The sequence below is a fragment of the Heteronotia binoei genome, chromosome 12 (genome assembly GCF_032191835.1).
Source record: "Heteronotia binoei isolate CCM8104 ecotype False Entrance Well chromosome 12, APGP_CSIRO_Hbin_v1, whole genome shotgun sequence".
In the NCBI taxonomy this organism is placed as follows: Eukaryota; Metazoa; Chordata; class Lepidosauria; order Squamata; family Gekkonidae; genus Heteronotia; species Heteronotia binoei.
In genome coordinates this window covers 34,948,014-35,019,204 of record NC_083234.1, presented here as the reverse complement: position 1 = coordinate 35,019,204, position 71,191 = coordinate 34,948,014, and the positions used below count along the sequence as shown (strand labels likewise).

General features: G+C 45.9%; 2 protein-coding genes across 3 annotated transcripts; one reads left to right on the top strand and one right to left on the bottom strand.

The window, feature by feature from the left end:
• The first annotated feature begins 13,124 nt into the window (after nt 1–13,124).
• On the top strand, nt 13,125–32,697 carry STAR (steroidogenic acute regulatory protein). Its single transcript, XM_060250925.1, has 7 exons — nt 13,125–13,276; nt 19,021–19,134; nt 19,303–19,430; nt 19,718–19,876; nt 26,550–26,734; nt 31,220–31,313; nt 32,385–32,697. Exons 1-7 carry the CDS (start codon nt 13,213–13,215, stop codon nt 32,490–32,492), a joined length of 852 nt encoding a protein of 283 aa, XP_060106908.1. The 5' UTR covers nt 13,125–13,212; the 3' UTR covers nt 32,493–32,697.
• A 5,727-nt stretch (nt 32,698–38,424) lies between these two features.
• Nucleotides 38,425–62,400, bottom strand: ASH2L (ASH2 like, histone lysine methyltransferase complex subunit). Of its 2 annotated transcripts, XM_060250855.1 has the most exons (17): nt 62,207–62,400; nt 61,213–61,282; nt 60,240–60,385; nt 57,435–57,523; nt 56,762–56,856; nt 55,425–55,520; nt 54,804–54,899; nt 54,336–54,411; nt 52,851–52,868; nt 50,121–50,214; nt 47,931–48,148; nt 47,155–47,322; nt 46,557–46,750; nt 44,724–44,816; nt 42,505–42,603; nt 40,766–40,825; nt 38,425–38,643 (listed from the first exon to the last, which is right to left on the bottom strand). In XM_060250855.1, the coding sequence occupies exons 1-17, from the start codon at nt 62,341–62,343 to the stop codon at nt 38,536–38,538; spliced, it is 1,857 nt and encodes a 618-aa protein (XP_060106838.1). In that variant the 5' UTR covers nt 62,344–62,400; the 3' UTR covers nt 38,425–38,535. The 2 variants fall into 2 exon arrangements, with proteins under 2 accessions (XP_060106838.1, XP_060106839.1); XM_060250856.1 differs by lacking the exon at nt 52,851–52,868.
• Between the last annotated feature and the right edge of the window lie 8,791 nt (nt 62,401–71,191).

Below are 71,191 nucleotides of genomic sequence, written 5' to 3'. Positions count from 1 at the left end.
ATGGAAAGACCCCAGCCTGAGAAAGAGCCACTCCTAGTCAGCAAAGGCAGTGCTGAGCTAGATGGGCCAAGGGTAAGGAACTGCAGAAGGTCCCAGGCTCAGCCTTAGGTTAAAGGGTCCCTCACAGCAGGAGCTGAGGAAGGCCTTTCTCCATTGGTAAGTCACTGAGCCAAATGGAACATGGGTTCCCTTCCACACCTAGCCCCTCCTCCCCATACATGCCGACATTAAGGTGCCTGTTCGCAAATTACAGTGAGCTCACAAGCAAAACTTCCTGGATCCAACCCCTTGCTTAGCTGAGCAATGTGCATGTGCTGAGCAATGTGACGATATAGTTGAGGGGCTGCAGCTCTGTATTAGGGCATGAAGAACATCTCAGGTTCAATACCAACATCTCTTGTTAAAGGATCTTCATCAGCAGGTAACAGCTATGGACAATACTGCCCTAGATAGACCAAGGAACTGTCTCAGTATAAGTATCATTTCTGTTCCAGCACCCTACTATGCACAAAGATGTCACACATTATCTTCCCTGCCTGGCACATATTTGTAATGCTTGTGATGTGTAACTCCATTGATTACACAGATGGGTCATCTTTTTTCTTAACAAACATTGGGAGCTGGCAGAAAATGAGTAACTGGGTGACTCAAGTCATGTGAGAAGAGGGGGAGCCCAGAGAAAGCAATGAATTATACCTCCTGGCCTAGAGCAATGATGTAATAGTTGTCTGTGCTGCAGATGAGCACATGTGACATCAGATTTCATCCTCTCCCCTCTTCTCCCTTTTCACCAACAGTGGAAGCTTTTGCCCTTCAGAAGTGTGATATACATAGGAGAGGGGAGAATAATGGGGAAAGGTGTTTCCTAAATAAGGGACACACAACACACCAAAGCAGTAGGTAAATATAGAAATAGACAGATGCAGAGTGCATAAAAATGCCTTGCACAGAGTCCAGAACTGGTTCAAATTGAGCACAATGTTGTTTGCTTTGGTTGGTAGTCACTCTGATTTACAAGGGACACTTAAACAGGTGCTTTCCTCCAAGGACAGCCTTATCAATTTCACTCCTTGATCTGATGGTGTTGAAAACTGACTAGGGCAAGGCAATTTTGCCCATGCCCATCTCTACTGTTGAGTTCTTTGGGGACAGAGGAAAAGATCTGGTATGGACTTTGCAATATCTTGTAGATAGATACTGTACAGAGAGACATGTTCAAAAGGCAATCCTGCCCAGTCTGAAGCCCACCAGGCAACTTTGTCCATGCACTGGATCAAAATACACAATCTCAGCCACAGTTTGACCTAACCAAGGGGTTGGATCCAGGAAGCTTTCCATCTCATCCTCTCCATACTGCAGCCTCCCACCCCACAAATCTTCTGTGCCCTCAGGTCCCAGGGTTCTCAGCATAGCTTTTAGGAGTGGTCAGACAAGCTACCTCCATCATTTCCACCAGCAGAAAAGCTGGTTGGATCCAACCAAGGGTTTGGATGTGCTGCAATCTCCTGTCCCACAGTAGAAGAAACCTTTCTCCCACCCTGATCTCCAAGGTAGCGTGTGCTGTCTATCTCATGGTGACCCCACTAAGTTCAAGGCAAAATATGAGCAGAGATGTCTTGCCATCACCTTCCTCTACATAGCAGCTCCAGCCTTCCTTGGTGGCCTCTTATTCAACAACCAACCTTGTTTAGATTCCAAGCTTTGATGAGATCAGACTAGTCTAAACTATTAGGGTTGTGACCTCCCCATCTCTAGATCCTGATAAGAAGCAAATCCTTCTGGATCCTCAAATATGGGACTTCCCCTGATCATCAGGGAATTAGGTGCTGATCACAACTGGGTGGATCTGGATAGAGGCTCCTGCATTCTGCAAGTTCAATGGGGTCTTGGATTGGCATTACATAGTGGGTGGGGGAGCTGAGCTTGTAGATGCCCATCTTCATCTGTGCTTGCCGAAGTCTGCTTTCCTGGATGGATCTGGAGAGATAAGTGAACATACAACTTTAAGAGGGGGTGGGTGGGAATAGGATAACTATATTACAAACAGCCAATGTGCTGTAGCAAGTTAGAGGGTAAGACTAGGATACGGGAGACCCAGAGTGAACCGTCACTCTGCCATGAAAGTTCAGTGAGGTAACCTTGGGCCAGTTGCACCCTTTCAGCCTAACCTCCTTTGTTATGAAGATAAAATGGAGGAGAGCAGAATGATATAAGCCTCTCCGATGAGTCCCACTGGGGAGAAAGGCAGGCTACAAATGAAGTAAACAAACAAATCAGAGCCAAATAGCAGATAAAATCTGACACCCAGTCTTCTGTTTAGAATCTAAGGTTGGAGACCCTGGCTTCCAGGACAGCTGTTTGACCACTGGACTGCATTGCCTCTTGGTACAGCATTTGGGCTTTACAGGGAAAGCAGAGCTGGCTTCATCCCTCCTCTTAGTTCTTGCACCAGTAACCTGGAAGGTCAGTTTCTCAGCAGAAGAGCATAAAAACTTACGTCAAAGGAAACAGCTGGTGATTCACTGGGTCTTTGGAGCGTGTATCCCTTTGGCTGTAACTCATCTGTGAAATGTCATCTCATCCTTGACTGTTATCATCTCTCTTGCTAGCCTCTGTGTGTTCGTGGGGGGCGGGGGGAGATAATCCCACCCCTTCCAAAGTTACAACTTGTGTGTGCGTTTCTAGACAGAAGAAAAAAGCTTCCTATAGCTGCCTTTGCCCCCTATTTGTTTTCAGTTTGGCACTTGAACCCCATTGCACCCACATGCATGCACCGCCGCAGTCTTCCAGAATTCCCCAAGAAAGCAGCTGTTCCATATGCATGGTTTGAAAACCATGCTTAGTTCCAGTTTTCTTTTTTTTAAAAAGTACTCAGGTTTACTAATTTAACAATGAAAACATTTTTGCTTCATGCACCTATGCTTCAGAATTCTTGCTTCCAGAGTTTTGAATTTTAAACTATACAAGAATTATATGCTGTAAAAGCAGGGGCCACTAGGAATCTTGGCTGGAGGAGGAATAGAGAAATTACCTTGATAATTGTGTGCAGTTCTGGAGGCCTCACTTCAAAATGGATGTGGACAGAATGGAGCAGGTGCAGAGGAGAGCAATAAGGATGATCAGGAGCCTGGAGACCAAGCCTGATGAGAAAAGGTTGAGGGAGTTGGGAATGTTCAGCATGGAGAACAGGAGGTTGAAGTATGTAGATCGGGAACTACCAGAAGTTCAAGCGGTGTTTTGGAGAGGTAGAGGAACTAGAGTTCAAATTGCCAACATTCACTGGATTATGGAGAAAGCACGGGAGTATCAGAAAAACATCTATTTCTGTTTCATTGACTACGCTAAAGCCTTTGATTGTGTGGATCACAACAAACTGTGGCAAGTCCTTAAAGAGATAGGAGTACCAGACCACCTCACATGTCTCCTGAGAAACCTGTATAAGGGTCAAGAAGCAACTGTCAGAACGAGATATGGAACAACTGATTGGTTTAGAATAGGAAAAGGAGTTCGACAAGGATGTATATTGTCACCCTGCTTATTTAATTTATATGCAGAGTACATCATGCGGAATGCTGGCCTGGATGAAGCACAAGCTGGAATTAAGATTGCCGGGGAAAACATCAACAGATATGGAAATGACACCAATCTAATGGCAGAAAGTGAGGAGGACTTAAAGAACCTCTTGTCGAGGGTGAAAGAGGAGAGCACAAAAGTAGGCTTGAAACTCAACATCAAAAAAACTAAGATCATGGCATCCGGCCCCATCACACCTTGGCAAATAGAAGGGGAAGACATGGAAGTAGTGACAGACTTCACATTTCTGGGGTCCAAGATCACTGCAGATGGTGACTGTAGCCATGAAATTAAAAGACGTTTGCTCCTTCAGAGGACAGCTATGGTGAACCTGGGTAGTATAATAAAAAGTAGAGACATCACCCTGCCAACAAAAGCGATGGTATTCCCAGTAGTAATGTATGGCTGTGAGAGCTGGACCATAAGGAAGGCCAAGTGCAGAAGAATAGATGCTTTTGAGCTGCAGTGCTGGAGAAGAATCTTGAGAGTCCCTTGGACTGCAAGAAGATCAAATCAGTCAGTCCTAAGGGAAATCAACCCAGACTGTTCCCTGGAAAGTCAGATGCTGAAGCTGAAGCCCAAATAGTTTGGCCACCAAATGAGAAGGGAGCACTCCCTGGAGAAGATCCTGATGCTAGGAAAGACAGAAGGCAAAAGAAGAAGGGGATGGCAAAAGATGAGATGGCTGGACAGTGTTACTGATGTAACAAACACAAATTTGAGCAGACTTTGGAGGATGGTGGAAGACAAGAGGGTGTGGCATGATTTTGTCCATGGGGTCGCAAAGAGTTGGACTCAACTGTGCGACTGAACAACAACAACACTTAGAGGAGGGCAGGGAGCTGTTATCTAGAGACAGTATAACAGATACTATTGTTGTTATTATTATTACCCTCATTTTAGCAATCCTTATTTCTTACTAAGATCCAAGGCAGATTACAAAATATGAGCAAAAATCAATTTACTCAAACAGCAAAGCTCTCCAAGCAAAGTAGTGGGCCTAAGACTAGAAAACACTGCCTGATAAACACAATCGCTGAAATAATGGTCCCCAAAAAGTTCCCAAATATTATATAAACATTTTACACACTTTTAAATCTATAACACATAGCAAAAATGTTTGACCATTATTTACATTCATACAATAATAGAACACAGCCCCAAGAGAAATCCTCACTTCCTCTTCTTGAAAAAAGTGAAAAGACTGACAATCTTTTTCTTGTTCTCTGTGTTGGAACTTTTAGCATACAGTCTTTGTTGCTCCCACGGTGAATGTTTTAAAGCAATCCAGTGGTCCCATAGGAACCAATAATGTTCATCCAACAGGTAAATCACTTCCACAGGTACAGATGAAGACTGAAATCTACAGCAAACAAACAGACACACCTTCTGGTAACAGGCAGTTTCGGTACAACTTTCTCAGTGTTTTACAATGACTTGAAACCATATTTGGGGACACAGGAATAAATTTTACATGGATTTGTCTTTGCTTTGGCTCTATAATATTTGAGGACTCATTGTGCCCCCATTATTTCAGCAAATGTGTTTATCAGTCTAATTTGATGCTGAAACCCTATTTTGCATAAATATACTGTCTAAAGGAGGAGTGTTAAACTCATGAGAGCCAAATCTGATAAAAATGGAACTTTGTGGGGCTGGGCCATGCATGTCATAAAATGTAATGCCAGATAGCAGAGATATAAACTTTATAAATGATGCAAACACAAAGGTTTTTTTACATAAAAAACCAAACATGCTTAAAACTCTCATGATATTTTGTTTAAAATGGAAAGGTGGGAGAATGTGGAATTTGGCAATGTCATTTTAGATGTAAAACATTAAGAAAAAGCACAAGGTTCACATCAGAAATGAAAAATATAAGTTAAAAATATAAAATGCTCTGAGCTTAGGAAAACATGAAATGGCTGGGCATTGCAAGTTCTTCCACACACCCCCTCCGAGTCCACTCAGATTGGCAAACTGTATGCATGAAATGCTGCCAGTTGCCCTGCACTGTAATCTGCAGGAAGTCATCTGCAGATCTGGCTTGAGCTGCTTGCAAACAATGATTGGTGAGAAGATTGTGGACTGAATCAGCACATGAACAAGGATGCCTAGTTGCAGTCATATTCATTTCTATGGTAATATTAACCAAAAAAATCAGTCTACCTAAATAAAATTCAATCAGCCTAAACAAAAAGAAAACCAGTGTAAGTTAAAAACCGCCATAGCTGTTTTGACTATGACAAGACCTTTTCATAGCAATCCAAAGAATTCTCCATGGCCATTGTTAACTTAGATGAAGCAAGCATCTTACTCATTCCATGGTAATCACAGACTTATGTTCTGCAATCCACATGTGCTGCTTATCACAACATCTGTAAGCATCATAGCAAAGCTGAGCTGGTGGAAGTGAGGGGAAGGGAGCTGAAAAGACACTGCTGCCAAGTCCAGACCACTGTTTTTTCAAGAGCAGTATTGACTGGCAGTGGTTGTCCAGGGTCTCAAATAGAGATCGTTCACATAATCTATTATCCAATCAAAGGAAACGTCCTCTAACTGAGAGTGCTGAGTACTGACCTGGGACCTTGCGTGTGCAAAGCAGATGCTCTACCACTGAACCACAGAGTCTCCCCACAGGCAGTCAAGCAAAGATGGAAGCTGTTAAAAGCCCAAGTGCTGTGTCCTCCCTGCCTGTTTCAATCCCTTTTATTTGGGGGGGGGGGGGCGAGGGACGATTGGAAAATCTCCTCTGATCTGACCAAAAATTTTTTGCTTGTTTTGATCATGAGGGAAACTAGAACTGTTCAATAAATAATTTTTAAATGGTCTTTCTCCTGTTTCCTCCATCACAAGGGAAACCCCTCATCTTGCAATTGGTCAGAAGGAGGGAAAGTGCAATCATGCCAATGAAGCTGTCTATCTGGCAAGGCTATGGCTGGGGGAGGAGTTACATTACCCTTCACCACAAACTCAGAATACCAACAGAACAAAGTTTGAGTCCAGTGGCACCCTTAAGACCAATAAAGTTTAATTCTGGGTATAAGCTGCCATATGCATACACACTTCTTCAGCTTATACCCAGAATTAAACTTTGTTGATCTTAAGGCTGCCACCAGACTCAAACTTTGTTCTGTTACTTCAGACTGACACAACTAGGGCTTTTTTTGTAGGAAAAAGCCCAGCAGGAACTCCTTTACATATTAGACCACACCCCCTGATGGCACAATTGTTTCACACAGGGCTGATGCCAAACCAGCCGGAACTGCATTCCTGTGTGTTCCTGCTCAACTACCCACCTGAACACAACTACCCACCTGAATCTATCGAAATAACCAATGACGCTTGTGGAGCTGTGTATCATGCTGCAGTTCCAAAGGCTGTGGATCAGAAGAAAATCAGAATTCATCCTGTGTTCTTCACTTTTCAAAATATATAACTCAGTACCTGCAGTGTGCAATATAACAGGCCATGGTAAACAGAGCATTCATGCACTGAAATGTACAGGCACATATACTGGTGAAAAGAAACAACCATCCCCAGCTTGGAGCTTTAACTTTTAGAGATTCCATAGAAGGAGCTGAGCCCTGTATAAGAGTATTTCCAGCATCTCACAATAGCATGTTTTGGAAAAGAAAGGCAAAATAGGGACAGGACACCTCAAAACAAAAAGACATTTAGTACCCTTTTATTAAGACTGACCAGGATAACACAAAACAGGAGCAAGCAGCAACTAAAAATTAATGGATGCTATTTTTTAAAGTAGGGGATGGGGAGAAAGAAGTTGTTTCAGGCCCTGATCTTCAACTTCAAGCTTCTCGTCTGCATTCTAAGTGCAGCACTCTGCAGGCTTCAGCAGAATGGGTTGGATCTGGTTGGCGCTGTCACTCAGTCTCACCCAGTTCCCCTCCATACCACAGCACCCACATGTTGTTATTGTTGCTGTTTTGTACCTGCATTTCCCATGATTCTCAGCCTGACCATTTTGGGTTGTCAAAGAGGATACCTTTTTCACCAGAAGAAAAGCTGTTTGGATTAGTTCTGTTTGATTAGTGGTGGTGGGAAAGCTGACATCAGGTTGCATCTTTTGTTTTCTGGGGAAAACTGAAAACATAAAAATTAACAGCTGATCAAATAACTCCCCATGGCCATTTGGAACAGCATGGCATGGCATAGCATAGCATAGCATAGGACTAGGATCTGAGAGAACCAGGTTTGAATCTCCACAATGGCATGGAAGCTTGCTAGTGTTCCTTGGGCCAGTCACACACGCTCAGCCTAATCTACCTCCAAGAGTTGTTGTGAGCAAAGGGGTTTTTTTTAGCAGGAACGCAGAGGAACACAGTTCCAGGTAGCTTAGCATCAGGGGACATGGCTTAATATGCAAATGAGCACCTGCTGGGCTTTTTCTACAAAAAGCCCTGTGTGACACAATGGTGTCAGGGGGTGTGGCCTAATATGCAAACAAGTTCCTGCTGGGCTTTTTAAAAAACAAAAACAAAAAAGCCCTGGTTGTGAAGATAAAATGGGGCAGAGGTGAGAAGTGTACGCTGCTTTGGGTCCCCATTGAGGAGAAAGGTGGGCTAGGAAGTACTTATTAAGTAAGTAAGTAAGTAAATAATAAAGTGCCCCCAAGCCACAAACAACTCGAAGTGCCCCCTCGGGGTTTTCAAGGCGAGAGATGAGCAGAGGCGGTTTCCCATTGCCTGCCTCAGCCTAGCTGCTCTGCACTTCCTTGGTGGTCTCCCATTTAAGTACTAAGTGAAGCTGACCCTGCTGGCCTTCCAGGCTGACAAACTCAGCCACTTAGAGCCACTCAGCCTGTTCAATTGAACAAACTGGTTAGAAGATACTGCAACGACCCACTCACACATTACCAGGCCTTTGAGTTCCCATCCCAGCATGTCTGCACTGGTTCGCGTTGATCAGAATTGCTTCTGGGAGTTTTATGCTCAGAACTTAGTTCCCAGGGTGGGTGAGCATCTTCTATGATGAAAATACTTAAGGAGCGTCATGAGTGTGTGCTTGTATGCATTTGAGTGAAGCTACACAATGCTTAAGAGATAACAGTATACAAACATGTGTTGCCCAATTGCCCTGACTAGATGTTTACAAAAACAAGCAGGAACACTGCAGTAACAACATGTCCCTTCCATCTGTCACATTGTCCTCTCTGAGCTTGCAGCGGCTGAATTTTAAACACCGAAACAAAGTAGGTCTGTTTGTCATACCCAGTGCTGGATCAAGACATGCTTAGTTTCAGAAGCCCAATAACATGACCCCCCCAGAAAGGTACTTCAGTAATTTATAGTCTTTGTGTGTGTGTGTATAATTAGAGACACCAAACTGTAGCTGCTTGGGCACAAATCCAGCACCATTGATACCACACATACCAGAAATGAAAGGTGCCTCAAAGATTCCAGGCCTTAATCACTGGGATCAAATCTTGCCAGTGAGCTGCCAGCAACCAGGTGGAGCCTGAATTTCTCCCGCTTTAACAACTGCTTTCCAGCTGGCAGAGATCAGCTCACCTGGAGAAAATGGCTGCTTTGAAGGGTGGACTCTAGGGCATTGTACCATGCTGAGGCCCCTCCCCTCCCCAAACCCCGTCGTCTCCCGCATCCACCCCCAAAGTCTTCAGACCTGGCAATTCTACTTGCCAGTGATGAGCTGCATTGGGGAGGACTATGTGACCCTAAGATGCCATCATCTGAAGCAGTCTGACGTTTTCGCCCTCAACCTCCCTTTATTCACAAGCTTGCCAATTCCAGTGATAAAACACAATGTTTATTTTGCGAAAAACATTTCTAGTATTTGTGATTGCCTAATGGTGCCAGAAAATGGCTCTGTTTGTGTAGGACAATACAAAACAACAGAATGCTGTGCAACAGCTCAAGACTCGAATTCAAGAATCTGGCAAAACTGCCAGTGACAAAACCTTGTTCGTGCCTTCAGACAGAGCTACCAGTCTCTCTTTTTTTTTTTTTGTTAATGAAAGAAAGCCGTTTATGAAAAATTAGTTAGGGAGGAGAATTTTGCGGCACCTATTGATGGATCCAGGACTTCTTGCTGTATGAAGGATAGGTTGGGCAGATTCTGCAGAGTCTGTTGCATGCTCCTTCTTCGGGGCAATGGCCAGCCTTGTTTGGTGCTGCCACATTTCCAGTGCAAAAGTCCACACAAGGGGATTTCTAGATATTAAGACCGTTCCAAAGTGTCCTCAGTGGACCCTCAGGGATGAAGGCATCGCTTATTTAAATGGCCACAAAAAACCACTGTGTCTCAATTACTGAAATTAATTATGAGCAAGGTGACCCTCCAGAAAATTTTCCCTTATAAAACTAAGCTTTACTTTGAAATGGACTTAATATCTAGAAATACTGTGTGGACTTCTGCACTTTATAATGACGGAATTGCTTTTATGTGTTATGAAGACTCTGTGACGTCTTTAGATCTGGTGGAATTTAGTTTTTGGTATGTATGTACTGTATATTTGGATGGTTGTACTAAAAGAATATATTTTGGAAAATCAAAAATAGCAATCACACCTACTTGAGTTGTTTAAAAAGTTTATTATGGTGCTATTACAGCCATTGCTTTAATTCATTCTATGTTCTACCAGCTGTAATCCTTCATATATTTGTACTTTCCCAAAGGTTGGCAGCCCTGTACTGAACTCCACCACCATCCCTCTGCCCCATGCCATAAAGCAGCTAGGGGTCAGCTGATTGCTGCCGAACACTCAGAGAGTGCCTTCCCCAAGCCTGAGGAGGGTCCAGCTTAGGCAAACTCCATCAATAGGTGCCGCAAGGTTCTCCTGTCCAACTAATTTTTCATAAACGGCTTTTTTTCATTAACAAAAAGTTCCTTCTCCACTCATGCTCACAATCAAAGTGGCCAAAACAGAAATTATCTCCCTGGATAGCTTAAGACCCATCCTGGGCAAGGGAGCCTGGGATAGCCAGAGACACCAGAGTTTGGAGCATTGAAGCACTAGCACTGTTTTGTGGGAAGAAATAGGGCTGACACCTGACCAGAATTTTGCAGAGCAGACCAGTATTTCTTGCCTTGGCTCAGTTGCTGAGTAGAGATGCCAGCCTCCAGGTGGGACCTGGAGGTTCCCCTGGAATTAAAGCTCATCTCCAAATTACAGAGATCAGTTTCCCTGGAGAAAATGGATACTTTGGAGGGCAAACTCTATAGTGTTGTTCCCCACTGAGGTCCCTGTCCTTCTAAGGCTCCATCCCCAAATCTCCAGGAGTTTCCCAGTCTGGCCACTCTACCCTCCCCATTCTCTGTTGGTGGCTGGGGGGGGGGGGGTGGACCTGGCAACCCTGGCTGAGAGATATTTTTGGACATGCATGCAGAGGCCAGTTTGGCCTTCCAAGAGCTGGTTTTTCCTTCTCCTGCCTCCACCCATTAGTCTTGTCTTTGCTCTATTCATGCCTCTTTAAAAACAAGGCAGCCAGATGCATATGCCCAATAGGGCATCCTGGACTTTTGCAAGAGGAAGGGATCTCATGGTGTGAGACTTCAGGAAGCCCTATTTGTCATGTGCTGCTGGGTGGCACACTGTTTTTAAAGAGCTTTGGGAGACCTGGTGAGGAGGGGATGCACTCCCTCCCTGTGGATGTTTTCTTCACCAGCTCTTGCTCAGGGCAAGGAGATAAACTGTGGTTGTTTTTTTTGAGTGTTTAGAGTTCTCTGCTATAGATTTCCTTGCTTGGTGGCTTAGCTCCCTTTCTTGACTAAACTGCTTGGACTTTGAATTGTCTGGTGATTATCTTCTGAGCTAAAGACTCTCAGCCTCAGTGTTGCCCCTTTGTAAAATGGATGACTTGTTTAATTCCTTAATAGCATGCTGCTCAGTTTCTTAGTTTCCAACTGGAGCCCGAAGTTCTCCCAGAATTACAACTCATCTTATGTTGTGATTGAGGATAGTTGCATCAGTGCTATGCACCATCTCATGTCTGCCACAAAACTGGAAATGACATCATCACATCTCTAGGATTTGCCCCAACCCCCCTTCAAAGTATTTGCTGCCATTGGCTTTTAAAAGAAAAGTAAAAAAGAAACCATTGTGATTCATGGGCTTGCCACATTTTTTTAATGTCCAGGTCTTTTCTGGAGAATTTTTTAGGTGGGGCAAATCTAGGGTTGGTTTTTCCTATCTGGGCTTGGGAGAGCGGGTGCCATTCCAAAGCAAAATCATGGGGACATGGAAGAGCAGTCTTAATAAATGTTTTCTTTGTTCTCTTATACAGTCAAGCAAGGACGCAAATAAACAAACAAAATGAGTCTCTTGAATTTCACATCTGTTTATTATTCCCAAATAGGATGCAAAGTCAGCAGGAGCTTAATCCTGGATTTAACCCAGGATTTAAGGGTTGCAATATTTCAACAGATATGTTTCCAATGGAGCCTGGGAGGGACTCCATTCATATGCATATCTGATCCTACCAGGCTTGATTTGGGATGCAGGTGGGCAGCTGTGTTGGTCTGAAGCAATAGAATAAAGTGGTATTATACCAGAATTAAACTTTGTTGGTCTTCAAGATGCCACTGGACTCAAACTTTGTTCTATGACTTGGGATGGTTAGTTCATCCCAAAAAAGGAATGACGAAATGTTTATGCATAGATTCATCCTACTTTTACCAGCATCAAGAGTTTAGAGTGGTCCACATGCACACCCCCTAAGTGGATTATTTTCTTTTTGACCGGATCCTGTTTTGATCTACAGTGTATGTGTGAATTAAATAAATAAATCATTTCCAGTGGAAAGAAGGCATTTAAAAGGTGTGCAGTCCCTTTGAATGTGATAGCCAGAACTACCTTTGGAGTCCAATTATGCTTGTCACAACCTTGCTCCTGGCCCCACCCCAATGTCTCCTGGCTCCACCCCCAAAATCCCCAAGTATTTCTTTAATATAACTGATCGAGTGCTAAAGAAAAAGAAATCTTGGAGGAGATGGATGCCAAGATCATAGTTCACCTAGAGGAACAAAAGAAAACAAAACTGGGCCATCCCTGGACAGGTCACCATACGTCAGTTTGGACTTGTGGGCCACCATACTGAAAAGCATGGGGGGACCACTGCTATAGAGTCTGCTCTCCAAAGCTGCCGTTTTCTCCAGGGGAAGTTTGATTAGTTTTAAAGACTAGGAGAACTCCAGGCACCTTCCTGGAGGTCCACAACCCTATAATTCCTGCATTTGAAGAAGCAGGTTCTTTCTCAGGAAAATTTGAAGAAGTAGGTTCTTTCTCAGGGAAATGGAAACTGTCCATTTCTTATTCTTTTGGGTGTCACAAGCTTCCTTCTTATTTTTGGCTAACCTTCTGGAAAATCCTTCTACTTTGTTGCCTATGTATCCAAGGGATGTTTGCTTAAAAGGTTTGTGGATTGCACAGTCTGCTGTCAGATAGCACTCCCCCCCCCCCCATGATGTGATACATTTGACCTTGGCGTCAACGGGCCTGCTGTAAGTGATGTCTTTTCTTATCTCTCTGCTGACAAACAAGCATCCTTCATGGGTCTATTTAAGCCCTCTGAGAGGAGAGGAAACAGCCAAGCAGCGCAGTCACAGCCTCCGAGGGAGAGCCCCCAAACAGCACGCTTTTTGCAACAACTTACGAGGACAATGTTGCCAGCAACCTTCAAGCTGTGTGCTGGCATCTCCTACAGACACCTGCACAACATGACAGGTAAGAAGAAGAAAAACTGCTGTATTTATGTTTTAAATAAAACATTACTGGTTTAAAGAAAACAGCAGTTTGTAGCTAGGAGGACCGATAGACTGATCTCTGATGACCAGATTTGACCGTCTGTGTGAGTTCAGGGTAAGACTGTCTTGGCTGAGCACTGCTTATAAGACTAACCTAACAACCTGAAATATCAGAGAACACTCTCTCCCTTTTGCTGTGGATATTTTTTTTTAAATTAGAATATAGAAGGTAGGGCTGAGGATGCATATTAAAATGTTGGGATTTTCTGAAAACCTGCAGAACCCTAAAATCATGGCTACGGATGACCGTTTTGTTTGTTTCCTTATGTTATTGTGCAGAAGTATAATAAATAAAATCTCTCTGGCTGTATCTGTTTTAACTGCTGAGGGTTAAGCCTGTGAAGATTTGCAGGCCCCGAATCCGAGAGGTGGGAAAGAATGTCAAGTTTTTTTAAAAATAAGTGATCATCCTAAATATACATAATAAAAAGCTGAATTTTCTATCCCAAAGGATTATAAGCCAAATTATGTATGTAAGAGTTGTAAACTGCAACTGATTTATGGTGATCACAGCAAGGAGCTTTCCAGGCAAGTGAGGTGGTTTGCGGTTGCCTTCCTCTCCAGAGCCTTCCTTGATGGTCTCCCTTCCAAGCACTGACCCAAGATCTGAAAAAACTGGGCAGGGCTATGCCATGCCCTCTTCCTTTGTAATCCAAATTAGCATCACAACAAGAAGAAGCCACCAAAGCATTGCTGTTAAACACACTGGGCATATTCCTCAAAGAAATATGAATTCTTTTGCACAGAGATCTACTGTAACCCACATTAGTGGCTGCCACTGCCAGAACAACAGTTCAGATGTTACTGCAGAGCCACTGATGGGCATGATCCCAGGTTGCACTCACTTCCTTCTTCCTTCACTCACACAGCACAATGAAAAAGGTTCCTGGCTTGGGAACAATAATGCCCTGTGTAAATTTAGGATTGCCTGGGCTGGGAAGTACCTGAAGCATGGGGATGGCAGGGGTTAGAGAAGGAAGGGACATCATCAGGTTATAAAGCCATAACCAGCCCTCTGAAGAAGCCATTTTCTCCAAGGGAACAGATCTTGATCATCTGGAGATCAGCTGTACATAAGAACATAAGAAAAGCCATGTTGGATCATGCCAATGGCCCATCCAGTCCAACACTCTGTCACACAAAGTGTGACACACAGTGGCCACCCCCCCCCCCAGTGCCATCAGAAGGTTCACAAGTGGGTCCAGAAGCCCTTCCACTTTGCCCCCCCAAGCGCCAAGAATACAGAGCATCACTGCCCCAGATAGTTCCAATAATATACTGTGACTAATAGCCACTGATGGACCTCTGCTCCATATTTTTATCCAATCCCCTCATGAAGCTGTCTATGCTTGTAGCTGCCACCACCTCCTGTGGCAGTGAATTCCACATGTTAACCATCCTTTGGGTGAAGAAATACTTCCTTTTATCCATTCTAACCCAATTGCTCAGCAATTACAGCAACTGTAACAACAGGAGATTTCCAGATGCCACCTGGAGGTTGGTAACTGTAAGTTTAATTCTATTAAATCTGAGTTTGGGAGGGGGAAAAATAAACTCCCCTTCTGCCAGAAGCATCCCTGCATCAGGAAGTTTTCAATCATGACTGAGAGGAGGAAGGAGGGGGGAGACAAGAGGGGACGTGAGAGTCAGCTCTATTTGAAGGGCTGTCTCCTTCCATGTGTCCCTGGGTGCCAACTAGGGCCATCAGGCAGCCATCTGTTGGCTATCTCACCACTCAGGGTGGTCCCTCTTTCATCACCCAAAGCCCAGGCCTTTCCCATTGCGGCACTGACTTTGTGGAATGGGCTCCCTGAAGAGGTGGGGGGAGAGCTCCTTGGAGATCTTCAGGAGGTGCTGCAAGACCTGTGTTTGCCAGGACGTTTGAGGGTGTTTGAATTGACAGGCATCTTTTTGGGGTGGGGGGTGGGGTGGGGGGAGATCTGGGGTTTGCTATTTGATGTTTGCTTTTAACGGAAAATGTTTTTAGCTACTACCATAAGCTGCCTTGAACCACAAGGAAAGGTGAGACATGTTTTAATAAACAAAGGGTAGGAAAAAAAACCCAATAAAATTTGCACTCACTACACGTAAGAGCTTTGCATAATGTCTGAATGTGACCAGTAGCAAAAAATTGCTCTGCACCAAACTTTGCATTCTAACTCAGGAAAAAAAAATGCAGGGATATTATTACAGATCAACTCACATGTCCAATAAGCTTGGGAAGAAGGCAGGCAAAACCAAAATCCTTTTATGTGGCACGTAACAGGGTATCCAGTCCTGGAATGCACAGATCATACATCCAAAATAGGATCCTAATCCCCAGATCCTATCCCACTACTGAAGTTCTGAGTAACAAGTGGAGTTTCTAATCCTTTGAGAGTATAGTAAGAAAGAGCCAAAGAATTGTGTGTTGTCTGGCTGATTTTCCCCCACTGCTGTCACAGTAAGCTTTGAGGCTCTTTTCATATCTGCTAGTCTCTTGACAGTCTAAAACAGCACTTTCAAAAAAAGAAAGAAAAACTTTACTAAAGAGATTTCACCCTGTCTGGGTGCCCAGAGCTTACATAAACAAAAGCAGACAAGCTCAGACTCCAAGACTACACAAGTGAAAACAGCCATTCCGCTGACTGGGTGGAAGGGTTCATCTCATCCCAGCTATTGACTGCACAACCGTGGAACACAAATGGAGTGAGGCAGATTCTTTGCCTGGGATTACCACTGTCCTAAGGGACAACGGTTCTGTGATTTTTCACAGTTGCAGGAGGTACTAAGATCCCATTTCGTTGATTGGTTGGCTATTTATTTATTTCACGTATACTCTTTCTCCCCCATAGGGAGTCCAAGCAGCTTATATTGTTCTCTTCACCTTCATTTTATTCTCACAATGACCATGGAAAGCAGATCAGACTGACAATGTCTAAGGCTGCCAATTCCAGGTGGTGGCTGGAAACCTCCCACCATTACAACTGGTTCCCAAGCTCAGTTCACCTGGAGAAAATGGCCACTTTGGAAGGTGGACTGTATGGCATTGTACCCCATTGAAGTCTCTCCTCTCCCCAGAACCTGCCATCCTCAGGCTGCACCCCCAACATCTCCCAGTATTTCCTAACCTAGAGCAGGCAACCCTCAGTGTGTCACTGGCCCAAGATCTCCAGCAAGCTTCCATGGCAAAGCAGAGATTCAAAACTGGATCTCCCATATGATCCAATAAGGTTAAAGGAATAGGAGGGGGAGGGAGATGATCAATGACTTGGCTTGCTACAAAGTTTAAAGCGGTTCTTAAATCCCCCTCCCCCAAATACACCCATCAGCTGGAGACAGCGGGCTAAGGAACAGAGCTCAAGAAGCAACTAAGGAGAAAGATTAAAGGGATGGCCCTTGGAAGCTACAGGGGTGCTCTGATTGACCATACAAACAGCTTCCTACAGTCCATCACATTTTATGTTTAAAAAAAAAGAGACCCAGGTTTGAAGAAACAGCAGAGGAAAAATGACACAAAAGAACAGAATGCAACCGTGGCATCATCTGGTTTGTCAGATTGTTTTATTTAAGAACAAATGAATTATGGCAATTCCAGACTAAACAGCTAGGGTGGAACCCACTTTGGAGACAAAGAAATGGAGAAGATTTGGAGTTAAAAGATAATGCAGGAAAACAGCAAGGAGCCATTGCTTTGATGGAAGGCAGAAAGGTGAAAATATCCTTAGGGACCTGACACTTGATCCGTTAGAGTGCATTTCTGTAAAACAAAGCACTGCCTCTACCTGTTAGCACACAATTTCCTCCCCCCACTGTGTACTGATGGTGTTTGCTTCGTCATGATAGCTAAGCTGAGACTGACGTTCTGCATTGTTGTTCAGTGAATGCTATTCTTGTCCCAGCATGCCCTTCCATCTGACACTGCTTCTGATAAATTACATTTGGCCTTCTGCAGATGGAAGGTTGCTGTGCACATTTATCCAGCCAGTTTAACAAACCTCTGTAGTATTGACTGGGGTGGGGGTTTCTTCTAAAAATGTGCATTTTCTACCATGATTGTTTGGGTACATCTGTTCCATAAGATAGAATTTACAAGCAAAGCAGTTGTCTTGCACACAGATTCAGTCCCTCATTATAAGGGTCTTGGGTGACAGTAGGTTGGCCAACTCCAGGTTGGGAAATTCCTGGAGATTTGGGGGTGGAGCTTAAGGAGGGCAGAGTTTGAGGCAGGAAGGGGTCTCAGCAGGGCAGAATGCCATAGAATCTACCAAAGCAACCATTTCCTTCAGGGGAGCTGAACTCTAGAGATCAGTTGTAATTCCTGGATATTTCCAAGCCCCACCTGGAGGTTGGCAACTCTCAATAACAGTAATGGGGAAGACTTACCATATGGCAATAGGCCATATGGGGTTAGATGAACCATTGCTCTGGTTCAGTATAAGGCAGGTTCACTACTAGCTATCTTGAAGGTGCTTAAAACAAAACAAAACAAAACACACCCCTGAAATACCTTTTCATTAGGATCAACCCAATGACACGTAAGAGGCTGCAAGCTTTCAAGTTCCAAAGAACTCTTAATCGGGCCAGATATCAGGGAAAGCTGATATCTGGTCATCATGATAAGACCCCCTCAAACCAGGATATGGTGGAATTTCTGGCAGACAAAGGAGATTCAGGTTGCAGCAGCACTTCCCTCGTCCAAAGCAAGCTGTAGCTGTTCTCTTCATGATCCTGAACTTTGTCCCTGCAATTTAAGGCCTATGTAGATTATCATTTCATCTTTCATGCAATATTTTTCTTCCCTGAAGAGCACTTGATAATCACATGCCAGTCTGCATTTTTGTCTAATATCTGCAACTCTTAGCTGTGTTATGTTTCATGAATTAGAAGCCACCTTGTTCATTTGAAGGCTGTGTTCAAACTAGGTGTGCCTACATGTGCATCATTTACTGGTGGGTTTGTGGTAGAAATACATTGCTTACAAGTACAATATTTTCTTCAGGGTGGACCGTGGGAGAAACTGGATTCTGCCAGTTTGCAGAGAAAGCTGACGGGGGCACAGCACTGATTGGCTCTGCTCTGTGAGGTCAAAGCTGCCTCTTTCTCCTGCAGATCTTCTAACTTTAAAAAACACCAGTGTTATTTAAATACATGCTTTTTTAAAAAAAATACAACTCACCAGAAGTAGGCTGTGTCTTATGAGTTTTGTCCACTTAAATGTGCATTGCATTCTGTAGTGTAAAAACAGAAATAGATTCTGCTTGGTGTTAGGGATGCCAGCCTTCAGATGGGACCTGGGGATCCCCTGGAATTAGTTCCACTGGAGAAAATAGCTGCTTTGGAGGTTGGACACTATGGCATTGTACCCCACTGAGGTCCCTGTCCTCCTCAAGCTCCATCCCCAAATCTCCAGGAGTTTCCCAACCTGGATCTGGCAACTCCCCATCCTCTTCCAGTGGCCAGCAGGGATCTGGCAACCCTATTGGTGTTGGTGAATCTACCTTGTGCTAATGGTCCTAGGTCTATCAAGGACTCACAATGCCTGTGTTCTGTAGCAAAACTCTAGACAAAAGGTCCTTTTTTCTCTTCTGTAGGTCCCAGGTGTGTTTCACATGGAACATGAAAAACTGCTGTCATGCCCACAGTTCTGTTTTTCAACCCATTCTTCTCCTTTCCTCCCCTCAGGCTTGAAGAGACGGGCTGCTGTCGCAATAGCCCAGGAGCTGAATAAATGTATGTTTAACAGGCCGGGTCCCAGTAAGTGGATCAACCAAGTTCGCAGAAGGAGTTCTCTGCTAAGTAAGTAAAATAACAGGAGATAAAAGGCCCCAATGACCCCCAGATTCTGGTCATAAACATGTTGTCCTTGTCTTTCTAGGATAGCACTCTCTTTGATTGGAGGCAACCACTGAAGATATTAATGGCCTCTCTCTCTCTCCCTCCTTTTAAAATTTCCCATCCTTACAGGCTCTAGACTGGAGGAGAAGGTTTTTGGTGAAGCAGAGATGTCCTACATCAAACAGGGAGAGGAGGCCCTTCAGAAATCACTTAAAATTCTTGGTGACCAGGATGGCTGGAAAACAGAGACCATGGTGGTAGGTTTAATGCACTATTGTTGGTCAATTTCCTGCCCAACTACAAGAGCTCTGAGCAGTTTGCAGTCTTTTTGTATCCCATTTTATCCTCACAAGCTCCTGCTGAAGTAGAACTGATCAAAAATGATTAATCTGCCCCCAGTTTTTCCATGAAGATCATAGCAGAATAGAAAATGATCTGCGCCCTCTTCCATTTTATCTGCCATGTTACAGAATTCTTAGCAAGTGTGTCTCCATTTCTGCAAGAAGCTTGACACTAATACTTCAAGGTCTTTCCCCTTCTGCAGGACAATGGGGACAAAGTCCTTAGCAAAGTACTCCCGGATGTTGGGAAAGTCTTTCGGCTAGAGGTGGTGGTGGATCAACCCATGGATTGTGTCTACAGCGAGCTGGTGGAGAAGATGGAGCAGATGGGCAACTGGAACCCAAACGTCAAAGAAATCAAGGTGAAAAAAACAAGAGATTAGGGCCAGAAAAGAAATGCATTCTGGGAAAAGAAGGTCCATGCCATAGAAGGGTTGCCAACAACATAAGAAAGAAATGTCCCTTTAATAGAGGCTTAATATACAGGAAAGGACAGGTGAAGATTTTTGCGGCATGGACAGAAGAAAGGGGGGGGGGGTTTGTAGCAGGAGCTCCTTTGCATATTAGCCCCCACACCCCTGATATAGCCAATCCTCCAAGAGCTTACAGTAGGCCCTGTGCTAAGAGCTCTGTAAGCTCTTGGAGGATTAGCTACATCAGGGGTGTGTGGCCTAATATGCAAAGGAGCGCCTGCTACAAAAAAAGCCCTGGTTAGAAGTGACATCACCGGTAAACACATCCCATTGAATCTCTATTAAAGGGACAGAGCACTTTTTCTCCAGGCTATTGTCAACCTAGTGCCATGGCGTTGGGCACTGAGCTCTGCAATGACTATTAAGCATATGTTTTTGTTGTTGTGGGGCTTTTGATAAAGTAGCACAGCACCAAATAGACAGAAAGGTCATGGATCGACAGGGCTGAGGTTATCAGTGGCTTGAGCCCCTAGTATGGAGATGGAGATTTATAGTAATAATTACATCAGACAAACTGCTAAGATTTCAAATCTGTGAAGCTTTCAGGTTTTTTAGTATATGTGCTGCCGAAGCGAGCATGTGAAGCTTTCATATTTTGAAACAGGACATTTGAAAATTAAATGATTTTTTTAAAAGTCAATCTGGGCTCAAGTTCAAGCACATAGGAAAGGAAAGGTCCCCTGTGCAAGCACCAGTTGTTTCCGACTCTGGGGTGATGTTGCTTTCACAATGTTTTCATGGCAGACTTTTTATGGGGTGGTTTGCCATTGCCTCCTCCAGTCATCTACACTTTCCCCCCAGTAGGGTGACCATAATGTCTGAAGGCCAGCCAGGGACACCTTGGGGAAGAAGGGGGGAGGCAGGGGTGCGCGCGCGAAGCGTGCGCGCCGCCGGAAACAGAAAGTGATGTCACTTCCGGTGATGTCATGCCACCACCGGAAACAGGAAGTGACACCACTTCCTGTGACATCATTTCCCCGCGTCACCTGCCGGAAATGGGAAGTGACATCACTTCCTGTGACATCACTTCCCCCAAATGACATCATTTCCCCCAAATGCCACTGCCGGAAACAGGAAGTGACTTCACAGCACTTCCTGTGACGTCCCCAAAAATCCCCCAAATATCACCGCCGGAAACAATTTTGTTCTCAAATCCTGTATTTACTTCATCAGTATATGGGATAAGGCACTTTCTCAACTGTGCTGCATAATGCAGCCTATTTATTTTGTCCTGTTTGCTCTGTTGGCTCTATCTGCGCCACCTTCATCACTTTCGGGGTGTGGATCCCCCAGTGGGGTGGTCTCCCGACTCCCTCCGCCGGCTGTTTCTGATAGCCCTGTGCCCCCTCTTTCATTTGATATGTGTCCCGTGCGGGTGCCACCCTCCCGCCGGGAGATGCCGCAAAATGAGCCCCCTTGAGGCTTATGGCGGCAGGGCTCGGGGGAAGCGAGCTAGACTGCTGTTCTTTTGAGGGGTTATAGAGTGTTTCGAGCCCGTCCCTGTGGCATCGGTCCCATCATTGTGGAACCCAGGGGGCCGGCGCAGCAGCCCGCCGAAGCAGCCTGTCACTAATAACACAGGTCGAGATGCAGGACAGGAACCCGGAAGTGACCGACAGGCTGCTTCAGCGGGCCACTGCGGCGGCCCCCTGGGCCCTACAACGATGGGACCGATGCCACAGGGACGGGCTCGAAACACTCTATAACCCCTCAAAAGAACAGCAGTCTAGCTCGCTTCCCCCGAGCCCTGCCGCCATAAGCCTCAAGGGGGCTCATTTTGCGGCATCTCCCGGCGGGAGGGTGGCACCCGCACGGGACACATATCAAATGAAAGAGGGGGCGCAGGGCTATCAGAAACAGCCGGCGGAGGGAGTCGGGAGACCACCCCACTGGGGGATCCACACCCCGAAAGTGATGAAGGTGGCGCAGATAGAGCCAACAGAGCAAACAGGACAAAATAAATAGGCTGCATTATGCAGCACAGTTGAGAAAGTGCCTTATCCCATATACTGATGAAGTAAATACAGGATCTGAGAACAAAATTGCACCAGAAGACACAAACACAAAGCTCCCTTACACTGAATCAGTGCTTGGGTCCACCAAAGTCAGTATTGTCCACTCCAGTCACAAACACAAAGCTCCCTTACACTGAATAAGTGCTTGGGTCCACCAAAGTCAGTATTGTCACATAAGAGAAGCCATGTTGGATCAGGCCAATGGCCCATCCAGTCCAACACTCTGCGTCACATAAGAACATAACAGAAGCCCTGTTGGATCAGGCCAGTGGCCCATCCAGTCCAACACTCTGCGTCACATAAGAACATAACAGAAGCCCTGTTGGATCAGGCCAGTGGCCCATCCAGTCCAACACTCTGCGTCACATAAGAACATAACAGAAGCCCTGTTGGATCAGGCCAGTGGCCCATCCAGTCCAACACTCTGCGTCACATAAGAACATAACAGAAGCCCTGTTGGATCAGGCCAGTGGCCCATCCAGTCCAACACTCTGCGTCACATAAGAACATAAGAGAAGCCCTGTTGGATCAGGCCAGTGGCCCATCCAGTCCAACACTCTGCGTCACATAAGAACATAAGAGAAGCCCTGTTGGATCAGGCCAGTGGCCCATCCAGTCCAACACTCTGCGTCACATAAGAACATAAGAGAAGCCCTGTTGGATCAGGCCAGTGGCCCATCCAGTCCAACACTCTGCGTCACATAAGAACATAACAGAAGCCCTGTTGGATCAGGCAAGTGGCCCATCCAGTCCAACACTCTGCATCACATAAGAACATAACAGAAGCCCTGTTGGATCAGGCCAGTGGCCCATCCAGTCCAACACTCTGTGTCACATAAGAACATAAGGAGGGAGGGAGGGAGGGAGGGAGGGAGGGAAGGAAGGAAGGAAGGAAGGAAGGAAGGAAGGAAGGAAGGAAGGAAGGAAGGAAGGAAGGAAGGAGGGAGGGAGGGAGGGAGGGAGGGAGGGAGGGAGGGAGGGAGGGAGGGAGGGAGGGAGGGAGGGAGAGAAGGAAGGAAGGAAGGAAGGAAGGAAGGAAGGAAGGAAGGAAGGAAGGAAGGAAGGAAGGAAGGAAGGAAGGGAGGGAGGGAGGAGGGAGGGAAGGGAAGGGAAGAAGGAAGGAAGAAAGGAAGGGAGGGAGGGAGGGAAGGAAGGGAGGGAAGGAAGGGAGGGAGGGAGGGAAGGAAGGAAGGAAGGAAGGAAGGAAGGAAGGAAGGAAGGAAGGAAGGAAGGGAGGGAGGAGGGAGGGAGGGAGGGAAGGAAGGGAGGAGGGAGGGAAGGAAGGAAGGAAGGAAGGAAGGGAGGGAGGAGGGAGGGAGGGAAGGAAGGAAGGAAGGAAGGAAGGAAGGAAGGAAGGAAGGAAGGAAGGAAGGGAAGGAAGGAAGAAAGGAAGGAAGGAAGGAAGGAAGAAAGGAAGGGAGGGGGAGGGAAGGAAGACCGCCCCCTCCCGCCAACCCCCCCCCCGCTTTCGGCCCCCACCCTCCCTGCTTACCTTCTTCCAGGGCGGGTGACGGCCTCTCCTCCCGGCGGCTGGTGCTGCTGGCGAGTCTGGCGGCGGCTGCGGAGGCCGGGGAGGGCCTCCGCTGGTCTCTGGAGGACCTCCAGCGACCAGCGCCGGCCTCTCTGCGGCCTCCGCGGGTCGGCGCTGGTCGCTGGAGGCCCTCCAGAGTCTCTGGAAGGCCTTCCGGGACCAGCGCCGGCTGCTCCGCGGCCTCTCCGCGGCCTCCGCTGGTCGCTGTAGGCCCTCCAGAGTCTCTGGAGGGCCTCCAGCGACCAGCGGAGGCCGCGGAGAGGCCTTCGCTGGTCGGCGCTGGTCCCGGAAGGCCCTCCAGAGTCTCTGGAAGGCCTTCCGGGACCAGCGCCGGCTGCTCCGCGGCCTCTCCGCGGCCTCCGCTGGTCGCTGGAGACCCTCCAGAGTCTCTGGAGGGCCTCCAGCGACCAGCGGAGGCCGCGGAGAAGCCTTCGCTGGTCGGCGCTGGTCCCGGAAGGCCCTCCAGAGTCTCTGGAAGGCCTTCCGGGACCAGCGCCGGCTGCTCCGTGGCCTCTCCACGGCCTCCGCTGGTCGCTGGAGACCCTCTAGAGTCTCTGGAGGGCCTCCAGCGACCAGCGGAGGCCGCGGAGAGGCCTTCGCTGGTCAGCGCTGGTCCCGGAAGGCCCTCCAGAGTCTCTGGAAGGCCTTCCGGGACCAGCGCCGGCTGCTCCAAGGCCTCTCCGCGGCCTCCGCTGGTCGCTGGAGACCCTCCAGAGTCTCTGGAGGGCCTTTAGCGACCAGCGGAGGCCGCGGAGAGGCCTTCGCTGGTCGGCGCTGGTCCCGGAAGGCCCTCCAGAGTCTCTGGAAGGCCTTCCGGGACCAGCGCCGGCTGCTCCGCGGCCTCTCCGCGGCCTCCGCTGGTCACTGGAGACCCTCCAGAGTCTCTGGAGGGCCTCCAGCGACCAGCGGAGGCCGCGGAGAGGCCTTCGCTGGTCGGCGCTGGTCCCGGAAGGCCCTCCAGAGTCTCTGGAAGGCCTTCCGGGACCAGCGCCGGCTGCTCCGCGGCCTCTCCGCGGCCTCCGCTGGTCGCTGGAGACCCTCTAGGGTCTCTGGAGGGCCTCCAGCGACCAGCGGAGGCCGCGGAGAGGCCTTCGCTGGTCGGCGCTGGTCCCGGAAGGCCCTCCAGAGTCTCTGGAGGGCCTCCAGCGACCAGCGGAGGCCGCGGAGAGGCCTTCGCTGGTTGGCGCTGGTCCCGGAAGGCCCTCCAGAGTCTCTGGAAGGCCTTCCGGGACCAGCGCCGGCTGCTCCGCGGCCTCCGCTGGTCGCTGGAGGCCCTCCAGAGTCTCTGGAGGGCTTCCAGCAACCAGCAGAGGCCGCGGAGAGGCCTCTGCCACCGCCGCCAGGCCCCACGCGCGGGCGGGGAAGGCGGCGAGGGAGGGAGGGAGCGTCCCTGCGTGTGTGCAGGGGCCCTGCGCACGCGCAGGGACGCTCCCTCCCTCACTCGCCGCCTTCCCCGCCGGCGCCCGCGGCCCACCGCCTCCGGGGCTTGCTAAACCGGGACCTCTAAATGGTCCCGGTATAGCCAGCCCGGGAGGCGGGAATAGGGGGCCAGAACCGGGACATTCCCGGGCGCCCGGGACGGTCTGGCCACCCTACCCCCCAGCAAGCTGGGTACTCATTTTACCAACCTCGAAAGGATGGAAGGCTGAGTCAACCTGGAGCCGGCTACCTGAAAACCCAGCTTCCACCGGGGATTGAACTCAGGTCGTGAGCAGAGCTTAGGACTGCAGTACTGCAGTTTTAACACTCAAGCACATAATCACCTCTCTAAAACAGAGCTTCCACTCCTGTTGCAAATGTGCACAGTGCATATTAGGGAGGGACCATAGCTCACTTCTTAAGCACATGCTTTGCTGCAACCCCCCAGGTTCAGTTGTTAGCTACATGGTGCCTTAGATGGAATGAAACCATTGGTCCATCAGAGTCCATATGTCTACTCATGCTGGCAGCAGCTCTCCAGGGTCTCAGGTAGAGATCTTTCCCATCACAAACTATCTGCTGATTCTTTTCAGTGGAGATTCCAGGGACTGAACCTGGGACCTTCCTGCATGCCAAGCAGATGCTCTACCAACTGAGCCCCCTCCAGTAAAAAGGATTTTATGGAACAGATTTTGAGGAATATCTTTCTCTACCTCAGGCCAAGGGAGATGCTGGTCAGAGTAAACAACACTGAGCTAGACTGACCTTTGGTTTACCTGTGCCTGTGTCAGATTTCAAGATTTGCTCATTTCTCTGCTAATCATTTCCTTCCTCTCTTTTTGAAACCCCTCTTGATAGAAAACCTTGAAATAGTAGCAGAGAAGGGAGAAGTTCATTGTGCAAAGCAGTCCTTAAGCCAGGGAAACAGGCAGAATCTCTGGTCCCTTGTAGGGTTGCCAGCCTCCAGGTGGGGCCTGGAGATCTCCTGCTTTTACAACTGATCTCCAGGTAGCAGAAATCAGCTCCCTTGAAGAAAATGGCTGCTTTCAAGGGTAGACTCTAGGGCATTGTACTATGCTGAGGCCCCTCCCTTCCCCAAACCCCACCCTCTCCTGGTTCCACTCCCAAAGTCTCCACATATTTTCAGTCACAGACCTGGCAACTCTAGTTCTCCCAGAATTACAACTGATCTCCAGACTACAGATCAGTTCCTTGGACAAAATGGCGGCTTTGGGCCATGTACTCTGTGGCTCCCTCCCCTCCCCAAACACTGACCCCAAATCCCTAGGAATTTCCCAATCCAGAATAGGGGAGGGACGGTGGCTCAGTGGTAGAGCATCTGCTTGGGAAGCAGAAGGTCCCAGGTTCAATCCCTGGCATCTCCAAAAAAGGGTCCAGGCAAAAAGGTGTGAAAAACCTCAGCTTGAGACCCTGGAGAGCCGCTGCCAGTCTGAGAAGACAATACTGACTTTGATGGACCAAGTGTCTGATTCAGTATAAGGCAGCTTCATATGTTCATATGTTCATATGCTTCCCCCCACCCCCCTCTTGATGTGAAATAACTATTTGCTTTCCTGTCTTGGCAATCTTTATATAGATACTTCAGAAAATCGGCAAAGACACTGTGATCACCCACGAAACTGCAGCTGCCACCCCTGGCAATATAATTGGCCCTCGAGACTTTGTGAGTGTCCGCTGCTCGAAGAGGCGGGGCTCGACGTGTGTGCTTGCTGGCATGTCCACAGCCTATGCAGGAATGCCTGAACAAAAAGGAGTCATCAGGTAAATGACTTAATTAAAAAATCCTGCTTTAATTCTTGGCCTCCAACATTTCCCAGTTAAAAACAGGAATGCTTACAGATAGGGCTTTTTTTTGTAACAAGAACTCCTTTGCATATTAGGCCACACATCCCGATGTACCCAATCCTCCAAGAGCTTACAGTAGGCCCTCTAAGAAGAGCCCTGTAAGTTCTTGGCTACGTATGAGGGGTGTGGTCAAATATACAAAGGAGTTCCTGCTACAAAAAAAGCCCTGCTTAAAGAACATATGGATTCTCATCCCCAGGATCTCTGTGTATATAGTATTTCAAATGATTGAAGGGTCTTCTCCACCTTCCATATTTATTGACTAGGGTTGACAGCCTCCAGGTATGGCCTGGAAATCTCCTGGCATTACAACTGATCTGCAGACAACAGAAATTAGTTCCCCCTGGAGAAAATGGTGTCTTTGGTGGGTTGTATCTATGGCTTTGTACCCTGCTGAGCTTACTCCTTACCAAAACATCATGCTCTCCAGGCTGCAACCACCTCCCCCCCCCAATCTCTAGAAATTTCCCAGCCTGGAACCGGTAACCAATACTCCCTCTAAGCTGTGGCGTCTTGTAAGCAAAAATTCTACTTTGTGAGCTACTGCATAAGTTAGTTTGCTCTGGGACCATTTTTCCTGAGCTAAGACAGAAATGAGTGAGACAGAGGCTAAAAATAATGTGAGCTAGCTCACACTAACTCAGCTTAGAGGGAATGCTGCTGGTAACCCTATATCATAGCTTGCTCAAAAAGTTATGTATTTTTTTCCTTCTGGTTAGAGATGTATTAAACAATTATCCTTACAGTATGTTCTGCTTTAGCAGTTCAAATGTAAATAATAAGGTACTGCCCCTCCTCTTGTACATAAATTGCCTGTTGCCAAGTCTAAGAGCACAGCAAATACTCCCGTATCAGTTGTACATATTTGTTCAACAAATGTTTGAAATTACTCACACTGAAGCCCTTAAGAATTCTTATCATGGCTTTTGATTGATGGCGGTTCACAGCCAGGGGTTTGTCGAAGCAAAGAATTATGTCTTATGGCAACTGCTGAAAATGGTGGCCTCATGTCTAATTCTCCCCACCTGTTTCTTAAGACATCCGCCCATTTTTATCCCACACTTCCTCCAAGAAGCTTCAGGTTGACATATTTATGGATCTTTACTTTCCGTTCTATCCTCACAAGAAACTTATGAAAGAGGATTGGATGTGAGAGTGGTTGGCCTAGGATCATCCAAAGACCTTCATGTCTTCAATTTGGTCACCGGTCTTAGTCCAACAAAGTAACCACATCACCACTCTGGCTGGCAATTTCATCTACAGCCCTGTTATCTGTAGGGTGGATTGAAGATTGTGGTTTGATGCAAATACATTTCTAGCTGTTCGACTAACCACATTCCAGTGGGCTCCATCTGTTAGTCCTTTGCTCATGGAGATCCGCTTTCACAATCACTGCGAAATATTTTGCAGATAAAATCTCATCACTCCGCCAAGACCTGCCTATCACATTAGATACAGTAAGTCAGACTGAGGCTCCGCGCCTGTCTTCGGATCTACTACTGGACCACTTCGACCCACTCAGCCTGGAAGAAGTTGATGGAATTCTCTCCGCTGCTCGCCCAACAACATGCGATCTGGACCCTTGCCCCTCCTGGCTGATTAAATCTTGCCAGAGGGAGCTCAGATGTCCTTTACGGGACATCATAAATAGATCCCTCCTAGAGGGGCGTTTTCCAACGCCTCTGAAAGAGGCCTTGGTCCGCCCCCTCTTGAAAAAATCAACAGCAGACCCGGCCGAATTGGCGAACTATCGACCGGTGTCTAATTTACCATTTTTAGGTAAAATCATCGAGAGGGCAGTGGCGTTGCAGCTACAGAGATTTCTAGATGACGCTTCTGTCCTAGACCCGTGCCAGTCTGGCTTCCGACCGGGCCACGGGACGGAGACGGTCTTGGTCGCCTTAGCAGATGACCTCCAACGGCAACTGGATCGAGGCGGTGTAGCAGTGCTGATGTTATTAGATCTGTTGGCTGCATTTGATACGGTCGACCATCGGCTACTGATCCACCGCCTCGCCGACATTGGGGTTAAGGGGTCTGCTTTACAATGGCTCTCCTCTTTCCTCACGGGTCGGGGACAAAGGGTGGCGATCGGGGGTGAACGATCCCAGAGGCGCACACTAGATTGTGGGGTGCCTCAGGGAGCAGTCCTCTCCCCGATGTTATTTAACATCTATATGCGCCCCCTTGCCCAGATTGCCAGGAGGTTTGGGCTGGGCTGCCACCAATATGCAGATGACACCCAGCTCTATCTGCTGATGGACGGCTGGCCCGCCTCCCCCCCCGGAAGGCCTGGATCGGGCGTTACAGGCTATCGCAACGTGGCTTAGACTGAGTGGGCTGAAGCTGAATCCGGCAAAGACAGAGGTTCTCTGTGTGGGTCGCGGCGCTCCAGGGGGGGAAATATCCCTCCCGACCTTCGATGGTGTGCAGCTAAAGGCGGCGCAGCAGGTGAAGAGTCTGGGTGTTTTACTGGAGCCTTCATTATCAATGGAGGCCCAGATAACAGCCACTGCCAAGTCAGCATTTTTCCATCTGAGGCGGGCAAAGCAGTTGGCCCCTTTCCTGGAGCGTCGGGACCTAGCAACGGTGATCCATGCGACGGTCACCTCACGATTGGACTACTGTAACGCCCTCTACATGGGGCTGCCTCTGTGCCGGACCCGGAAGTTACAGCTAGTGCAGAACGCGGCGGCCAGGCTGTTGCTTGGTCTCCCAAGATGGGAACATGTACGGCCGGGGCTACGCGAACTGCACTGGTTACCGATTGTATACCGGGTCCAGTACAAAGTGCTGGTTATCACCTTTAAAGCCCTATATGGCCGAGGACCAGCCTACCTGAAGGACCGTCTCTCCCCGTATGAACCCCAGAGAGCACTGAGGTCAGTAGGAAAGAACAGACTGACTACCCCTGGGCCAAGACAAATCAAACTACAGAACACTCGCTCTCGGGCCTTTTCGGCCGCAGCCCCATATCTCTGGAACCAACTTCCAGAGGAGGTGCGGGCCCTGCGGAACCTTGATCAGTTCCGCAGGGCGTGCAAGACCACCCTTTTTAAATTAGCTTATGAATAACTGAATTATACTGATAACGAAGAAAATCCGCCATCAGCATCAACTAGAAGAGCGTCAAGGATAGCGTTATAATATGTTTTAGTTAATTGTTTTAATCAGGTTTTTAAGGTCAATTAATGTTTAATGTTTCTAATGTAACTGTTTTATTGTTGGTGCACCATTGGTCACCGTATTGTTAGCCGCCCTGAGCCTGCTTCGGCAGGGGAGGGCGGGGTACAAATAAAAATTTTTTATTATTATTATTATTATTATTATTATTATTATTATTATTATTATTATTATCAGCCACAAGACCACATTTACTGAGGCCTGCACATTAGTGAAGCTTGCCCTTTCCTCTGGCAGTAGGTGTTCTGGGATGGCAACCACCTGCCAACCACAGGCCCTATTTGACAATAGTCTTGCCCTCTTTCCAGAGCCACAGGGAACAGAACAGTGCTCTGAAGAACCATGGTTTGGCATCTCTCTGCTCCAAGCCACTGAATGAGTATCAGTGAGTTTCTGTCACTCAGGAAAAATATGAAGCTGCCTTATACTGAATCAGACCTTTGGTCCATCAAAGTCAGTTATCCTCAGCATATTCCTGGATGCTAGCATCTTACTTGTAGCATGCTGAATACAGGATCACTTTCTTCAAAGCAAACAGTAGGAAGCAGAGAGAGAATGAATGTTCCCAGAGGCCTTCATAGCAGCCTGTCTAGATTCAGTTTATCTAGACCAGGGCTGGCCAAACTTGCTTAACATAAGAGCCATATAGAATAAAAATCAGATGTTTGAGAGCTGTAAGACATGAACATCAAAGGAAGGAAGGAAAATAGATGAGGGAAAGAAACCAACTTTAATTTTAAATACATTCTCCAAGCTGCTGGCTGGCTTGGTGAAGTGATTTAAAGAGAGAAATGCCTTTTCCAGATTGGCTGATGGGGGGCAGGGGGAGCTTTGAGAGCCACACAATATGTGTGAAAGAAACACGTTTGGCTCCAGAGCCATAGTTTGGCCACCCCTGATCTAGACCTATAAGTGAGATGGATAGCCCAGTCTTATTAGATCTCAAAAGCTAAGCAGGGTTGGCCTTGATTGGAATTTGGGTGGGAGATCACCAAGGAGATCCAGGGTGACTAAGCAGAGCCATTCAATGGCAAAACACCCCTGAATGTCTCTTATCTTGAAGGCCTCAAGATTCGGCTGTAACTTGACTGCAAACAAAAATAAAAAGTAAAACTTGGCATAGGGGCTGTTCCAATTCTAGTGCCCTAGAACTATAAAATAACAAGGCATAGACTTTCAAATATTCTGCTAATGAGGTACTGCCCTGTGCTTCCACAGAGCTGAGAATGGACCCACATGTATGGTTCTTCGACCACTCACAGGAGATCCCTCCCAGACCAAACTGACCTGGCTTCTGAGCATTGATTTAAAGGTAAGCGTACATGATGAACTGCAAAATGGCTGCATAAATAACTTCCTTGCAAAATGGATGAAGTTACAGTTGTCTCCTGGTGCACAACCAGCTGAAGGCACTTAGGGGTGGCAACCTCCGGGGGTGGGGCGATGTCTGGAGTTCTCCCAGAATTACAACTGATCCTCAGCCTAAGAAAACAGATCTAGGGTTGCCAAGTCCCCCCAGCCACTGGCAAGGGATGGGAGGGCAAGGTTGCAAGCTCCAGGTTGGGAAACTCCTGGAGATTTGGGGGTGGAGCCTGGAGAAGACCTCAGTGGGGTACAATGCCATAGCATCCACCCTCCAAAGTATCCATCTTCTCCAGGAAAATTGATCTCTGTAGACTGATGATAAACTTTAATTCTGGGGGATCCTACCTGCAGTCTGACATCTCAATTCAGACCATCTGGAGGGCAGACTTCATTGAATTACATCCCTGTTGAGTTCCCTTCCTTCCCTAAACTCTGCCCTTTCCAGACTCCACCGCCAAAATCTCTAAGAATCCCCCAGCCCCAAGTTGGCAGCCCTGGTCACCACCCATGCAATGAAGTTGCTTTATACTGAATCAGACCATTGGTTGATCAAGGTCAATATTGTCTACTCAGTCTGACAGCAGCTTTTTAGGGTCTCAAGCAGAGGTCTTTCACAACATCTACTTCCAGACTCTTTCACTGGAGATGCCAGGGATTGAACCGGGTACTTTCTACATGCCCAGCAGATGCTCTACGACCGAGCCACAGACCCTTGTCTAAATGATTACATGACTTTAATTGGCTTTGACCAAGCTGCAGAGTTGTAAGTCCTTACCCTAGGTCCTGACCTATGTTCCCTCTAAGGTGCATAGTTTTGTAAGACAAAATTCTACTTTGTGAGCTACTGGCATAAAAGTTGTGAGCTACTGCATAAATTAGTGTACTCTGGGGCCATTTTTCCTGAGCTAAGACAAAAATATGTGAGCCGGAGGCTAAAAATCTGTGAACTAGCTCACACTAACTCAGCTTAGAGGGAACATTGGTTCTGACCAGTGCCTTTTTCTTCTCTTGCCCCCAGGGATGGCTGCCCAAGACACTCATCAACCAGGTCCTCTCCCAAACCCAAGTGGATTTTGCTAACCACCTGCGCAAGCACCTGAGCCTCACTCCTGCAATGTCCTGCTGAAGCAAGCCCACCTTCGCGCACAACAGACCACTGCTGCGCCAGTGTAAGGCAAGCAGCCCCCTCCCTGTCTGACCCAGAGGAGATACAGCCTACTGTTTAGATGCGTGCACTCTTAGATTAACGTGTAGAAATGAACCCAGTGAAAGATGCAGTTCTCCTAGTTAAGAGTCACTTGGAAAACAGGGCTGAGTCTGTAGCTGATTTCAGCAGTTTTTGAACATTCCTCTGACAGCGGGGGACTGCTGCCCAGGGAGACACCTCTGTGGCCCCAACAGGGAGCGGGCTGTCCATCTGACCCTGAGTACGCTTGCTGGAAAAGCAGCATCTTTTTCTTCCTGAGCAATCAAACAGTACAAATGGGGGAAGTGGGCTATCTATTTGCTTCATTATTCCTTTAATGAGAAATAGAGAGATTGGCCCTGCATGGAGTTTACGTGGAAATACACCAGATCTCAAGCAGCATAAATTATGGGACATCCATGATTTAAGACTGTTCTTAGCCCCATCTTCATACTTTCCCCATAAAAGCTTAATGAGTGCCTTTTGCTTTAATTTATGGAAATGTTTATGCTGTCCGTCCTCCAAGGAATTCAGGGATCTGCCTTGGGGGGAAAGTATCGTATTATGTACGTTTTATAGTCAATGCATTCTATATTGCCCCCCCATACAATTTATGAATGTCCACCCAATGCAAGAGCACTTTCCCATGGGATTTTGCTAGCATTGTTAGGGGGAGTGGAATTTCTTTTCTGAGATTCACTTTCTTTTTTTAGATATAGTCCTTGAGTATTCTCATTCAAGAGAATGGTTCCTCTTTGATTTCTCTTTGAAGCATTCTGTTTCAGTTCTGTGCACACTTTTGTGATTTCAGCCCTTGCAGGGCTTTTTTGTTTTTAGTGTTACACACCACCGCAGGATAGGAAGGTTTGGGAATACATTGCCTGCCTCTGAGCATGGACAAAGTAATATTCTGAACTGTTGCATAACCTCCCTTCCTGCCCCTCGTCTCTTTGGATTTCAATTCTTCTGGTCAAAAATGAATTAATTTGAAACAGTCTCTACATTCCTAAACAGAGGAAAAGAAACATTGATTTCAGGGAGAAATTGAGTAAAGAGAAATTAAGAGAAGAAGATGAAGATATTGGATTTATATCCCGCCCTCCACTCCGAAGAGTCTCAGAGCGGCTCACAATCTCCTTTACCTTCCTCCCCCACAACAGACACCCTGTGAGGTGGGTGGGGTTGGAGAGGGCTCTCACAGCAGCTGCCCTTTCAAGGACAACCTCTGCCAGGGCTATGGCTGACCCAAGGCCATGCTAGCAGGTGCAAATGGAGGAGTGGGGAATCAAACCCGGTTCTCCCAGATAAGAGTCCGCACACTTAACCACTACACCAAACTGGCTCTACCACTAGATTTTGCATTTGCATGGTGTCTTCTTACCTAGTCCTATGGGAAAGTGCTTTCACCTCAGCCAGTGTTGTGTTTAAAGCATGCAGCTGAGAACTGTCAGAGGTGGCTGAAACATGGATGCTAGCAAGTCAGGCTGCAAAAAAAAATGTAAAAAAGCAACCTCCAGATGGCAAAATGGAGAGTGTGACTAAGCAGGCACAGGGCCAGATAATCCCTCCTGCAAAACCTGTCTTTGCACAACAGGTTTGCACAATCCCTTAGTCCTTGTCCCTTACTGAAACTAAGTTTAAGCAAGTGTACCTGAAATAAGCGCATATTCTTCCCCTGTCTGTTTATCCTTCTCCATTTCCCTTTCTCTTCCCTCTGTTGTCTCCCTTGTGTCAAATTTTAAATTGTAAGCTCCTTGGAGCAGGGACCTGTCATCTTGTCCTCTAGTCAATGATCACACACTGATGGTCATGAGGGACACTTGATGGATGTAGAGAGTCAGGCACTCTTAAGGCCCCAGAGACCTTCAACAGGCCTCACTCTGTCCTGGATTGTTGCTAGGTTTTAAGCCATCTGGAAGGGCCAAGTTACCTCTGCATTTTTGTGAAATACCCAGGCCAACACATATTGGCTGGTTCAAGCATCATATGAAAATACAGCTTAATAAAACTGATCATGGTGTGATTGTCCAAACTCTGGGCCACTCCATTATGTTGGATCTGAAGTTTATCTACCACGCTTAATCTTAGGGTTGCCAAGTCCAATTTAAGAAATATCTGTTTGGGGTGGAGCCAGGAGACTGGGGGTGGAGCCAAGATCAAGGCTGTGACAAGCATAATTGAACTCCAAAGGGAGTTCTGGCCATCACATTTAAAGGGACAGCACACCTTTTCAATTCCTTCCTTCCATAGGAAATAATGAAGGATAGGGGCACCTTCTTTTGGGGCTCATAGAATTAGACCCCCTGGTCCACTCGTTTTGAAACTTGGGGGATATTTTGGGGAGAGGCACAAGATGCTGTACTGAAAATTTGGTGCATCTACCTCAAAAAACAGCCCTCCCAGAGTCCCAGATACCCGTTGATCAATTTTCCATTTTTTTCTATGGGAATAAATCTCCATAGGGAATAACAGTTCCCAGCAGCCATTTCCCTCCCCTCCCCCCGCTTTCTGACGACCCTGAAGTGGGGGGAGGGCCTCCAAACCGGGGATCCCCTGCCCCCACCTGGGGATTGGCAACCCTGCTTAATCTTAACTCTGGTTTTGCGTGCCATACATGTGTGGGCATGGGCACCAGGGTTCTTGCTACAAAGGCAGGCCACACCTGCCAGCTCTCAGATGAGAAGGCACTGAAGTCAGCATTTGTGAAGACAAAGCAGGGTTCAAATGGTTGTCTGCAATCTGAATATCATTTTTACAAACTATCCATAGTTAACAGATAATCTGAACCGAGATCATTTTAGCACTGCCTTAAATTTTACAGCTTGGTAATAAGATGGTTAAAATGGAAAAAAAAAACCACATAAGGATAGCTTTTAAAGTCATTCATTTACTCTGCTGCCACTAGGTAAATGGCTCACCACCAATCCAGTTGGAAGTTGGTGGGTTTCTGAATTGCCCAAGAGGAATTAATTTTAATTTATTTCAAGTGGAGGACTTTAAAAGCATTACACCTAAAGGGTTTCATTTTTCCTTTAAACACACACAATATTCTTCTGCCCTTAAGCGTAAGTAAATCAATGCACCCTGTTTATACTGAAACTGGGTTGAGGGGGATCAACTTCAGTACTGGGTACACTTAGGGTTACCAACCTTCAGGTAGCACCTGGAGATTTCTTGCTATTATAATTGATTTCCAAGATCAGTTCCCCTGGAGGAAATGGCTGGTTTGGAGGAAGGACTCTATGGCATTATGCCCTGCTGAAGTCCCTCCCCTTCCCAAACTCCACCTTCTCCAGGCTCCACCCCCAAATCTACAGGCATTTCCTAACTCAGAACTGGCAACCCTAGGTATTTCGTAAGCTAATTTTTTTCTTGCTGGATTTACCTTGCTGACCAAGCCAGTTATCTCTTCCAGTTGCTCAAAGAACCTGTGATCCCAGAGCATGATTCCTAAAAACTTGAGGGCAGCGGGAAGAGGGTTGCTTTAAACCTGAACTGGGCACTAGCCAGGCTCACTCACAAATCTTTACAGGTTTGGACTCTAAGCTTCTCTGGTAGGCAGAGTCACTTCTAAGTAGATAGTTAAGTAGGTATTTATTTTTCCTTGTTTCCTTCTTTGGACAAGGTGTTTATTTAATATTTATTGCAATCATGTGTATTAAAAGATGGCATCTTTCTGTTTCTCTTGTGTATTTGATTAGCTCCACAAGGAAACAGGCAGATAATTCAGCGTGAAGATTGCTGTGCAAGGACACAGCACTAATTTCTAGTCCAGGGGGTGGGGGAGGGAACCAAAACTCTCTGTGATCTGAAGACTCAAAAGCTAGTTGCAACTTAATAGTAAGAGCCTCATGATCTCATGCTCCCGAATTTAAGAGTTGGTCACACAGCTGTCATACCTGGTGAATCTATACTTTTGAAAATAAACACTTGTGTAATTTTAAAAGTTGCATGCAGCTCTTTTTTCAGGGTGAGCAAGATGACTATACATAACACCCAACTGAATACACTACCATTTTCCCTGTTGTGCTCTGCCTCTAACAGATGCATTCATTCAGTTTTGACTTTGCTTTTTCTTCAAGTTCATAGCAGCATACACCACCTCCCTTAATTTTACAACAACCCTGCATGGCTTTTCACATCTGGTTTCTCCTGCCCACCCCTGGGTTAATCCTGCTTTGTCAAGTTGTGCCCACAGCTAAAGCAACTCTGGTTTGGTACTGGAGGCCCAGCCTTCTGGAGACACTGCTGGAGTCACCACAGAGAGGGAAAAAGTGGACACATGAAGCTGCCTTATGGTCCTTGGTCCATCACGGTCAGTACTGTCTACCTGGATTAGCAACAGCTCTCTAGGGTCTCAGGCAGAGGTGCTTCACATTACCTATTGCCTGGTCCTTTTAGTTGGAAATGCTGGGGGATTGAGCCTGGGACCTTCTGCATGCCAAGCAGATACCCTACCAGTGAGCCATAGCCCCTCCCCCCAAATGGTTCTTTCCTCCATGCTGTGCTTCAGTTGACATGAGATTATTGTTGAGTTCCTGCTATTGTCCCTGTTAGGTTCTAACTGAATGCTCCCATTCTTCCTTTCCTGTCTGGACATCTCTCAGCATATCTTTCAGTCTGCCTGATGGCCCTGCTTGGGTCTGGAACAGCAGGAAGGAGCTAGACTTCCTTACACTACCACATTGCACAGGAAATCTGATGCACTTTGCCTTCTAGCTGTCCTTTCTATATTCCAGTATGACTTGCCCTTACAGTAGTGGGGGTCTGAAGAGAAAAAAGCAGCGATGTGTAAGTTAGAGCCATGGAACACTGCCCCTACTTTCTGAGCTCTTTTTTGGGGGGGAGGGAAGGGGGGAGAACAGACCACGTGGCCCTCTAGTAAAAATGAAAACGTTCAGTCTGGCACATTAGTTACGTTTTCACATCACAACAATGTTCTGTTCAAAAGCAACATAAAAATATCAACACCCTGAACAAATAACTGTTTTTGACAAGAAATGATTCATGTGTGCACAGTGTTGAGTCCTTTACGAGTGACACATTCATGCCACAGTAGTGCGGGCACCAGTGACTCTGTCTCAAGGAAAAGCACACATTGCCCGCAGTCCTGGCCTTGAAGGTTAAAGCCTAAACACAATTAACTTGGTGTTCATTTATTTCTAAATATGCCAGCATCTTTTCTACCTCCACTTGGGTACGTACGCACACAAAAGTTTACCCTTTCGACCATAGAGAAATTTGCAATTTGCTGAATCTTCCAAAGCACAAAGAAGAAAACTGGGAGATACTCCAATTTGCCTACAATGACTTTTCAAAGAGGATGGTTCCCAAACTGGTTTCTTATACAAATACACTGATAAAAAGATCCTACACACACACCCCTCTTGGAAACCTGCATTCATTCCCCAGCTAGGGAGTTCTCTTGTCCACATCTCTTCCAGGATGCCTCTGAGACAAAGACAGGGTTCCAGGTCGCAGCTGGTTCTCTCTCTTGACAGAAGCAGAGCCCTGACTGAAGAGGGCTCTCTAGATGCCCTCAGTTACCGAGAACACATCTCTCCCTGACCACTGGAATCGTGAGGAAAGTCACCAAAATACATGGAGAAGAGAAGGGGAAGGTGGTGGTGGTGGGGGAGCCAATTAACAAAGTCATCCTAGATACACAGCATAGGCAAGTCCATTCATCTATTAAGACTTTCCTCTTTTTGACACAGCATGCTCCTAATCCAAATGATTTATCCTGTTTGGAAGGACAGCTCCAAATTCCATTCAGTTTGTGCAAAGCACATCACCACTTCCTCCTGTTCAATCCTTTCCCCCCCCTTTTGGAGTGGTACCGGAGGAACTAAGAAAAGCACGTAGTCTGCTCTTTCTTGTTTTATATATAAAAAGATTTACTTCCTTTTCACTTTACACCCAGTGATGTTGCTTCATTTAAAAAAAGGTACACATAAACACACAGGTTTATATACAATGTCTTTCAAGGCTCCCAAGGTGGGCTCCGCCGCCCGTCAACCTCCGTCTCCACGTGATAAAGAACGTCTGCCAGAGTGTGCTCTACCACGGCGACCCAACCCATGTCGCTGATCTGCAAGGGGGGGAGAAAAAGAGGTTATACACTTCAGCTTCCTACTGCAAGGAGCAAGAAGATGAGGCCGGAAGTTGGGATCCCAAAAAACTTCCATCAGCAGAGGAGTCTTCCACCGCAGTAAAGTATCTCCTCTAGTGGTACAGCTCTGTAGGACCCCGAGCTGAGTTGAGATGAGCAAGTTCACCTCTAGGAAAACTCCAAGGGAAGTCTAGAAACATATATATGTGGGTTGGCTTAAGTCTCTCTCTCCCACCCACCTGACCTTCACCATCCTGTGCCAACAAACGCCAAATGACTGCATTTAGAGTTAAAGCAGAAAATGTTACCATTCTGAGCCTGCTTCGGCGGGGAGGGCAGGATATAAATCATATCAAAATAAATAACTAAAATAAAATACACACACTCAGCTGTGGCACCCTTGTTTTTGTGCATTCCATGAACACATGTAGCCCCAAGAGTGATCTTGGAGCCCCCCTCATTATTAGCTAGCTGGGGGAGAACTTGGGACTGTGGCTGTCAGCAAGAGAATTTAACCCAATACAGTTGGCAGGAGAGAGCAACCAGGAGTGCAAGACAGATGACATTGTGCAGGCCAGGGGAACTAATGAGAACTAATGAACCGGATTCACATCCAATGTTGCTCGCTTTGCCCAGTGGCTGCACTCTCTCTGCCTCTCCTTCCCTTTTTAGCCTTTGCTTAGGGTCAAACAGATAAAATGACAGGAGATCTGTGACTGGCTCTTCCTAGCATATTTGAAAGCTAAGTTTCAAGCAACCAGGTCCCTGAGACAAATCGCGGCCATGTGGGGAAGGGACAGTCCATTTAACCCTTCCAAGCCCTGTATTATTTCACCTATCAAAACCAGTCTTGGAAGGAAAAAGATGGGCAAACAGCTGGTGCCTTGTTTATCGTTCCAAAGCTAATAGGAGAGAAGACCAGTTTGGAAAGCTTTATCCTTCCAAAACTAATAGGGGGAAAACAGAACCAGTTTGGACTGGGTGAAAGGGTCATGTCCCATCAAGGCCCTGCATGCCTGAAAGGAAGCTAGGAAGACCAAGATATTCTTCTTGTCCACTTTGACCATTATTTCAGTCTTCTAGGAATGGCTGGTTTGGACTGCAACTATTTTAGGAATCTACTTCAAGGCTGACATCAGACAGAGAAATAGTTTGGGTTTCCCTGAGATAACTAAAGAAGATATTGGTGAAATGGATAAAAGTAAGACCCCGCCCAGCTCTGCAGTGCCTGACATCAAAAGCTAGATTCTTTACACAATCAAAAGCTATATAGATTCTTTACACAATTTTCAAAAAAGAGGGATGCAGAGTGTCTCCAGCAGCAATTTCACATCGGCTATAGCTCAGTATGTGGCTTCTTGCGTGACATTCTGACATCTAAAGCTGGCATTCCCTTCCACACTTGCCTCTGTTGGCAGAAGGTAACACCTAAAGGAGGAGGGTGAAAAGTATGGAATTGTTTTGAACTTGGTGCATTTGCACCGGCAGGACTCTGAGCGAGATGCTTCTGAGGCAGAACTTCTAACTTCTAGGGGAGGGATGGTGGCTCAGTGGCAGAGCATCTGCTTGGGAAGCAGAAGGTCCCAGGTTCAATCCCCGGCATCTCCAAAAGAGGGTCCAGGCAAAAACCTCAGCTTGAGACCCTGGAGAGCCGCTGCCAGTCTGAGAAGACAATACTGACTTTGATGGACCAAGTGTCTGATTCAGTATAAGGCAGCTTCATATGTTCATATGTTCTAACTGCTGTGGGATTTTAAGGGCCTAGTTCTTTCATGCTCCTCCTGCATCGCCTTGCTCACTGCTTCAGAAGGTCCACCCACCCTTAGGAACAATGCGAGAGTGGGGGAGAGAATAAAAAGGGGAACAGCAAAATCCTAATTGACACATGAAATACTTTCATGCAGAACCCTGCATGGAAACAAATGAACTGCAGAATACAGAATCTAGCATTTGCTGTGTAATCTGGGAACCCAAATTTGTATTTATAATAAAGAGAACATGTTTCCAGTCCTTATGAGAATTCTTAGAAATTAGTCATGTCAGGAACAGGGTTGCCCGGTGTGAAATGTTCATGGGAAACCTATTATTGCTCCACACTTACCGGGCGGTAAGAGATGTCTCTTGGAGGGTATTTGAAGTAAGGCCCGAAGTTTATAGAAACCTACAAAAAGAGGAGGGGGGAAAGTCCATATGTGATTGTTTTAGCAGATAAGCACTTCACATACACCACTGTCATCCTTGCAAAAACCCTGCACGGTGGACTAGTGTTACAATTCCCATAATACAGGTGAGGAGGGAAGGAGAAATCAGAGCAGGCGACTTTGCCTTAGACCACCTGGGAAGTCTGTGGCCAAGGAGAGATTTGAACCAGCGACTTCTCAGACCGCAGCTCATTCTCTCTGCCACTATGCGGCGCCAGCTCACTGCTTAAAAAGGACAAGGATAATCCCAAACATTTTAGCAAGCCAGCAGGGCGCACATGAATGGCTAGTAAAAGAACAATGATAACATCACTCCACTGAGCAAAGCCTGAAGCCTTCCTCTGCAGCCTAAAGAAGCTTATTCCAACTTAAGTGGCTCCTCCTCCAACAGAAGAGCTACTCATGTAAGTGACAGGCCCAGAGCATTCAGGCAGCAGTCCTTACACATATCTGTCAGGTAGGCCAGAAGTAGTAGCTCTATACTGCAGATGGGAGAGCAGAGAGAACCGCTTGCTTGTGTTCATGGCAGAGATGAGATGCAAACAAGGAGATTTCTCTGATTTGCAGCTCAGTCACTAAACCACAACACTGCACCAACTGTTTGTATGGTATTCTTCTTTTCTAAGAACAGGGGGAACAAATCTGCTGTGTCGCAGAAGTCTAAACTGCAGTGAGAAGTGAAATCCAGCTTCATGCAGTGTTCCAGTGCTCCTGCATTTCCTTGAGAGTCATCCCTCAACATCCCTGGGACTATAAAAATACTGATTAAGTTGCTGACACGTGCACAGTGAGTTCCATCCTCTAAGCCAAGGAAGCCCAGAGAAACTGCACTGGTGCCTCTGGGGCAATTTAAGAATTCTGAGAACAGGTTATGGGTACCACAATTAAATGGCTGCTGTGGGAGCTGGGTCCAGCCACAGCATGTAGGGAAGTTCCAAGTCAAGCATCATCATATGATGGAAGCAGCATTTCGCAAAAAGCTGCTTCAGGCAGACACAAAGCAGGATGCAGCCTGTGCTGCTATGAAAGTCCTTCTACTCTAGAGAAGTGGAAGAAAGCCAGAAGTAGCTCTTTGCTTTGGGGAAGAAGCAAGTGGGCACCAGGCAACGGTTGGCACCAAGGCAGGGATCACTGTTCTAGAAACAGGAGAAAAGGGGCTTGCTGGGGTACTGAGAAGGATTCATGTAAGTTCCCTCATTCTGCAGTCTTTTGCAGTGGGACAGACATTAACATGGTTGTAAAGGGCAGGGGGAAGAGGGAAACACAGCACCTGCAGGAACACAACTGGATGCACAATGAGTGAACAAATGTGTACCCCCACCAGCTCATGTGCCACCAACAAAACCTTGTTTTAAGAAACAGGCTCCAAAGCTCTTCATTTCCAGTTCCAAAATGATCACTGGAACTTGCTTTATACCAGCTCAGCCCCCTGGTTCACCTTTGCCCCAAAATAATCTACTCTGATTTGCAGCAATTTCAAGCAAGGAAAAGGCTTTCCCAAGATCCTCCTCTTGGAGACGCTGGGAGCGGGGATGGGGAGTCAAACCTGGGGCCTTTTGCATTCCAAGTGAGCACTTCACCCCTGAACCGCAGCCCTTCCTCAGATGTGCAAGAGCACCCAATTGCTTTTTTTACCTACCGTGCAGCCTTTGTACAAAGAGACAGCAGGGAAATAAACGCCTTCAAAGATATCTTTGTATGCAACTCCTTGGCTGGCACCGTTTTTATAGAAAATTATCTGAAAGAGATAGCAGGCAGTCACCACGAGGAGCAGCGAAGCACTGCGACCTTTTACCCTGACATCCACCCAGCTCAGCTCCTTTCCTCTGAGCTTGTTGCGTCTTAGGGAGCACGCTCAGGCTGCAGGTCTTCATGGTACCCAGCAAGTATCCTTCGCTTCAAGTGAAGGCTAGCAAGCAGGTGCCCCAGAAGCCAATGACGCACAAAACCTCGCCTCCTGCATTCCACAGAGTGCAAAACACGTTCTTTCAAGCTAAAGGGGATGATGGTTACAGGGCAAAAGGGGGTGAGAAGCTGCTGTAGCGCTTGCTGATAGCAGCCATTTGCAACTTGGGGATGGAGAACTGTAGGAAAGCAGCTGCTGGCCTGTCACAGCCAGGCTGAGTGTTTGTCCCTCTCCTGCACAGGTTGTTTATGGCAGCATAAAGTAAGAGCTGGAGAGTTACGGCCTCAAGCCAACAGGAAGATCTTCTGACGATGAGAAAGATTTCCATATTTAAAAGTTCCCCCCAATTCTGTTTTTTGTTTTTATAGTACTGTACATTATTTTGTTGTGTTACCTAAATTAGACACTTTATACCCCCTCTTTAATCCCCAGTGGGGATCCAGAGCAGCTTGCATCTCCTCTTCTTCACTGCATCCTCAAAACAAGGTAAGTTAGGCTGTGAGGTAAATTAAGCTGAGGGTGTGTAACTGGCCCAACATCACCCAGACATCATGGCAGAGTGGGAAGATTCAAATCTAGGTCTCTCAGATCCTAGCCCAGGGGTGGCCAAACTTGCTTAATGTAAAAGCTGCATAAAGGTCAGCTGTTTGAGAGCCATGAGGAAGGAAGGAAGGAAGGAAGGAAGGAAGGAAGGAAGGAAGGAAGGAAGGAAGGAAGGAAGGAAGGAAGGAAGGAAGGAAGGAAGGAAGGAAGGAAGGAAGGAAGGAAGGAAGGAAGGAAGGAAGGAAGGAAGGAAGGAAGGAAGGAAGGAAGGAAGGAAGGAAGGAAGGAAGATGGGGAGGGGAAGGGAGCGAGGTATGTAAAGAAAGCAACTTTAAATGCATTTTCCAAGCTGCTGGCTTGGCTTGGAGAAGTGCTTTAAAGAGAGAACTACTTTCTTCAAGCTGGCCGAAAGGGCAGTGGAGGCTTTGAGAGCCACACAATGTATGTGAAAGAGCCACACGTGGCTCCCAAGCTGAAGTTTGGCCACTCCTGTCCTAGCCCAGTGCTCTATTACCCAACACTGGCTCAGTGCCTTGGGCTCCCATATAGAAAAAAATAAAATGGAGCTCACTTGCTTCAGGCTGCAACTGTTCTGGCATCCCACACCCTCCACAGGATTCTCAGCTTTTAAGCTGCCCGCTGGAAGTGAAATAAACTTTTCTGCCATCAGAGTTACGTTCAGCTACATAATGGCAAATCCTTTCCTGTATTGCTTTGCATGACCTACAGCTTTCATCGATCCAGCAAACCACTGGGTCCCATTCCTGACTGCAAGGAGACAGAAGATTGGGTCCAGGCAGTTTTTTCACTCAGTCCCCCTCCACACCTCAGCCCCATCCCAAGTGAGAGCCAGCGCAGTGCTGAGATCAGAAGGCTGGACTAGGACCTAGCAGAACCAGGTTCAGATTACCCATGCTGCCATGGAAACCTACCAAGAGACCTTGAGCCAGTCACACCCTCTCAGCCTATCTGACCCTCAGAGGGTTGTGGTGAAGAAATACTTGAGAAGGGAAGAATGTTATAAGCTCTGGGTCCCCATTGGAGAAAAAAGTGGGGTATAAATCACAAAACAAAACATGTCCTTGTACATTTGTCCCATGAATCTCTGCGGAGCCCAAGTGCAGGGTCAAAAAGGATGCTGCCTTTCTTCCTCATCCACAGAAAAGCCAGTTGGATCCAACCCACAAATAGGAGCTGTTCATTCCATGGCCCATAACAGGAAAGCAAAACAGTGTCCAGGGTGCTCACTCATCAGACTATGCTCATTCTATTTCCCCACACAGTGGCTGCTGTTAGCAGGAGATGTCCCCCATTAGGAAACACCAATGGGAGCTGGCCAGAGGCTCCACAGACTTAGTGCAGTTTGCTGGCTGTGTATATCAGCATTTTCTTTCTGAAGCACAACTTACTTGGCTTCCGGTGGCTTGCTTTAAACTCTTCTCTGCTTTATCCACAAAGTCCTTCTCTTCAAAGTACAAGTAGCTTTTGAATTTGATCAGTGCCTGAAGAGGGGGAAAAGTGGAGAGTGATAGGCAGTTTGCCGGTGCACAAAACATCTCACCAACACGGTCAGAATGAATGCAGATGCAACGCAGGTGAAATTCTAATTCATGCATGAAGAACAGCTTCCAGTTTATGTTCAAAACAAACCCCAATGCCTGAGCTAAAACCAGGACAGGATAGGAATTCACAGACCACAAGTGTCTCGACAGCCATCAGCCTAGACAGCTGAACAGAGCCTTGATGTTCAGAGGCTGTATACCTCTGAGTATCAGTTGCTGGAGGGGGTGAATTTCTGGAGCATCTGTTTGTCCATATCTGGGGGGGTCCCTTCTGGGGCATCTCTTTGCTCATGCATGTGTGTATGTGTGTGTGTGTGTGTGCGCGCATGCAGAGGGTGCTGGCGGCTGGACCAGGATGCTGAACTAGATGGGACCTCAAGTCTGATTCAGCAGGGCTCTTATATTTTTAAGCGATGTCAATGCGCAGGGCAGGGGTGGCCAAACTTGCTTAACATAAGAGCCACATAGAATAAATATCAGGTGTTTGAGAGCCGCAAGACATGAATGTTAGGTGTTTGAGGAGCTGCAAGACAAGGAAGGAAGGGGTGGAAAGAAAGCAAACAGATGGGGGGAGGGAAAGGTGAAAAGAAAGCAACTTTAACTTTAAATGCACTCTCTAAGCTGTTGGCTGGCTTGGTGAAGTGATTTTCCAAGCTGGCTGATGGAGCAATGGGGGCTTTGGGAGCCACACAGTATGTGTGAAAGAGCCACATGTGGCTCCCGAGCCACAGTTTGACCAACCCTGGACCAGGGTAAGGCAACAGAGCAAGGGCAGTCCTCAAAGGCAGTGGAATCACTCAGGTTCTTTGCACAGACAGGCCTGGGCAACTTCTGCGTGTTGCTACCTGCATCATAGAATCCAAATCCTGGAGTGGATGGCCATTTCCTGAGAGTTACAATTTTCAAAACAAGTTTGTAGTCCTCACGCAAAGTTGCGTTTCTTTTTGCCAGCTGCAGCTGTTACTTCCTTGGTACACCATTTGGTTCTTTGCTAACACAGAGTACTTCTCAGCCAAGATATGTTGTGCTGAGCAGTCAAAGCATGGACTGAACATCTGTCACTTTTCCTTACTCTTTAGAAGCCTACTAAAGCACCACTGAGACCACCGATTTTAAGAAGTCAACAAAGGAACTGATGTGACGCTCAGAAGGACAGCCCTGCTCAGTTCTTCTTGATACTGCACAGAAGAAACAAGCCAGCTGCATTAAGATATCGTGATGCAGTTCTCATTAGTGAATCCCGGCAGCCAAGAACATGGCTTGGTTGCTCTGTTTGTACATCCCCTCCCTTCACACACACAAGCAGAGATGCAGCCTTCCTGGTTTGGGAACTCTTCGGGTTCATTTGCCGTGACGTCTGAATGGAGGGGGTCTGAACAAACAGGATTTTGTTTCCTCCTCACAAATGAAGATTCCAAGCTGGGAATACACCACAGCTTAGAATCCCCATTTGTGGGGAGGACTCAAACTCCCATTTGCCTTGGGGCCTACATTTAGATGTCCTGACAAACAGAAGTTTGACTGAAGGCTTCTGGAACTGGGACGCTTTGTATCATGCTCTCCTTTGAAGCAAAAAAAGAACACCTGAGCCTAGCAAAGAAGCTGCATTTGTGCCTGTCACAAACAGAAGTTTGTGGTGACATTTGAATGCAGCCACCATCCAGGAGGATGTCACCTTACCTTATCTTTATAGGTATCCGGCAGGGATTTGGCAGTTTCTGTGTCTTCGGGAAGGCTAATGTAAAAACCAAGTACATCGCCTTGCCCATAGCTGGATGAATAATGTTTGCCAATAGACTGGTGGAACTTGGTGCCTTTTTTACTCCGCCACGAGTAGCTGAACTTGTCATACCCCAGGGGAGCCTGCAGATTTCCTGAAGAGAAACAGAAGTCGTCAGATAGAACCCATAATCTTTGCGTTTGTGCCATCTACCTGGAGCATCCAGATGATTCCTAGAAGTAAGACCTGCTGCCCTTTTCAACATTTTCATTCCTTATTGGCAGGTGCTGTGAGGATAAAAATGGAGGGGGAATGACATTGTAAGCTGCTTTGGGTGCCCGCTGGGGAGAAAAGTGGAGCATAAATATCTGTAGAAAAAAGTTTAGAAGGCAAATATTTCCAGCTACCTGTGACTTGAAGGAATGCAAGCTCCTTGCTCATCTGCAACCCTCTTAATACACACTGATCACAGAGATCACAGCTGGGATGCAGGGAAAGTCAATTCAGGAAGGCTAAACCTTGTTTAGGGAATCATGAATGCAAATGAGGCCAACGTACCTAGTGGCTGAGACCACCCAAGCCTGGCAGCTGTTTCCGCAGGCATCTCATCCACAGAGATCTCAAAATACCAGGCTCCCTTCCGTACCCCGTGCGAGGCTCGAACCATGGAGTAGCCTTTCTCTCCAATGACTGTCAGCCTGTCATCTGAAATCTTCAGCTGAGGAGCTACATTTGTAGGAGGGGGAGAGGAAACGGGACGTTGAGTCTTTCCCATGTCTACGCCCCCAACCATAAAACAACTGAAGCAACCAAGGATTACAATTTTAAGCCTTTAGGGCTGCTCCCCCCTCCACCCCCGATTAATGAAAGTCAATTACCTGTATGAATTCTAGTCAGTTGACTATATTGGGACATGTTTGTGAATGTATAAGGCAATTGTCAATGCATTTGTGCATTGCTGGAGGCATCATCTTAGAAGCAACTGTGTTTCTGCCTCCTTCCTCTTTGCATGCATAGGGCCTAGCAATGGCCAAAGGCATGCACCCTTTGGCAAGAGACAAAGGGCTACTGGGCTCAGAGCCTGCAGCCACTGAGCAAGCTGGACAATAGATTCAGAACCTGCCTAGGATGTGAGGGGTTTTTTTTGTGGTATTATCATATTTTGCTTATTTAAATTATTATTTAAAATAGCCACTTTTGTGAGCCACTCTGAACTTCCACCAAAGAGAAAAGCAGAGCAATAAATTACTTAGATCTAGTTTCACCAGAAATCACCACTTCTCGTGAAGTCTATGCCTGCCAGTGCCAGAAGAAATCCAGAAGAAGTACTATACCTCTATCGTGCAGCGCTAGAAGCACTCGCTCATATAGACAAGCTCGGTAGAGGTCTCCAGGAATAGGCTTGCCTGCCCAGCAATCCAGCTCCAGCTTCTCCGGGTCAGGTGCATGGGGGTCAGGCTCAGCCAAAATGTAACGGTATCCATCTTTGTTAAAGGGGTGTTCCAGTGGGTAGCCATGAGGCGGGAGGCGCTGAGCGGAGAACAAGGGGTCACTGGATCACAGAGAAAGGAATGTTAAGCGAGACACAAGTCTCCAAGATAGGAAAGGGTTTTAGTCAGCCAACATCATGAATGTCAAGTTCTAACCTTAGAACTTGCATCACTCAATGCACTGCTCTGCAAGTCACTCCAGCCCACGGCAGGAGGGTCACAAAGGTACCATGGCAAGTCAACACAGGTGCATATCAGAACGCACTACATGAAGAGAGTCCCACACAGCCATGAAAACCTGAAGACAGATGCTAACCATGGCAGCGATCACCACTTTCTCCAAAAGGTATACAGCACTTTAATTGACATCAGCCCTCATTGTAATTCCCTGACCTGGATAGTCCAGGCTAGCCCAGTCTCACTGGATCACAGCTGCTTAGCAGGGTCAGCTCTGGTTAGCTATCTGGAGACCACCAAGGAGGCCCAGGTGACAATGCCAAGGTGGACAATGGCAAACCACCCCCGAATGCCTCTTGCTTTGAAAACCCTATGGGTTGCCATAAGTCGGCTACAACTTGGTGGCACTTTCTACCCCATCATCCATAGTAATGGCGTAGCACAGGTGGATCACTGTTATCAAATAAATACTGAAGCTATTGTGAATTAGTGACTGCCCGGCTTTTCAGCATTTGGTCCATCAACAGGATTACATCAATCCACTCACTGCAAAACCTCAAATGTCCTGAAGTTCCTGAAGGGAAAGAAGTCTTTTTCTTAAATTTGATATTAAATTGTACAATAACTGTTGGCTTTAGACACCAACTGGAGTAATTTCATCCCACCCAGTCATTTGAGACATAACGTAATTGAAACATCTCTGTGGTGTGAAGGGCTGTAAGACCTTCAAGCACCCCAACTATACCGTTTCATCTTGTATCCAGCAAAACCCCCATGTTTAAGGAAGATTTCCACTTGCAATTCTGTCTCCCTGCCTATATCCCTTTACATTTGTTTTAAGTCAGCTCTTGCAGAACCTTGTCCAAATATTCCACAAGGAAAAAATAGTCTGCATCATTTTAAACAAGTCTGTAAGCAAGCGCACTTATGGAAAAATGTTTGTACACTATCGATTACTGAATGGCGAAAAACAGCCACTAAATTTTGTATGATGTGCAAAATAGCATCTAATATTAATCTGAAATAGGTTCCTGTACATCTAATTTTGACTCAGTCTGGTTTCCCTTTATTACTTATATTTCTGATCTTGACAACCCTTCACGTTATTCAGTTTAGCAAAAACAATAATTCTAATCTAAGTAAAGAGCTGCTTTTGTCGGCACTGTTTTATATCCATAAACTCTCTCCTTCCTGCAGTTTACTCAACATGTAATTCCCGACTCCTTAACAAATATAATAAAAACAAAAAAAAATGTTATCAGCATTTTAAGATTCTGTAAATCTTCGAGATAATGATTTGTAAAAATCTTGGTGTTTCAATATCATGCTTACATATAACCCTCCAACCTGTGTCTACACATTGTCTCCCACTACTTCAAGCAGATATCATGTTGTTGTTGTATTATAAAAACTACTTGGGGAAAAAGTCTGTAAAGAGTTGCATGAAAGTTAATGGATGTCATAAGAAAAATCTGTAGGATCGTTTCAAGGAGGGTACAGATTAGCAAGCCCTGATGCAGATGGTCCAGGCTAGCCTGATCTTGTCAGATTTTGGAAGCCAAGTGGATTTGGGCTAGCCCTGGAAGACCACCGAGAAAGAAGGGTCATTGCACAGAGGCAGGCAATGGCAAACCTCTCTCTGTCTGCAATGGCAAGGTCTGCCTCTTGCCTTGAAACCTCAAAGGGGTTCCCATAAATCAGCCGTGACTTGATGGCATTTCCCACCCCCACCCCCGGATGAACATGTAATCCTCACATCAGATTTACATTTGTTTTTAAAATGGAATATCAAGTTATCTATGCATAGTTTGTTGCCATTACAAGAAACGTTTGCTTGCCTTTGCTCTATGACTTTACCTCCTGGTTTTCTTGGCCGTTCCTGTGGTCCCTCCATCTTGCTGCTTGCGTTTTGCTCCTCTTCCTTTCCCGCTACTCCCTGCAACAATACCCCCTTGGGAAGAAAAGTACCCACAGATCACTCGGCATTACAGAGGGGCAAAGGGAATCTGCTCAAAATTCCCTGGATGCATTTGAATCTCAACAAAACCAGATTGTCTCCAAGGCAGAAAGCAAAACTGCTGCCTAACCGTTTGCATTCAGCTCCTTTCTGGGCCTGTATTATCATTCAGCAACAGGTTTAGTACTGAAATGATACTTGGATTGAAAAAGAGTAATATTAGTAATAATAATACAGGCCCTTATCACAACACAGCAAGTGCAAGTAGAAATATCTTGACCTCACTGGCGTTCACTAATTGGAAGGAGAGTCTTTGTAATCTCTTTCATGGAAATTTGAAACACAAGAAGACAAGACAGAAGCCAATTTGACAGGGGAGCAGGGAGAATCAAGAGGTTTCAAATTAGACGCTCGCTCATTTTAACACCAGGCAGAAGGCTTTAAAAAAACACACCAGACACACAATTTCTGCATCAGCTGTAAGCACCCAAAGACAACAAAAACAGAGAGGAAAAACCAGAAGCATAAGATGTTTCTCTGCAGTGCCAGCAAATTGCCATTTTGGTGGTATCAAGAATTCAGGAATCTTCTCTCTGCTTCTTCCCCCACTGGTTTGTTGATTTAGTGGCCTTGGAGGTATATGGGCAGCTGTTAAAAACCACTACCTTTTACCACAGGATGGTGCAGGAGAGTGTGGGGCATCTCTGGGAAGAAGGGAAATGGCTCAGGCAATAAGAACCAGAAGTCATGAAAACCCACCTATACTTTATTCTTTTTTTAAGTAAGGAAAAGTTCAGACTTCAAACAACCCTACATACTGGTTATCTGTGGAAGCCTCCTCAAGATGCTGATACATTGCACAGAAATACTTTTGAGACAGCGGCTGCTTTCGTCCATAGGCTTTTATCAAGCTTGCAAGTGCCCACATCAAGCATGATACACACATTAAAGGAGGATGCCAGCAGCTCCAAAAAGTCACTATCATACCTGGATTTGATGGGTTACATGCAGGGGACATGAACCCTGTGCAGGAACCTGACCCCTTAATACAAGCATCCTGTCCACAGAGAAGTCAAAAAAAGCATCTGAGGAAAGTTCTGATTCCCTTTAGGTGACCAAGGGGAGACCTAGGGAAGACTTACTCTGGCCTGGCTGATTTGGATTAAAGAGCGTGCTGCTACATGGGTATTGTGACAACAGTAGCAGGCATACACGGTTTCTTGCTTTCAAGCAATACAGAGTTGAGAGCTTTGCTGTGCTGCAGACAAACACCTTTAGCACCAACCTAGGATACCACAACTACAAGTGTAGCAAGCTTGGACATTATTAACAATCCTATAGCAGAGTAAGGAATGAGGCTTTGGAAGGTTAATGTCATATTCTGCACAACCATGAATCAATTTGAATGGTGCTTATTCAAGATCAGATTTTTTAATACATACATATATATATATATATATATATATATATATATATATATATATATATATATATATATATATATATATATATGTAAAAAATATTCCCTTTTGCAATTTGATAATGCCACATCTCAACGTGAACTCAGGCAACCAATTTTGACCCACACTGCAAGTGTGATACAGATGGATCTGACAATCCGCAGTTTTAAAAGCACAGGAGGGACATTCCAAATTTATCATCAATTTCATGTCCTGCTATTTCCCCACAGAGCTCCTCAGTCAGAGCAGTATATATTGGGGGAAGTGCAACCCCTGTAAGGCAGATGCAGCTTGAGAGAGAAGGCCACCCAGAGAAATTTCATATTTAGCCAGGGATTTAAATCCAGGACACACACACTCCCATTTAAGGTTCACGCCTCATCCTTACATACTATACATTACAGGAGCTCGGGCTGACAGTTCATGGGAAATCTCACCAGGGACTGCAGAAGAATACACCCACCAAGAGGTTTAAAAACTGGTTGCCTAAATCCAGCCTCTGTATTAGCACATACTTGGTTTTAATTGTTTAAACACCCTCCAAGGCATTGTAATTTTCCATGTCCCAATTTTTGCATGCCTTCTCTTATTCCTTTGGGACCCTCAATCATTATGGCTCAGAGGGAGAGGAGCAGCATTTCCATACCGCACCATAATCTCATAAGGAAGGATATCATTGCTCCATTTCAAAGATGAGGAACTGAGGCTAATGAACCACATATCTGCCACCCCCAAACAGAAGTTAGGAGAATGAATGAAGCTGACAAAAAGGATTTTAGTGACCCATGAAAGGCAGAATATGATGGTTCTAAAGAGTTGTCAAAACTTCTCATTCAAGTGGAATTAAGATTTGTTAAAAGTGTTACTCCCATGGTTTTTAAGGAGAGGTACTTTAGATTAATTATCTTGAGCTTCTAAGACAGTGGGTTGTATCCTATCAGCTTTTCTAATGGAGAAAGAGGGGCTCAGTTAGCACTAAAATGGCTAGGATTGTGGAGTCCAGATGGAGAAAAAGTTCCATTGAATGAATGCTTCAGTGGGGAGAGGAGGTCAGGTAAGGCAGAGGACAAGCTGAGCTGTTAGGATACAACACCATTTGGCAAAATAAAAAATAAAGCTTTTCAAACCACAAAATTGAAAATGTAAGAATCTGAAAAGTAGAATATTCACCTCCCAAAGAGGCTCCACCTGCAAGAACAGAAGTTGCACCATGTAGTTGTTGTTTTAAATGAGATCAATGAAAAGACACTACCAGTATGAAAAGAAGATAAAATGACTAGCCGCAAGAAACACATCAGTTTAGCTCAATAGCCTTCAACAGTTCTAAACCTTGGACCAACTGAACAAGGTGACCTGCCAAGTATGTGATAGGAAGTTCTGTACTATTAGTCACATGACAGGAAAGGGAGGAGCCAAAATTCTGACACTGCTGGTTTAAAGGCCAGGATGATAAGCAGCAGACCAAGAGCCAAGAACTGGCAATCCTAGCCAAGTACTGGAAGATGTACTACATAAGGGAAAAAGTCAAGTGTCAAAGCTACCAAGTAATCTCCCCCAAATACTGAGTGGCCTCGCCTCAAAAGGCTTCCGTCAGTGACTGTGCAAAAAGAGGCTGAAGGCACGGAGCTTGCTTTCTACACACACACACACAAGCTGCATGTTGTTCCAAAACGCAGCTAAAAATGGTAGCTTGCAACCTAGCAGGTGGGTCTCTGAGACACACAAACTGAAAACCACTCGATTTAGATGGAAACATCTCATCCAGATCTGCTTTTTAAATACCATCCATTAGGAAGTTCTCCTACACAGGTCCTTGCTGGAGCCACAAGAAAGTGGCCAGAACACCAATGTTCTTCCCTTCCCCCCAGTTACACAGGAAATAAGAAATCACTCCCCCAGCAGTGTTTTTAGAAACATCTCCACAAGGCAAAGCGGAGATTTATTTGGGGTGACTGATCTATGTGACCAACGAAGGTGCCTGTTCCTGTTAACATTTCTGGAGTGGGTGCAAAATGTTGTGTAGAACCTTCCTCCCATGCAAAGAGTCTCCCATTAGTGAAATGCAACTCTTCTGCTGCAGCGAGGGTACCTTGCACTGAAGGAAAGCTCTGTGGTTAGCAGAGCAGAACCTTGGATCCAGCCCCATGTTGTAGATAAATATTCCGCCAGCTAGACATACTCAGTTCAGAAATATCAGCCAAAGGAAATTCCCCAACTCCTCCTCCAGGCAAAAATAAAGCTTCACTGACGAGTGATTCCCACCAATCACAGCATGCGTACAGGAGGCATTCATTTGTTTGATATTATTGAGTTCCTAGAATACTTCAGTAAGATGTTTTTAAAAGTACCTTAAAGTTGGATTCAGACCTTGATCTTGGTTCTCAAAGGTCCACTTTAGCCCACACAAGAGCACCTTTGGATCCAATTTCACAGTTTGAATCCAGTTTTTTAAAAATAAAAAAATAACGTGGCAAAAAAGAGAGATTTATGTTCCGTTGCATTTTCAGGCTGTCTCAAGATTAATTTAAAAACTAAATGAGTTCCCTGAGATCGGAAAAAAAAGTAAATAGCTGTGTCCCATAGTAAGACTAAAAAACATAAGAATTTAATCTCTCATCAGATTTCCTTGTTTAGAAAGAAAAACAACAAACTTGCCATTTAGATTCCCACTTGTTGATACTGTGCTGCTTTGTTTCTGGTTATCGTATGCAGGCCCAATATTAGCAAGGTCCTAAAAAAGAAGCAAACATACACTTAATAAAAAAATAATAATTCCAAAGTGGGCACAAATAAAACCATAAGCATCTATGAATGTCGTTTCTTGAGAAGTTGTCTCATCACTACCAAGTGTTTAGTAAGCATCCTTAACTGAATTTTCAAAACTTTCAAGGCATCCCAAGGCTTTTAGTGAGCAAATACATACACACACCTTTGTTATGCTCTGCAGTCTTTAACTGATAAAAGTCCTAATCAGTCCTCTCCTAACTGACCTCCGCTTAATGTATCATGAAAGTAACTCACCTGAAATCAATTGCAAATAATAATTTTAGCATATTATGGAAATATTTTTCCATTAATAACTTTCCTCGATGTACCGTGAAGGGGCATGCCAAGTGGACGTACCTGGTCTAGGAGTCCAAATTTGGGGTAATCTTCCTCTGGGTCTTTGCTCCCTGGGTCTGGATGTTCTTTCACCAAAAACACGTCCCTTTCTTTACACTGCCATAGAACATTTAAACAGTATCAGAAGCCTGTGGCACATTCAGAAATACTTAAAAGGTGAACGGTAGTTTGGAAGAGGTCATGGATCAGTAGGACAGCATCACTTTTGCATGCAAAGGGTTCTAGGTGTGATCTCTAGCACCTCCCAGATCAGCTAGTGGATGATGCAGAAGACTGCTAGAGACTGTGGAGAGCTGCTGCCAATCTGTGCAGACAATACTGATCCTAATGAACCAGAAGGTCTGATTCAGTATAAGGCAGCTTCATGTGTTCAAGGAACCAGGTTCAATCCCCAGCATCTCTGGTTATAAGGATCAGATAATGTTAATGACCCCTGAGACTATGGAGAGCCCCTGCCAATCAAAACTAACATCTACAGGATGGATCAGTGCTATAACCTGATACAAGGCAGGTTTGCATGTTTAGATGTAACTCGGATTCTTTAAAACACACGGACACACACGGAAGAAATTTGGAGTTTTTTCCATATCAGTTTTGTTCTTCAGAACTTCCAGCACTTACCATTGTTTTCACAATATTATTTGGCCATGTCATTTTTCCCGGTCTCTGCCTCGTTGTCATACATTCCCAGTACTTATCAATAAATGGTATAATATCCTGTTGGAAACCAAAGGGAAACAATGACAAGTTTTCCTAAAGAACAAATGCTTTCAGTAAGTTTCATGATCTCCACCACACAAATTATAGTGCTAGCCTTTTCCATGAGAAACAAGACATTACACAAGAGCAGCTTAAATGACAAGGGCTGCATCCAGACAATCACAATCAACTGTGATTAACAAACTGCAATCGGATACAAATCCCAGTTAGTTGTGATGTCTAGCTGCAGAACACTTAACAAATCAGGACTTCTTTTGTGCCAAAACAGGACATGAAATAAGGGTCTGTAGTTGGTTTGCCAGCCACAGATCATCCTAACTGTGGTTTGTTGCAACAAACCTGGATCCTCCTATCGATTTACTGAACAGCTGCATCTCCTTCTAGCTGCCTGACATCCTCCCTATATGGCCTATTCTTCCCTGGTGGGAGAGTGGCAAAAAGTCAACAACCCAGGGTTACATGCAATCTGGGATTTGTTACTTCTGTCTGGTAAACCAACAAGAGTTTGTTATACAGAACTATGCTTTAAGTATGTCATCTGAATGCAGCTATGGTCTAAACTCACTGACAATAAACAAACATGGAAAGTTATTGTGGGAGGAATTGCTTATGGATGAAAAGTATAACCTGCTTTTTTCCTATGTAAATGCCATGGTTAGCACCCAAAGTCTTTTAACAATAAAAATCAGTGCTTGGTATAACATGCAAAAAAAGGTCAGGGCTTCTCTCTATATATTTTTAAAAGTTAGTTTTTAAAAAAAGAATGGAAAAAATGGACACAGTTTGCAGTAGTCAGAATGCAAAGAGAGTTGAGCCGGTGATCCCAATGAATCTGCTAATGAGTTGCTACCAGAGCCATCCTAAGTGGAGTTACAGCCTTCTAAGCCCACCAACTTCAAAGAGCTTAGAACAGTGTAACTCTGCTTAGGATGGCACTGTCAGACCTTCTAGGTAATCAGTTGTGAAGAGGCAGCTGCACTAGTCTGCCAAAAAACCAAAAAGAGAACAGGAGCCTTGTGGCACTCTTGCACCTGACAAAACAGGCTTTAACATTCTAAAAGTTAATTTTGCTGCAAGTGTCAGCTAGCACTCTGGATTGCATTGGTATATAAATCATTCTTCCTTGGATTATTTTTTAAAAAGACCAGATTTTCTTTCCATCCAGAAAATGTTGCATCAGTCAATACCAAGCATTTTGTACATTCAGAGATGGAGAAGAGACAGAGTGGATCCTGTACCTTGTCTTTGGAGAACATTGTCTTTGGGTGTTCATCTTGGGTCCTTGACTGCCAAGTTAAATTGGCCAGGGCACTAAGACACATTTCCTTTAGATCTTAAAATAAAACAAGAGTGTGAGAAAACACAGCTTTAGGACCTAACAACTGTGATCACTCTTAAGCTAAACAAATCTACTTCCAAAAAGTTAAAGTCAGGCTAGTCTGCAGTGTGATGAACAGGTTAGAGTGCTAGACAAGGGGTGAGGAGACACAAATTCGAATTCCTGCAGTCATGAACCTCCCTGAGTGACTCTGCACCAGTAACTCTCCCATAGCCTAGCATATATCCAAGAGATGAAGACAAAAATGGAGGAGGGAAGACCCATATATGCTGTTCCAAGCCCCTTGGAGGCATGACAGGATAACGTGTTATCAACAGTGTTCTCTCTAAGCTGAGTTAGTGTGAGCTAGCTCACAGATTTTTGGTCTCCGGTTCACACATTTTTGCTTTAGCTCAGGAAAGATAGCCCCAGAACACACTAATTTATGCAGTAGCTCACAACTTTAATGCCAGCAGCTCATAAAGTAGAATTTTTGCTCACAAAACTCCATGGCTTAGAGGGAACACTAATTATCAATAACCTCCCCTCCGCACACACACATACACTTCCTCAGTATTTCTTCCCTTACTTACTTGCTTGTTTTCTTAAGAAATATGTATTTCCACTATGATGGCAAATGTTGCAATGAAAACTGTAGTTGGTCATAAAAGGCAGGCAGGATCTGGAGAAGAACAATTTATTTTTATTTTTTCACAATAAGCAGTTTGAACTCTCTTGAGATGAAACAAAAATGTGGGGGAATGCCTTCCTATCCCTGCATGCTCCCATCAACTTGAATGAAATGGAGCTACTAACAAAAAAGATTAACACACAGCTCTAAAGAAAAACCAATGGAAGCCCCTTCTCCCCACCCCCAGCAATTTATAACTACTCTTGAAAGTCAGGTTCTAAAATACAGCTGGGTTAGATATTCTTGGTGTGAGACCAAGAATCCCCGACTGCACAGAGAATCTGGGGATTCTTGGTCTCACACCAAAGCTTGGCTTGCTACTTTTTGGTTGAAACCTCTAATTCTGCATTTGATACACTGAGGATGGGCCTGCGAGACCCTGTCTCAAAACACAAGGCTGGACTAGACAGCTTCTTGGTCCCTTCCTCCTTCCCTTGTGGGTGGGTCGAATGGTCTCCAAAATGGGGGGAGGCTATTTTTTAAATACACACATGCTTTCAAAGCCTTTTTTGGAAAGAGGGAGCAACCACCACCAATCACTTCACCTTTCAAGTCCAGTGAATTTAACAGTTCTGCTCTCTACGCTCACATTTCAGGCAGACCCATCCCTTTGCGCTGCAATATGAGTCAGCGAAATAATACTGGCCTGGCTTGCCTGCCTGTGCTAAGTCAGCAAGAGCCAAGGCTGAAAAGGCTTCAGGGGATTATCAGCCAAGTAAACAGAAGCCCACATTTTTCACGGAAAATGCAAGATCAATGTCAAACATGCAAAGGCTGCCAGCCCTGAGCAACAGACTCTGCTGTGATCCCATCTGAAACAGCTGGATCTTCCCTTGGAGTGAGGCAGTTAAGGATTGCAGCCTTGCAGAGCTCTGCTCAGCACAAATGGTTTTTATTATTGTTTACATGGCTCTGTGTGTGCTGGGCTGCTACACAAACAACCAGAGCAGCAAGGTCCTGGCCACAGGAATTTTAACACGCCTCACTGAATGTTTTACAAAAAAATGTCCTAAACATATAAGGCTTTCGTAGACTCTGTGATGATCTTACAAAGGTATTAATGGTAGCTGAAAGACAGCCAAGAGAGAATTCTAATCCTGTAGAAGATGATGATGGATTTATATTCTGCTCTCCACTCTGAATCTCAAGAGTGGCTCACAATCTCCTTTATCTTCCTCCCCCCAGAACAGACACCCTGTGAGGTAGGTGGGGTTGAGAGAGCTCTCCCACAAGCTGCCCTTTCAAGGACAACTCTGAGAAAGCTATGGCTGACTCAAGGCCATTCCAGCAGCTGCAAGTGGAAGAGTGGGGAACCAAACCCAGTTCATAAGAGTCTGCGAACTTAACCACTATACCAAACTGGCTCTCAAGACCAGCAAGATTTCCAGGGTATAAGCTTTTGGAATTCCTGAAGGAAGCATTGACTTTCAGCTTATATCCTGGAAATCTTGCAGGTCTTTACGGTGCCACTGGAATCGAATCTAACTCTTCTTCTGCAAACCAACATGGCTTCCCACCTGAAACTATCTTTGAAGGACTACTTTGTTTTGCATGACCCAACCTAGCCTGCATCCTTTCTCCACCTTCAGAGGTCCAGTGAGTGACACAAAGGCCTTTGCAGTGGCTGAATTAAGGAATGCCATCTCCATACAGATTTGTGAAATGTCAACATTATTTTCACTTTGCTACTGGAGGGGGTTGGGGAGACGACCTTTTTCATCATCCAAAGCACTCAGAGGTAGGACTCTGAAATTCTAAATAGCTGGACTTTAAAAATACACCACATAATATTTCCTGCAAAACTCAACAAAGCAGAATTAAGGATTCTAATTGAATATTTTTGGTACTGATCTACGACTTTGATTCGTCAACAGAACTTTAAGTTTCTGAAAGCTTTACACAGAGACAGGGACCCCAGCAGTACAAAAGCTGCAAGCAGGAAAAGTGAGAGGGAGGAAATGAAGACCACAACCTCACATTTCTTTTTTTCTATATATTAAAGTACCACTGATTTCAAGCAGGTAGAATCAAATTGTAAGCTCACACTGCCCTCTTCTGGCAATATTTATGCAAATATATTGAGACAATGGGCCAAAATAGATAAGGGCAGGAAGACCTACAAGAAATTTCTTATGCATTCTTATTTGCAAAGTGCAGCTTCATGGCCCCTTATTCTGGATAACAGCCACAGCACGGGATAGTGGTGGCAGCTAGAACTTCCCACCTATGCTCTTTTCCCAACCTCATATGGTCTACTGGAGTTACCATCTATTTTGCTGGGAAGAGGAAGGAACATACCGTTCCATATGTTCATCCATATGCCATCTGTACATTTCCAATCTTCAAAGGGCAAACATGAGGCTAAGATCAAGAAAACTGAGTGGTTGAGAAGGGCTAAATCCCTCACTCCCATCCCAACCTGTGCTACACCCAAGATCAAAAACGGACAGGGGACTACAGTTGCTATTTACCAACAACTATGCTCAGAACATCCATTTGAGGGCCTCTGAGCATCTCATGCATTCTTCAGCTAAGGGCTTTTCTTCCATCCAAGAAAATCTTCCCTTGGAGGAAGTCTCCAAATTTGGCTCAGTGGGATGGAAGGATATATACCATTATCATTTAAAACGTTCTCTTGAAATTGCTTCTCTAACTATCTGGGAACAAAGACGACGACAATGGAGAAAGACATGCAGCCACTACGTACGTCGTATCAATGCCAAACGTTTCTGCAGTGAACCACTTGGTGCAAATTCCACACTGCAGCTCAATTTCTCCCAGCTGCCGTCCATTCTCTTCATCAACCGAGCCGGTCTGTGCATCCAAAACTTCAGAGTTGTCCCCAACACCTTCCTGCAATAACAAAAGCACAGCTGCATAAAAAGAAAGACCAAGAACCCACAATGCACAAAGTGTAACATCACATCAGGAGAGCCTGTGGTTTGAATTGGTTAAAGGGCTGGGCCAGGATCAGGGAGGCCAAGAGTCATACTCTGACTCAGCTATGAAGCTGACTGGGCATGCTAGCCCAGCCTTGTTCATAAGTTAAAGTGAACACATACAAACTATGTACAGTGTTCCCTTGATTGTTATTTGTGTGTTCAGTAATTATTACAACACATTCTAGTAGAAATACTACTGAACAAGTGATAAAAACTGTACGTTTCTCCAGAGTTTGACCCCCAGTTTCATTCGAAAAGCAAAACCATGCTGGCTATTTCTTACAAACTGATGTACACAGATGCAGGCAGGATGTATGTGTGTTCTCTGTAACATGCGAACAGCACCCAGTTGCTCAACCTAATTACATCACTGGAATCATGAAGAGAACCTAGCACACCACAATCATAATGAAGAAAGGGTATGATGGATGAATTTGGAACACAAATTATTGTAATATGAGTAATTATGTAACCTGAATTTTGCAAAAACAGGAAAACTCTTTCAAAAGATTCATCCAATAAGCATCAATCACACTACAATCAGCCATCTAATCCATAGCAAACGGACTTCCCCAGCCAACCCAGAAAAGAACCTTTGTATCCTGGCATCAAACAGCTGGGGACAACTCTTAGAATTAATTGTGGAGTTTTCTAATTCCTCTTCCTACCCTCCTCATGAATAGGTTATAAAAACAAAGCACCTGCAGCATCCCAGCAGAGCATCACTGATCCACCTACCAATGCATCCTTCCCATTGGATGATTCAGTCTCCAAGGCAGCACTGGCATCCGCCAGGGATGCATCCCCACTGAAAGGCATAGAAAATCATAATCAGAAGGAATTACATCACACTTATAACGTTACTGCATGTTACATGCATTTAGGAGTAAGAAGGGACTCTGCTTTTTCAAAGGAACTCCATTCTTTATCCCAAGTGCTGGAGGAAAAGCAGTGCTAACAACTGGGAACGCAAGGCCCTTCTAGCATGAATACTAAGTAGGACTGAGCAAAAGAAGGTTGTGATGGGTGCAAGGAGGGACGTTTCTGGATAGAAGAGAAACAAAAAGAAGGCCAATGGCATTTTAAAGACCAATAGAGTTACTACAGAGAAGCTTCCACAGGCAACAAGCTATGTATTTCTGCATGAAATGCATCTTCCTTTCACAGTGCAGGGGACTGAGAGATTTCTGGGGAAAGCATTGTAAAGAGCAGGGCCACAACTTACAAGGGGTTCTGCAGACTTATGTGCAAAGCTCGGGTGTACCAACAGCATCCCCCCAAAACACCAAACAAAAAAACAAAGGACCCTGGAGGGGGCGGGGGGATCTTGTGGCACGTTAAAGAATGTGACAGAACATTTCATACACTAGAAATGCCTGAACCAAAACTCCATCGCTAGACAGAAAAACAGAACGGAAACAGCTGGGCCAGGCATTACAACCAGACGTTCAGCATGTATCATTTATATGCAAATCAGAAAACCGATATAAAAAAGCGAAGGGGTAGAAAGAGCAAAAGAATGACTGAGAGCAAGGCGGCGAAAGAAAGGCAGACCCGATTGGCTAGCAGGTCAGCACTCCGGCCAATAAGAGACAGGGTCGAGAGTTCTGACCAATGAGAAATGGATTTGAGCGTTCTGACCAATAGGAGCAACCGGCGGGAGTGTGGCTGCGCCGAGCCAATGAGAGCGAAGATACCGTTCTCTCTTCTTGTTCCTTTGTCCAAGCCTTACCCAGTCTCCGAGTCACCAGTTCCTTGCTCCGCAGGCCCTGAGATTTCCCCGGCTGTTGTCTCTGGAGCCTCCGGTGGAGTAGTCTCCCCTTCACCCCCTTCTTCGGCAGCAGGAGTTGTACCTCCCGCTGCCGCCATCTTCCGCCCAAACACAGTTCTCGCGAGAGTTACCGCTTGAGCTCTCGCGAGCTGTTGATACTTTTTTTCCCCCTTGCAACCACTCCTCTTCTTCTTCTTAAAGGGGCAACGTCAAGTATTGAACAGACTAAAAGAAAATGGCTAGGTACAGTTAGGGAGGGAGTGTTGAGTAATTATCTCCCCCAAAAGGGACTATCAGCCCGCATTAACGTCTGGTTCGCACGGAGGTGGGAACTCAGTGTCCGTTTCCCCTGCGAGTCTCTGCAGGTAGAAAGCATTTCAGTCTCTGTTCTCCCAGGCCTTTTACAAACAATGTAGTCCGAACTTTTCTTTTTAAAAAAAGGCAAAAATCACATTACGCTGCACGCCTTTACTGAATGTGTACAGCTTAATATTTCGGATATGTCAATATCGTATATATGCGAGGGTAAAATGTGCATATTTTATGGCACATCGATAAGAAAATGTATATTTAAAATTTAATATTGCAAAAATTTTCTGACTTTATTTACTTTATTTATATTCAGCCTTTCTTCCCAATGAGCCCTCAAAGCAGCTTACATTGTTCTTCCCTCCTCCGTTTTATCCTCATGACAACCCTGTGAGGTGGGTTAGGCCCAGTATGTGACTGACGCGAGGGCAAGCAGCCAACTATACCAGAGTGATTCCTTTATTCATGTTGCTCATTAGATTACCAGGGATATTTCAATCACTAACAAATTGTACTTATTTTCCATAGTATGTTTGTTTCTGAAAACCTACGTTTTCTGTATAGTGAATCTGAAAGAGAACACAGAACTCCGAGAACACAGTGCTGTTACCTACACAATACCTTCTCCGAATTTCTGTATGATGTCACTAAACAGCTTTTAAAAACGACAACATTTTATTTTATTTTATTGGATTTATATCCCACCCTCCCCGCCAAAGCAGGCTCAGGGTGGCTCACAACAGTAAAAGCATTTACAGGTGAAACATTAACTAATTAAAATCTTAGAATAAAACAAAACATTTTAAAAACATTTTGGTGCTAATTACAACATCTGTCCCCATAAACCAATCATAGGGTATCAGAACAATCACACCTCCCTTCTGCTGAGTGGCTTTTATCTTCAAAGAAGTGGGTGTTTATCAAATCACTCATGCATTAAGAGTCCCTTTGAAGTCACTGGTAACTCCCATAGATATCAGTAGTCCCTAAGTATTGGTCATCCCAGGATCTTTTGAAGTACAAACCCATTTTACAGAATAAGTCAGAACGCATTGGCCTAATACAAGTATGGTAAAACGAACATTCCAATGACTCATTTTCCTTCTACACAAAAAGTTGGCTTTCAGGAGTCCCAGAAAGAAAATGACTTTTCCCTAACGAAAGATCAAAGGCACTGATAATCTAATGAACCTAAAATATAGGATCCAACATCCTTTATTCATTCAACTAGGATTTTGGAAGCAGAGGGCTTTGATGTTGGTTTAAGCTGGAACACATCAAAGGAAGGCCCAGTGATATCGATCATATGATTAGCTCATCAATAAATGCGCTTTAATCAAATTACCCCATCATTTCCAATTCCAAAGCTTTCAGGGATAGCACCAATCATGGTTAAAGACTGTCACTATTCTATCCTAGAAATTCATTTAAAACTCTGTTCATTGGTTTTCTATTCAAACTATTATGTGGCCGTTGTGTCACATATTCTTAATTTACTTCATTATTATTTATTCCATTCTCATGTACACCAGAGATAAGGATAGCTGTGTCTTTGTGATAGGATATGATAGGAAAGTCATTGTTCAAGTTTCCCCTTGATGTCCAGAGAGTTATAAAGCATATCTGCTGACTTACTTACAAGGTAGATAGATTTGGTTTATTTATTTATATTTGTATCCCGCCCTCCCTGTGAACAGGCTCAGAGTGGCTAACAGCATATTAATCTAAAATACAATAATCTATTATAAAACAGTATTAGAATAAAACATTAGGCAATTATTAAAACCATAATATTAACTTCTTTGGTGCTATATCTGCTGATATGTAATGTATTATATAAACAGATAAATGGATGGCATCCCATAGTTCTTCATGCATCTTTATGCAGTGCAATCTGGTAGGCTAGTAGGATTTATTCACATGTACATATTTATTTGGTTGGATTTTGACTGGAGCGCAATGGTCTATGTACTTTGGCTGTAGGCCCCATCCTAATGCCTTGGTGCTTATTTGTTTGCTGGGCAGCAGCTGCTGTCCATTACCTGAGGTGCTGAAAATGTTTTTTCGTGATATCCAGTACTACTGATCTGACTCCTCACCCCTTTCCAGACCTTCTTGGAACAAGACAGAGCAATCCTGCACTCTGTGCCCATTCCACACAGGCTATTTAATTGGCTGAAGGATTAAAGTAGCCCATGGAACCTGTCAAAGTGCCATGCAAGTCCACCTTGAGCTGGAGGTGTGGTTTATCAGATCTGGAAAATAAGATGATTCCATTGATAAAATGCTAGATGTGTACCTAGGAGAGAAGATTCAAGTCTTAGCTTCTGATTCCCTTTATGTTTTAAGATCACTTTGGATTATTCACCAGAAAACTGGGTTGCCAAAATCCAGCAGCTGAGACCTAAGAGTTCTAATTGGTTCAGGGGCAGCAAAGAGATACAGTCCTCATGCGGTCATCATAGCAAATTTAGTATGGTAGTGTTGGACAAGAACTGGGGAGATCTAGGTTCAGATTTCTACTTGCTATTAAACTTGCTCAGCGGTCATGGACCAGTCATCATTTCAGCCTCACTTGCCTTACAGTAGTTGTAAGGCTACAGTGGAAACTATGTGTGCTGCTATAAGCTCCGGGGGAAAAATGTACTAAATAAATAAATACGTCCACTAGAACATTGAGCTACTTTTCACTCTGTTTTCCAAATGCAATAGATTCAGCATGGAGATAAAAAGATTACTTTTCCATTCAGGTTGCCAGTCTGGTTTGAGAAATTACTGGAGATTTGGGAGTAATAGAAGAAGAAGAGATTGGAGTTATCCCCAATCCTTCATTACCTGAAGGAGTCTCAAAGCTGCTTACAATCTCTTTTCCCTTCCCTCCCCACAATGGACACCCTGTGAGGTAGGTGGAGCTGAGAGAGCTCTGGGAGAGCTGCTCTTGAGAGAACAGTTCTGCTGAGAACTTGTGACTGACTCAAAGTCATATCAGCAGGTATATGTGAAGGAGTGAGGAATCAAACTCAGTTCTCCCACACGTTTAACCACTACATCAGCTGGCTCTCTCAGAGGGCTGGAGTATGGGAAGGGAAGGGAGCTCAGCAAGAATGTGTGAGGCTATACAGAGTTCATCCTCTAAAGCTGCCATTTTCTCCAAAGAAACTGATCTCTGCAGTCTGGAGATGAGTTTAATTCTGCGAGATCTCCAGGCCCCAACTGGAGATCAGTTTCCATACACAATACTGTTTCCATACACAATACTGGCCAATCACAGTTTGCAACTGAATGCCATGTTTTGTATGATGTTGGTCTTTTCCTATTCAATGAGCAACTCTGAAAAATTTTGCAGGTTGCACCCTGATCAACTGGCCTCTAAGCTAGAAGTGTTAACCATCAGGAATATTTCTTGCCATCAGTCAAAGGGCAAGGCTGCCAAGAAGGGGGGATCAGGGCCTTCTGACTTGGGGCCCTGTATAATCACCCTTCTGAGAAATGACCGAACTTTTCACTTAAACTTTCTTTTAAAATGTAGCTGAAAAATCCTCTGGCCAGAAGTGGATTTCTGTAACTGCCTAATGAAGATCTACTGACTGGTTTACTACAGCCTGCTTCTTCAGATGCAAAGTTTTTGCTGGAACAAAATTGTATTCATCTTTAAATAAAATGTCTTGCCACTGTGGTGCATGACCTGGTAACATATAGATTACAGAAATGTACTGTAAGTGGGGCTGCCCTTAAAGACTGTCCAGAAGCTTACAGATAGTACAGAACGCTGGGGCCAGAGTATTGACTGGAATGGGTTGTAGGGACCATATCACTCCAGTCCTCTTCCAGCTCCACTGGCTTCCAATTTGTTTCCAGGCTCAATTCAAGATGCTGGTTTAGACCTTTAAAGCCTTGTACAGTCTGGGACCAACATACTTTCAGGACTGCCTCTTCCCATATGAACCTACCCATTTACTCCTGTCAGCTTCAGAGGTCACGCTTTTGTTGCTGCTGTACTCAGGGAGCTGCTCTTTGCCCAGCCATGGTAGTGGAGGACTCTGGGGGATGCTCTGGGTTTGGAGTGACTGCTAGACACCAGCACCACTGCACTTGGAGTCAAAGGTGGTTGGAGATGTCTTGAGCCCACACCAGATTTGGCATTGTGTATGGGGGGTGGAGATGGGATCCCCCCTCAAAAGTCTTGTGGGCTCCCCCATTTGCATGTGTATCATATTCCTGTCATACATTAAAAATCGAATTTCTTACAAAGATTTATAATAAAAAGTAAGGGTTGCCACTGTCTATATCTTCTTATCAGTCCATAGTTCTTATGGAATTTTCCATTGTTATTATAGAGCAGGGGTGGCCAAACTGTGGTTTGGGCGCCACATGTGGCTCTTTCACACATATTGTGTGGCTCTCAAAGCTCCCACTGCTCTGACAGCCAGCTTGGGGAAGGCACTTGTCTCTTTACATCACATCTTGAAGCCAAGCCAGCCGGCAGCTTGGAGAATGCATTTCAAGTTAAAGTTGCTTTCTTTCCACCTCTCCCCATATCTATCCACTTTCCTTCCTGTTTTGCGGCTCTCAAACATCTGACATTCATGACTTGCAGCTCTTAGACATCTGACATTTATTCTATGTGGCTCTTATGTTACGCAAGTTTGGCCACTTCTGTTATAGACTTTCCATTATAAGCATTTGTAGAAGATGCTGTGGTGTTTAATCATGTGACAAAACATCCTAAAGCAAGAATTGAAAGCCCTAGGTTTAGAAAGACTATTTTTTAAAAAAAGATCCTAGACGTTTACCAACAACTCTCAAAACATCTGCCTTTCTTGTATCTGGATGGTGTCAGATTGCTCTTCTCAAGGCATATTGGAGACCCTTGAGGAAGAGAAAGGTCTGTAGCCACTTGGTGGCAGTAAAAGCCAATGCCACCCAAAAACTTTGGACCTAAGGATAAGGAAACTGCAAGGCTGGAAAGTAGTTTTTAAAAAGTATTTCCAGAAGCAGTTTCATGAGGTTTCAGCAGTGCTGGACAAACACTCTTCTGCCATGTGTAAGCAACTAGAGGGAATGTTTTTAGAGAGCACTTCTTGTTCTCAGTTGTATTGCAAGCACTGCACATGCACACACACCTTGCTTTCCTACAGCTGTTCCTATCTCCAATCCTTATCTGCCAGTTAATCCAACAGAAAAAGAAAATGAGTTTACCAGAGATGTGCCTTCTTTGATCCTGATGGGGCGTGGGTGGATGTAAGAAACTGCATGGCTTATCTGCATGGCTAATAGTTTTGACCTTCCCATTTTGCCTCCCTGATTCTGAAAACTGCACTTTCTTATATAACCACCCAAATACCTGAAGTCTGATGTGGTGAGTTGTGATCGGGTGCCAAGATGATTGTGCCCTGGGCTGATGAAAAATGTCAACTGCATAGTGAAGTGTGGAAGCAGGACACAAGCTTGGGATATAGTTACTTTTCAATGATGCCTAAACTGCCCCAGATGGTGTTTGGAATCTGAGCAATTGATTCAAGGACAAACATGCACTAACCATAAGCTGGTCAGCCAGTTGCCATGACCAGAGACAGGAAACGCCTTATTTTAAACACAGAGCAAACCCATATAAAACAGTTATTGATTTGGCATGTGTGTTGTCAAACCAGACACATAGACAGAGGAAGCATCCCTTCAGAAAGAAAGTGCTTCCCCTATAAGTTAGGTGGGGTGGGGAAAGGGCTGTTCATTTGTTTTGATATTTGTACACTGCTTTTCTCCCCAAGGGGAATCCTAAACGTCATTTTCCTCTCTTTCATTTTATCCTCATGACAACAACCACCACCCTGTGAGGTAGTTTAGTCTGAGAGCTTGTGATCAGCCCAAGGTCACCCAGTGAGCTTCCATGGCAGACTGGGAGTTCAGATCTTGGCCTTACAGAGCCTGCCCTGGCATGCTCACCACCACAAGATCCTGCTGACACCTCCAGAGAGAAAGTGGTTGGCATTGTTCAAAACCTCAGTTTTGCTCTTACAGCCTTTCAAGCATCTCAGCACTGATAGGACAAAGGAAAATTGGCATATTTGCTCAAATACTGTGTGTAAAGGTACTCAGACATACTGCCTATCAAATGAGGATTCAACAAGAGATGACCGAGATCATAGATCTACCTTTGCAAGTGAACTTACAGCCATGTAAGAGCCCAGTTCAGACTGGAGGTGCATATGAGGAAGAGGAAAAGGAGGAAGCAGCAGCAGCAGCAGAAGTGTTGTTACTCTGTAAAATGCCTTGGGACTTCTGTTTTATTCTGATCAAAGACAGACACTTCCTTTGCTTCAGACAGGCCTTTTGCCTTACAGCAAAGTTCAAAATACAATAAATTTGATCACTGATCAGGAGGAAGATGGGATAAAAATATTCAAATGGAAGAATTAATAAAAAGGAATGAATGAATGAATGAATAGGGTGGCCTCTCCCTTCTGCAGAATCCCCATTCCCCATTTTGCCACAAATCAACCTTCCAGGTTTAAAAAGCCAAGTGCCAACCCACTAACCTCCTTTTGACCCTCCCCCCTTTTCTGGATCCCCCCCCCCCGTTTTAAGAAGGCGCCAAAGGCAGAGAACGAGGGTGCTGCCAAGAAGGAGGGGGAGAAAAAGAAAGGCGGGGTGGGGGGCGGGCGAGGCGGGTGGTTCTTTCCAGCCTCCGGGGGAATCGCCCCTCTGCTCCCTGCTTCACTTGGGCGGCGGCTGCCTCCCGGGACTGCTCGCTTGCTGCTGGGAGGAGAGGAGAGGAGAGGAGAGCGCCGCGGGCCGGGGATGAAGGGAGCTGGGCGGCCGGGGAGCTCCAAGGCGGGCCAGCTCGGGCAGCGCCGGGTCTAAAGAGCCTCCCGGCCGGAGGCGGCGAGAAGAGCTGCCGCAGAGATGCGTCTCCCGCCGAGGAGGAGCCCGTCGGGCGCCCTGGAGCTGCTCTGCTGCGCCTTCGCCCTGGTGCAGGCGGCCCGCGCCTCCGCGCCCTCTCCGCCGCCGCCGCCGGAGCAGCCCCCCTCGGCCGCCGCCGCCGCCGCCCCCCGCTACCCGCTCTACATGCTGCACCTCTACCGCTCCCTCGTGGCCGGCGGCAAGCCCCTGGGCCGGCCTCCCCGCGCCGACGCGCAGGCCCTGCGGGAATCCGACTCCGTCCTCAGCTTGGAGGCGAAAAGTAAGTGGCCGCCTCGCGTCCTCCCGGGCTCCGCGGGAGAGCAGCAGGGCCCCGGTTCAGCCCCCGGCGTCTCCCACTAAAAGGGCTCCCGGCAAATAGACGTGGAAAGCCTCCGCTTGAGACCCTGCAGAGCCGCTGCCGGTCTGAGCAGACGAGACTGGCTTCGATGGCCCAAGAGGGGTCTGGTCCAGAAGTCCCGGCAGTCGAGCTCTCGGGGTCCTCCTCGGAAAGCATCTGAGGGTGGGAGCGCCTGCTTCTCCCCGCAACTTTGGCAAGGGGGCTTTGGAGAAGAGGCCCGCCGGCTGCAGCGGGGGCCACGGGGGGCGGGGCGGGTGCTCCCACCCACCCTAAGGTGCTTTCCGAGGAGGACCCCGAGAGCTTTAATGCTGCTTTAACTCTGTCCCGGAGCTGGCATTCTACAGGAGAATCATACACTGATTTCGCACTAGGCTTTTACAGTTTTAAAAAGTTTTATTAGTTTCAGGGAAAAAAAATAGGGGTAGGGAACAGAGGGGATAGAAAGCACAATCCATTTTAACCTTATTCTGCATAAAGATACTTTCAGAGAATGCACGCCTGCAGCTGCAATACTTTCTTTACATAAATTGTCCCATATTATTATCTCTAAGCTAAGCATCAGCAGCATTTTAATATTTTATATTATAAATCTGTTGGTTAAGATATCTATTGGTTTTGACAATTCCAGTAAAGGCAATTTTGTAATATAAAATACAGGAAAAAAGGAGAAATAAGTTCACACCAGATCGCACTAGACTTTTAATCCTGGTTTAACTCTGTTCCCAAACTGACATTCTACACTAAAACCATAGAATCATAGAGTCATAGAGTTGGCTTCTCTGATTCTGGTGTAGAATCTCAGTTTGGGGACAGAGTTAAACCAGGATTAAAGGTCTAGTGCGAAACTGGTCAGAGCTAAACTTGACCACAAGGCCAGCAGCAGCCGCACCAGGCAAGTCGGGCAAAGAGGCTCAGTTGCTGGCTGCTTGTGCCGGCTGGGAGGGCTGCAAGCCGGGGGGAAACTGGGGGGGGGGGGGGGAGCTGACCGGGGCCCTAAGGACGTGGGGGTCTATAGGCCAGTGCCTACTTGGCCTAATTGTTAATCCTCCACTTGCAGCTGCTGGAATGGCCTTGGGTCCGCCATAGCTCTCGCAGTTGTTCTTGAAAGGGCAGTTTCTGTCAGAGCTCTCTCAGCCCCACCTACCTCACAGGGTGTTTGTTGTGGGGGAGGAAGATCAGGGAGATTGTGAGCCGCTCTGAGACTCGGATTCGGAGTGGAGGGCGGGATATAAATCTAATTTCTTCTTCTTCGGGTTCGAAAGCAGCCTCCTCTCCGTCCTCTCCTGGGGCGGCGGGGGGGGGGGGTTGTGGATTGTGGCCGCTTCAGACGTCTGCGAGGGGAGACCCCCCAGGGAGAGCCCCAATCCACATCGCCGAGC

Bases quoted from the DNA above. Each gene is read 5' to 3' on its own strand.
- STAR (XM_060250925.1), top strand. From the start codon at position 13,213: ATGTTGCCAGCAACCTTCAAGCTGTGTGCTGGCATCTCCTACAGACAC. The intron at 19,431-19,717 runs GTAGGTTTAATG...CCCCTTCTGCAG, and splicing joins GGAAAACAGAGACCATGGTG to GACAATGGGGACAAAGTCCT. The intron at 26,735-31,219 runs GTAAATGACTTA...GTGCTTCCACAG, and splicing joins GAACAAAAAGGAGTCATCAG to AGCTGAGAATGGACCCACAT.
- ASH2L (XM_060250855.1), bottom strand. From the start codon at position 62,343: ATGGCGGCAGCGGGAGGTACAACTCCTGCTGCCGAAGAAGGGGGTGAA. The intron at 57,524-60,239 runs GTACGTAGTGGC...GTTCTTCTCCAG, and splicing joins ACGTTTGGCATTGATACGAC to ATCCTGCCTGCCTTTTATGA. The intron at 44,817-46,556 runs GTAAGGTGACAT...CCCCCTCTTCAG, and splicing joins CGGATACCTATAAAGATAAG to GCACTGATCAAATTCAAAAG.